The 70024-nt window shown below is 39.3% G+C and overlaps 9 protein-coding genes across 11 annotated transcripts in view; 4 read left to right on the forward strand and 5 right to left on the reverse strand.

Annotated features, from left to right (window-relative positions):
- The window catches only part of tead3a (TEA domain family member 3 a), a 17922-nt gene extending 17806 nt beyond the window's left edge, over positions 1–116 (forward strand). The window contains exon 15 of the mRNA XM_027288553.1: positions 1–116. This exon is cut by the window's left edge and continues 1820 nt beyond it. The gene's annotated coding sequence lies outside the window, so the exon portion shown is untranslated.
- A 4535-nt stretch (positions 117–4651) lies between these two features.
- Positions 4652–19800, forward strand: pkp1a (plakophilin 1a). Its single transcript, XM_010747064.3, has 15 exons — positions 4652–4989; positions 7105–7214; positions 11202–11393; positions 11520–11731; positions 12095–12236; positions 13173–13380; positions 13481–13649; positions 14135–14252; positions 15741–15899; positions 15985–16164; positions 16480–16633; positions 16731–16917; positions 17447–17531; positions 18110–18224; positions 18389–19800. The coding sequence occupies exons 1-14, from the start codon at positions 4803–4805 to the stop codon at positions 18182–18184; spliced, it is 2178 nt and encodes a 725-aa protein (XP_010745366.3). The 5' UTR covers positions 4652–4802; the 3' UTR covers positions 18185–18224; positions 18389–19800.
- On the reverse strand, positions 18910–28998 carry tnnt2a (troponin T type 2a (cardiac)). The gene is made up of 15 exons (XM_010747075.3): positions 28768–28998; positions 28583–28635; positions 28429–28439; positions 27860–27877; positions 26106–26165; positions 24779–24808; positions 24573–24597; positions 23810–23873; positions 23449–23565; positions 23281–23358; positions 23071–23181; positions 22875–22984; positions 22691–22781; positions 22556–22596; positions 18910–21681 (listed from the first exon to the last, which is right to left on the reverse strand). Exons 2-15 carry the CDS (start codon positions 28618–28620, stop codon positions 21648–21650), a joined length of 828 nt encoding a protein of 275 aa, XP_010745377.3. The 5' UTR covers positions 28621–28635; positions 28768–28998; the 3' UTR covers positions 18910–21647.
- A 241-nt stretch (positions 28999–29239) lies between these two features.
- Positions 29240–36544, reverse strand: lad1 (ladinin). Of its 3 annotated transcripts, none has more exons than XM_019267504.2 (14): positions 36331–36544; positions 35476–35652; positions 34624–34903; positions 33430–33503; positions 32670–32832; positions 32287–32370; positions 31897–31940; positions 31769–31811; positions 31388–31431; positions 31196–31262; positions 30964–31098; positions 30781–30870; positions 29974–30096; positions 29240–29786 (listed from the first exon to the last, which is right to left on the reverse strand). In XM_019267504.2, exons 1-13 carry the CDS (start codon positions 36366–36368, stop codon positions 30001–30003), a joined length of 1335 nt encoding a protein of 444 aa, XP_019123049.2. In that variant the 5' UTR covers positions 36369–36544; the 3' UTR covers positions 29240–29786; positions 29974–30000. The 3 variants fall into 3 exon arrangements, with proteins under 3 accessions (XP_019123049.2, XP_019123050.2, XP_019123051.2); XM_019267505.2 differs by having other exon boundaries at positions 29240–29789; XM_019267506.2 differs by lacking the exon at positions 32287–32370.
- A 1663-nt stretch (positions 36545–38207) lies between these two features.
- tnni1a (troponin I type 1a (skeletal, slow)) lies at positions 38208–42860 on the reverse strand. Its single transcript, XM_010747095.2, has 8 exons — positions 42790–42860; positions 40606–40637; positions 40453–40459; positions 40251–40292; positions 39881–40012; positions 39516–39605; positions 39258–39434; positions 38208–38690 (listed from the first exon to the last, which is right to left on the reverse strand). The coding sequence occupies exons 2-8, from the start codon at positions 40617–40619 to the stop codon at positions 38586–38588; spliced, it is 567 nt and encodes a 188-aa protein (XP_010745397.1). The 5' UTR covers positions 40620–40637; positions 42790–42860; the 3' UTR covers positions 38208–38585.
- A 2827-nt stretch (positions 42861–45687) lies between these two features.
- Positions 45688–48291, reverse strand: phlda3 (pleckstrin homology-like domain, family A, member 3). Its single transcript, XM_019267508.2, has 2 exons — positions 47339–48291; positions 45688–46297 (listed from the first exon to the last, which is right to left on the reverse strand). Exon 1 carries the CDS (start codon positions 47778–47780, stop codon positions 47349–47351), a length of 432 nt encoding a protein of 143 aa, XP_019123053.2. The 5' UTR covers positions 47781–48291; the 3' UTR covers positions 45688–46297; positions 47339–47348.
- Positions 48292–49265: 974 nt separating this feature from the next.
- Positions 49266–51971, reverse strand: LOC113747709 (cysteine and glycine-rich protein 1-like). The gene is made up of 4 exons (XM_027288526.1): positions 51760–51971; positions 51535–51664; positions 51356–51452; positions 49266–49674 (listed from the first exon to the last, which is right to left on the reverse strand). Exons 1-4 carry the CDS (start codon positions 51954–51956, stop codon positions 49598–49600), a joined length of 501 nt encoding a protein of 166 aa, XP_027144327.1. The 5' UTR covers positions 51957–51971; the 3' UTR covers positions 49266–49597.
- A 577-nt stretch (positions 51972–52548) lies between these two features.
- nav1a (neuron navigator 1a) overlaps positions 52549–70024 on the forward strand; it is a 109169-nt gene continuing 91693 nt past the window's right edge. The window contains exon 1 of the mRNA XM_027288496.1: positions 52549–52999. The gene's annotated coding sequence lies outside the window, so the exon portion shown is untranslated. The remainder of the gene's footprint in view (positions 53000–70024) is intronic.
- Positions 67459–70024, forward strand: part of LOC104931971 (cysteine and glycine-rich protein 1) — a 3773-nt gene continuing 1207 nt past the window's right edge. Inside the window, 8 exon segments of the mRNA XM_027288554.1 lie at positions 67459–67602; positions 68282–68311; positions 68313–68449; positions 68546–68572; positions 68574–68670; positions 68748–68768; positions 68770–68812; positions 68815–68843. Coding sequence (XP_027144355.1) covers positions 67459–67602; positions 68282–68311; positions 68313–68449; positions 68546–68572; positions 68574–68670; positions 68748–68768; positions 68770–68812; positions 68815–68843 — 528 coding nt within the window.

Consider the following 70024-nt stretch of genomic DNA (forward strand, 5'->3'; position numbering starts at 1 on the left):
TTCTCTGTCTGTGTACTCTGGTTGGCTGTGCCTCATCACTCCTTTGGTCAAGTATGCTCAGTGAATTAAATCTGTGCCTTTTTATGCTGAAATAAAATCACATGGTGTTTGCAGAATCATGTATTCATATCAGTCATATTCGTCTTCATAGTAACACTTGACAGTGTGGAAAGGAAATCTTCCTCAGTCAAATCACCTTTAACTGTTTTATACTCTAGTTCAATGAAAATCTATATGTAGTCTCTATTAGGACTGGGTGATGCAGAAGTACCAAACAAAATGCATCATATTCTTGATTCTTAAACTATAAATAAGTTAGAAAGCTGTTAAAGTGTAATCTAAACTAAATGCTCAAACCAGGTCCAAATCTCCACATTTTAGTGCAAAGTATTTGAATTTCACACAATTTGCCCATAAATATGCATTGTGACCTCCCACTACAGGTTGAAAGTCAGTGCTGTAATTGAACTTTGCTGTTGGCTGATCTGGAGGCGACAAATATGGTGGGAGCTTTTCATTACAAATCATCCTGACCCCCCCGACCCTTGACGTTAGTGCTTAGCTGAACTCCACCAGACTTTGTGGGTCCAGCACAGACACAGAGTGTCTGACAGCAGCTGCTCATAACTGGTTTGTTCAGCCTCTCTGAGCCACTACCATTACAACACATTTAACACACACAAACGTGTGAATTCGCCTCAGGTGACTGTCAAAGCTCCAGCGAGTCTCTCCACGATAGCAGTTGCTTATAGCTTAACTCTGATGATCCCAGCAGCTTAATTCTTGCTAAGCAGTGGTCAGTTTGATAAACTGCACAGCCATGAGGTCATGCACCCTGTAGTTACTGTCCTCTTCTGCATTTTTAAAAAAGTTTGCTGAGCGAGAGAGAGAGCTAGCAGAACCTGGGGGTTTATTTAGTTGGGGACAAATGTTTATTCTAGATAAGTTATTGACAAAAGGTGTTTTTCTTTCTGTTGTTTGTCCAGCTGTAGTCCAAATAGGCCTTTTCCACATTTTAAGATGTCACAGTAGAAAATGAATCTCCAGTTCCTATTATTATTATTATTATTATATTATATAATGTAATAATTGTATATTAGAGTATAATATTTTTTTAAATTTTATTTATTTATATATGTATATGTGTATATATATGTATATGTATATATGTATATATATATATATAATTTAAAAAAAAATTCAGAATCAGAAATGTATTTATTTATTTATTTTATTACCCTCACTGAGTAAGTTTCATGCCATGTAGGTTGCGGTTCTCATTTGTCCTGCTAGATGGTGCTGTCACCTCAATTTTACAGAACTTGTTGATCAAGTGGTCATGTACAGGCTTTACCTTCACATAGGCACCCTCACTCCAATCAGTATGCCTCTTTACTTGTTAGACCCACACATACGTGGTCTCATTCATCGTCATATAGTTACATAACCTCATATTCCATCTTTGCACGTGTTTGCACAGTATTCATAAAATCAAACAATCCTATTATTGTTATCTCTACTATTATTTCTTCTACATGTACAGCAGAATACTGCCATGCTTCTTCGGGGCAAAAGCTAACATTTATCAACACCAGAGCTTCTGTTATATTGTCAGTCCAGGTATGCCCTGATATGAATTTAATCTTTAGTCACCTAGACTCTACAGTGTTTGTGTGAATGTTAATCCACCAGAAAACATGTGTTATTCAAGAAAAACATGTGTAACAAAGTGTACACATATATATATATGTGTGTGTGTGTGTGTGTTTGTTGGCAACTTTCCAAAGCATACATACCAAAGTGTAGGTGATAAGAGCAGGATATGATCTACATCAGTGTAGAGTGATAGTGAGAGTGATTGCTTTATTTTAATCCCTTGCTTGGGTTTTTAGGTGATTTCCATTCACTGAGAACTATTTTCCTCTTAACAAAAATGTTGCTCACACTTCCTAAAGTCCTAACTCTAACAGTCAAGGTTATGAACAACCTGGACATCTGTTCACTTCCTCACACTCGGTCTTGTGGCTGTTTTGTCAGCAGACATTAGACAGAACTTTATCTGTCGTCAAAGGCTTATTTACCATGATGACAAAACTGTCTGCAAAGTGGTGACAGTGACACACAACGCCTGGCTGGGTGTGGTCATCGCAGCAGTATGAATATAACTAACATAGTTAACTGATTGTTCATGGTTTTATCTCACTACATTATTATCCTGAGTCATGGATAAACACTGATAGAGATTTAGTTTTTCTAACAATACTTGTGTTCTTTTTTTCTCTCTGATAAACCCTGGTAGGGTTTATCTGTAACCACAATGATACACACACACACACACACACACACACACTCAACATTGATACACGCATGACATCCGTTTATTACTCTGGCAGTGTTGATGAGAAGGGTGTGGTGGGAAAATGTCACCTCCAGAATCGCAGCCAAAACATTCTGGTTATGCACAGTATCACTCTATATACTATATTTTCTCCCTTTTCCCCCCTCTCTGTTCTCTCTCTCTTTTCTTCACCTCATCCATCTTTAATGATTTTTTCTTTGTTTCTTTGCACTCTCCTTGAGTTGATTTTAAGTTTGCTCTTGGCCTGACCTGTCTCATGTCTGTCCTCAACAATTTGCCTAGATCCAAATGAAATAGTAAAAAGTAATCCAGCCTAATAGACCGACTAGACCAGAGGCTGTTCAGAATTTAGTCTGTACTGTGCACATAGCTTCATCAAAATTATGAAAGGATTTCTGTGGCTTTCTTAACATTTAATCCAAAATATTTTATATGCTTTAGTTTTTATATCATTTTTAAGTCTCCTAAAAATTGAATTATTTGGATTTTTACCAAAAAGACGAAAAGAAAAAAAAGGATGATGAATAATCAATCAACAAAACAATAAAAACATGTTTCATTTGAGATCAGTACTCATGGATTTACTGGAAAGGGAAAGTTCACAACGCCCTAATTGTAACACATAAATTTTTTTTATTCTATCTGAAGTTTTACAGTGAAAGTCATAAAACAGGTATAATTAAGAAACCTGCTCCATCGTGCATCTTGTATGTAGTGGTGACATAAACTCGGCCCTTGAGCAAAACCTTTCCGATTCTGTTTTAATCTTCACAGTTACTTTGCAGCATGAGAATTTAAACATTAAAATTATACTTTTCCAGTCCTGTGACTATTTGACCTGTGGTAATATGTGGAGCCTTTTGTCATTTTCACAAGACATGTTGACTTTTTGTCAGTTTAGGAAAATCACAAGTAAACATAATAAATTGAATGACAGATGAATTCCATTAAGCTTAGGCATTGTGCACTGTGGCTCAGTCATGTTTTACTGAGACAAATGAACGTCTCAGTAACACCATGGCGCAGGTGTTATTAAATATCTTATCAAATTAAAAGACTAAATCAATATTGATACAACTGTGTCCATTATGGGAATTGATGCATTTAATTCTACATTTAAAAATCATCTCATACTACTTCACATGTAGCCTACAAACTGAATTTCAAATTAAAATGATCGTTGAGGACTTGAAACAAATACAGGCATGGACACAAAAAGCAACACCTGTGCAATTACTCTTTCGCTATCAAAGCAACAAGTCACAAAAAGTTGCAAGTAAAAGTCTTCCAAATGTTTACATGAGTAACGTATGAGTATGAAAGTACATAAGAAGGCCTGTCAATCCCAAACAGTATTCATTAAGCATTTTATCTTCAAATACCTACACATTTAAAGGAGAATATACCATAATTATTATTATTACAACTTGGTAACATGATATTATGGTATTATAAACAATGGATTGTAATTTACAAGCTTGTGCATTTTCCATATAAATTATTCATCTGAAGATTAACATGTGCAGCTGTCAGATAAATGCAGTGGAAGAAATAATCTCTCCAAATCTCTCATTCTACACAAACCTCCTAAAGTTTTTGTGTTCACTGTTAGTTGTATCAGTTGTTCTCTACTGTTACTGTTATGTATTGAATATAATGTGAAATAATCATGTCATTTTAGCCATGAGTCGTCAGTTTACTTAATGACAGTAAAGGGGTTTCTAATAGAAACGGGTTGGCGTATATTAACAGGTTAAAAGTAAAAACCTTTCAGTGCATGTGCACACACAGGTGCATGCATGCTGTTTCAAATATATGTTATCAGCTCATTATATGGTCTTTATCAGCGGTTATCACTACCATTGTAATGCTTCCAACAGGTGTAAAATATCACACTGTCCAAAAAGTAAGCAATTAAAATTGAAAATTGAAAAGGGACTTGTAACTAAAGCTGTCACACAGATGTGGAGTAAGAGATGTAATGGAGTAAAAGTATTAAGTTGCACAGTATGAAGGCTTAAATAGTGAAGAGGCCACACCTCGAAGATGCAGCCTGAATGCACGTAGTTACATTCTAGCACTGAAAATGCGCAACATGCTACAGGAAAGTTTTTACTTGAGATATTTTCCTCGAAGGATAAAAAAAAACTATACGCTGATCCTCTCTTGCGCCATAGTTGTAAAAGCTATAAACAGTAATGTATGCGCGTCTTCGGCCCCTCCCTTCGCTCCACACCTGTCCTACAAGTGAACCCTCCTGGTCCCACCTCGACTGGGCGCGGTCCTGAGGGTGGAGTTAAGCAGCGCTCTTGTTGTGAGAACATTTACCACATCTACATATTTGGCACGGCTGACTGAAAGTCGGACTTCTCCTGCAGGTCTGCGTTTTTTTTTCCAAAACTAGTTTAATCGATTCAGTTTAGAAGGGCACCGAGCTGGGAAAATGATGGCTCCGGAACCGCTGCGATCCGCGATGACGAGCCTGGGATCGGACGACACGTCGCTCGCTGTCCCCTCCGACAACAAGCTGCGCTCGGGACAGCAACGCGTGCTGGATCAGGTGCACACCATCAAGAGAAGCAAGTCCAAACACGGGGTGAAAAACGGCACGCTGTCTCCTTCACCAACAAGTATGGAAAATGGCTTTAAACATGACAAATAATACCAAATGCGCAACTTATGTTGTTGTTTTATTTGCGCAACTTGTCTTTCTGGCATCCTGTCACCTTACTTCTTGATTTCCTAGTTCCTATGTAAGAGCTTTTTGTGTGTCCTGGGAATAATGCGTCACACAGCTTCCCCAAAGGCAGCAGCTGTATTGTTTAAACAGGCTGAACATGTTCTTTCCTGTGCGCAAACCGAATCGCTCCATTATGATTTAATTTCACAGGATTAATGTGGGAATAGACACTTTTACTGCTTCCAGTCTAAAAGTGAGACAAAGAGAACTTTGTGGTTAGAGGAGGGGAACAGAATGACGGGGGGGAGGGTTATGTAATGTGTTTTTTAAGGCGACAGTAACAGGTATCAGTAGAGAGGTTTGTTAATCCATGACAGGCAGTTTAAAATAGGATTGTGTCAGACTTAAATGGGCCGTATCAGCAATGTGAAATGTGATCCTGTGCACGGGAAAGTGATTTTTGTTTCATTACTGTTTTTCTCACCCATCTCTCAGTTTGGAATGCACCATGTGGGATTACTCAAACCTTCACACAATTAGATAATTACATTAGTATCTTTCAAAACAGCTCTGGCGTTACTGCAGAACGCATCATGAAGATCCACCAATATTGAGAAATCTTATTTGTGACTTTGAGTTGAGTTGAGATGGTTATTGCAAACAGTCCAACTTGTTGGTAATGTTATCATATCTGCATGTATTTTACTAGCACCATGATAAATCCACCTTTGGCCTGTTTAAAACTGGTAATTGATTGTAATTTATAATGTAGTCCAAATAACATTGACTGCAAAGAACAATTTTTATTTCTATTGTCTTTATTTTAGATAATCTCCATAGTCTCTTCACAAAACTGAGCTTTTCTAAAGTAAAATTAAGACCTGACAGGGAGTATTATGCTCAGGGCAATTGTCTACAAAACCACAACACAAGGTTAGAAGTGCACACAACCCTGAGGCTCAGGGCTGTTTAACCTTTTACATAACATGTTAATAGGGTGTTCATGTGTTACATAGAGTAGTATTAAAGTTACTAATTAGTCCAAAATATGCTGTTTTACCCTGGAACGCTGCTAGAGATTTCCCTGCTGACCGATTCTGTCATGTTTACAGAGGCAGGTCATCTATGGCTGATTTATGTGCTGAGGTTTTTTTTTTAATTGTAGGAGGACAACAGGAGTCTGTTCACCCAGGTCACTCAGGCGGTTATGTTTAGCTCATAGAAATAAAATGTAGATATGCTTCTTTATCAGGTCTGTGACTTATCCTGTCCATTATTTCTGAAAATACATATTTGCTGAGTGTTCCCCTCCAGGCAATTGTATTGAAGTGGCAGCAGTAATCTGCCGTCTAGAAAAATTCCTACTTCATTGCATATACTTCAACAACGTTAGAGTGCATTGATGAGTGTGCCGACATGTTGACAACCATAATCCTATAATGGTGAAGTTGCAGACTTGTATTTGGCACAGTATCACATTGAGCTACATATTCCCATGAATCATCCAATAGACAGACAAAGCTGATAAAGAGGCATAGTGTAAAGTCTGGGTTTTCCTGAGCTGATGCACGAGGTGAATAACTGACTGATAACTGACTAATATGTTGCGTCTGTCTGTCCATTTGATTGGCAGTCATGCCTATCAAATTTTGGATGCATGACTGTATTTCATTTCCCCAAATCCCTCTTTTGTTGTCCGATATCAATATCAAGTAATGAATTGCTTTTATGAAAATCTTGAAGTCTCTGTCCAACATAAACATGTGGACATAATTGCATAAACAATAAAATACGTTTTATAGCAATATTTAGCAAGTAGATCATACATTGCGAAACTATCAAACTACCAAAGAGTTTTCACCCTCATACTGTCTGTTTGGTGCTCCTCAGTGATCTTCTCTGATAATCTTCCATGATAAAAATGAATCTGTATAGGTGTGTTTGGCATTTCTTTGCTTTCGTCACACTGCCTAATTAACTTGAGAGAAAAAAAACATATCTGGATTTGCTCTGTCTGCCTGCCTGTCTGTTTATTTCAGTTGTCATATGTTTCCTCTCTCAACAGGCATGTCTCCCACGGCATCATATGAGTTTGGAATGTTCAAGTTTTCTCCGTCCAAGGCAAACGGCACGTTGGGCCGCATCAGCACCACTTTAACAGGCTACAGCAAAGGGGTAATTGTCTTTCTTTTGTAACAACCCCATTTGTAGTTGTAGAAAATGTTTTTCCTTTCACCACAATCACAAATACTTTATGGCACATCAGTGCTGACATGTTTTTATGTTTGAATGTTTTCTTTTATCTAGCCATTTGTTCCAATAATTCTTTACAGTTTTAAATGCAACATGCATGCAGTCCATAAAAAAACTTCAGATAACTGCAGATTAGGGTTCTTGATACATGAAACTAGAAACTGCATTACCACCCGAAGATAACATAACTTTGACGACAATAAAATAATAACTAATTGCGTAGAATTTAAATTTAAAGGAATAATTAGTTGTTAAGATTTTCCTATTAACCGATTCTGTTATGTCATGTTTAAACAAGCAAGTTACCAAACAAACCGGTTGGGTTTACAGGACATAATGTGCAAAACGAAGTTTTGGCAAAGTGTAGTGACTTTACACAAATAACGGCGACTACAGGAAGCCAAGAAACAATCTGACACATAACCCCTGTTGGTTGGTAGATTTTGTTACCGTCACACAGAATCAGGCTAGCTGTTTCTCTCACGTCTCAAGTCATTATGCTAAGACAATCTAAGAGAATCGTCTGCTGGCTTCATCTTCACATTGAATATTGTTATATTGACATACAGATATGAGAGTGGTATCGATCTTCTTAGCAAACTCTTGGCAAGAAAGCAACAAAGCTTACTTCTTAAAGTGTTTTTTTATGTAAACTGCCAGTTAATGCTTTGAAACTCAACTGTGAGAAGTTTGGTTGTCTTTGTTTATGTAATTCGAAGCAGTAACAGAATCCCTTTTCTTTTTGGCGGCATGATTTATGACATTATTTAATGAAACATTCTGACATACTTAGACTTTTGGTGTGGACACATGGCTCTCCTGCTTAGACAGCTTTTCATTTCTGTGGTCTTGATTGGTTGATCTGGTGTTCCACCACAGCGCAAAACCTGAACCAGTAACTTAATAGAGGTTAATAAAAACAGAATTTTGTATCCACAGACAGGCATGTTAAATATTGTCTCTGAATGTCATGTTCTTAATTTCAGTGTTGTCACTAAGAGTCAGGGCGAGTTCAGCTCATTTGCAATACTGGACTAATCCAAATTCCACAGAGGAGTAATGCTGACTGCATCACTGTGGTTTTACGTGTTTGTGTGTATGTGCGTGTGTGTGTGTGTGCGTGTGTGTGTGTTAGTCTGGGTTAGTCTGACCTGACCTACTGACAGTGAGTTGAGGCATGTCTTAGGGGCGTGTTGATTTGCTATTGCTGATGGAAGGCTCATAATCATCTCATCATGAAATGCGTCTCTGTCACATTGTGTTTATGTTTTTGATTGTGTGATTGAGCTAACTGCCACCTTATCTGGATAACACATAGTAAAATTACATTATTAACAACTCAGAAGTCACATTATGAACATGTAACAGAAGCCAACATTTCCATCAAACAACATGATTTGTGGTCACATAAATATATATTCTGTCCTATAATTAATCAATCATTACACAATGGACAACAAAATACAAAATACAGCTATCAATATGAACCAGTTCCAGCTAAATTTGTACTATATATATGTGCTAAGGAAGATTTTTACTAGAGATACCAGTATAGAGACAAACTTGAACAAACTTCTTTCTTTCTTCTCCAAGAAGAATTTCTTACTGTACTGAATCAGATATTTCTGATTTCATTCTTTATGGCTAAACTTCAACAGCGGGGTCAAGGCTGTAAACATGTGCACGTGAACTCATCTTCCTCGAGCCCCTCTGCCATCTACTTCTTACACTAGTTCCAGTCAAAGTCAGAGGCAAAGATTTCACAGTTGAAATGTCCAGCTTCTGACCTCAAACTATTCCAGGTGCTAAACATAAACCAAAAACAAAACAAAACAAAAACACGACTGTCCATGACATACTGATGATTTTTTTTTTGGCAAGTCTACACATATAAACTCTGAGCAATGCAACAGAGGCGGATGAACATGATAAAAGATGCTTTGCAGAGCTAGTGACCACAAGTTCTGTCTTGGATCTACTTTTATATAGCTTGTTGAATTATACACATCCTACAGTATTTGCACTGTTGTATTGGTAGAAAGCATAAACTATATTATTTACATCTACTGATGCGGTTAGAGGTTTTGGTTTATGTTGCACTTAAAGCCCAGCTCTTAACTCACTGCTACTTTGTTTATTGTTAACACTTAGTGTAGCTGAGCCTTTTTCATATACTGATGGCAGAAGCTACCAGGTGTATCACTTTGTATCCAAAGTGCTTACAGTGATATTAGACACTTTAATTGGAAACTGAATACTAGATGAGCTAAAACATATCTGGCTTGATAGCAAGCCAATGTACAACAGCAACACAAAACTATTAACACATTAAAATTTGACAGGGAGTGGTAATGTTAAAGTGAAAAGAAGAATTTGAATCCAGAATCACAGTTTACACATTTCATATATTTCTTGACTTTTGGTTTTCTTGTGTTTTTGGAGTATTCATCCTGATGAACGATCCGATTGACTGGAGAACTTACAACGTACTTTCCACTTTTTATATTTCAATTCTGACCTACTGTATTACAGTAAATGTTAGATGCACAATGGAGTTATATAACTAAAAATATTTTGAGTATACTTTGAGTATCTGTTTGGTGACACTTCATACACAGTGAAAGCAGTATATGTTGCATCCAGTAGAGCATCAGAGCAACACAACTCAAAATATAAACTGAAAGTCAGAAACAGAAAGCAGTTTCGGTATAGGCAGTGATCAGGGTTTTGATCACAAAATGCTTTCTTTTTCTTTATCTACACAAAAAATAAACATCCTGCTGCTCTGCGCTGCTCTTTCTGCTCTGCTGAATTTGCATCTGTCGTCCCCTGACATAAAGCAGGGCCTGGGAGCTCATTCAGGCTTTACCCAAATGAAGGGAGCATGCAGCACTGTCAATTCTTATCACACGTTTGTTGACCGATCTCTTTGGCATCATGCTTATGCTGCTAAGAAACAGGGCTGATATACAGCTGGTAACTAAGCAACAGGTCGGGTTTGAAACATGGGAGTACACAGAATATGTCTGTTCACCTCCCCATTAGCCAATATTGTTGACTAATAAATTCTCAAAATCAACATGTCAGCTGCAGTGATTGATGTAAAAAATCGTTGCGGGTTCTTCAGATATGAATGTTTATGATTTTTGGATGTCATCTTTCAAACAAGCCAGTAATAGACAACGGTTTAATTGTGAGAATGACTAATCGTTAAAGCAATTACAGGACGTTTTGTCATTTTGCTATGACAAGTTTCTTGGTTACCTGGCAAAGCCTACCGTCATGCAAACAAAATTGTCCAAATACACTGATTAGTGATTAGTGATTACACAAGATTAAGCTGCTTCTCGACATCCTGATTGGGAAGGTTTAACGAATGCTGTGTCTGACTTGTACAGACAAAGATCCTCTGTGGGAAACTACTCGAATGCACCAGCAGTCTTATAACACAACTACTTGAGCTGGTCTCTAATGACTGATATTATGTTACTTTGCTCTGTGTCATTGTTTGGTGCATTCTGTTGCCTTCAACATAAACTGAAGAAGAGGTATGCAGGCTTATTATCAAGTCAAATTCCTCTGTCTTGGTTTACAGGGAAATTCTTTAAAAACTCTTCTTGTGGAAAGTTGGTTACTCTTTTTTTTGTGTGTGTGACCTAGATTGTTGCTACAAAAAAGCCTTAAGGTTATGCAGTGTACTGGCAGATAATGTGGTCGGATTTTGCCACTTGCCAACTGAGCCACAGTTTTCCACAACTGAAGTGTGGTCTTTTAACTGCTGTGCATATGCTGTGTGTGTGTGTGTGTGTGTGTGTGTGTGTGTGTGTGTGTGTGTGTGTGTGTGTGTGTGTGTGTGTGTGTGTGTTAAATGTAAGCAAACGTCCTGAGATATGTATTCTTTCTTTTTAGCTGAATACTCAGAAGAGTCGCACTCTATCCACTAAATCCATGGGAGGACGAAATTTCAGCACCTCAGGCGCATGGGAACAGCAAGTCAACACTGCCACCTGGCCAAAGGGTCCCAATGGGCTGAAACCCAGTCGCAGTGACCCTGTATTGGCTCCTCCGCTTGTTCCTGCTCCTACAAGTGGAACTATTATGGTGATAAGTTATTTTCATGTTAAATTAAAGTACCTTAAGTGTAGGTACTATACACTTCCATATGTTTATTTTAGAGAACCAGTTCTTCCAAACAAATAACAAAAATTAAATTGTTCCCTTTTTTAGAAAAGCAAAGGCATGACTATCCAAAACCAGAAGACCTTCCAGAGTCGAGTAAATAAACAAAGCTCCTATTCCATGACCAACACCTCTCAGATGACCAACACCTCTCAGATGACCAACAGCCAGACACGCATCATCCGGCCGCCCTCTTCCCAGTCTCAGGTTGACGGCAAGACGGGTACCTCCAAAGGATCCAAAATAGAGCAGAAATCAGGGTGAGTTCTCGTTTTCAGGCAATACGAACAATATGCTTTTACAGGAATAGGCTGACATACTTATGTAATAAGTTACATCTTGGGCACAGTTATGTAGTCCAGCATTTTACATATTGATCATATTGCAGTGTTATTGTAAAGGTCCGTTTGTCCAGGCTGCAGCCATGAATTTGTCTGGGATTTTGTCCAGGTATCACATGAGAAAGGAAGGAAACATAAGCTCATTCACTTTTAAATGCAACGAAAACAATTGCCTACATTAAAATCCATGCTCTTTTCCAAAGTTGTAGCATTAGACTGGTTTAGTATCTAATTTCCTTCTCTAATTGTCCCTTTCTTACGTTCCTGTGCCCATTATTGCAGGGTGAACAGTGGGGTGTCCATCTCAGACCTGACCGTAAGGGAGGCTGTAGAGTATCTGTCTCACCCTGAGGAGAATTTCCAGCAGTGTGGAGCCACATTCATCCAACACATCACTTTCAAAGAGGAGCGCACCAAAGAGGAGGTCTGACTAAGCACTGGCACTCTAATATGCTATAAACATAAACACATCTTAACATGTACAGACACACCCTCCAAACATGACACACATGCACTGAAGCAATGTTTCACATGACATTTGTGTGAGGATTGTCTTGTAGTGGTTTTACAGTTGTTGGAGCACACGGTGAAGAACTTGTGTAACCTTCCCAGAGGGAAAGGCAGGACAAAGCATTTATCATCACACATAACAGCTTTTTTGTAACTACTAATACAGTAATCACCCGGGATCTATTAGGCTTTTACTTTTATGTCATATATTTAATGTTACAATGTACTTGTTTCCTGATGGAGAGACATTTACTTTGCTAAATGCTGATTGTAGCTGCTGTTAGCTAGTATGCTTAGTTAGCGTTCAGACCGGGACAGGGAAACCGGACACCAGCGACATTTTTCAATTCATTTCAGTGGGGGTCGTGCATTTCCACAGGGGTTACCGCAAAAAACGTCGCCGGTGTCCGGGAGAGAAGTTGAGCCAGATTCAGCTTTTGGGAAAAAGGAGCCCCATGTCACGTCCCGCAAGCCAATCAGACACTCAGATCGGTCAAACCTCCGCAGTCAGCCTGAAATGTCTCTGAAGCAGAGACTATCCAGGTGGATTCATGGACTAAACTCTGATAATCTACCTGTGTGTGTGTGTGTTCTGACTTTGTTTATTTAATGTACCCAGCTTCCAAATCTGAGTCGCAAAATAGTGACACGAAGAAGTTTAATTTGATTTGTGTCTGATGATTAGAGAGAGAGCGGGAGATAGAGTTTCAGACAGGCGATGGACTCAAACAGATTATTGAGATAAATTAGTATTTTCTTTAAACTATGAATCATGCAAAACTACTCTTGTAGCTGGAAATTAGCACATTAGATCTTCAACAACCGTTCCCTTCGCATGTGTGTGTTACAGGTTTACCAACTAGGTGGTATCCCCACTCTGGTGGCCCTGCTGGAGAGCTCCAACCCTGGGGTGAGCCAGGGTGCTGCTGGGGCTCTGAGGAACCTGGTGTTCAAGCACCATGACAACAAGATGGAGGTTCAGCACTGTAGTGGTATATCTAAGGCCCTGAGGCTACTAAAGGAGACAGATTCTACTGAGACCCAGAAGCAAATCACTGGTTAGACATTTTTTTTGGTACAAGACTTCAAAACATTGGGTTGCATACACCTTATTCCTAACACTAACACATATAACTTTACTTTTCTTACGATATGAAGGCCTGCTATGGAACCTGTCCTCTGCTGATGTGCTGAAGGAAGAGCTTATAGCTACAGCACTGCCAGCCCTGACTGAGAATGTGGTGGTGCCATTCAACTGCTGGTCCGACAGCAGTGCCAACAACAACATACACCCTGATGTCTTCTACAATGCCACAGGGTGCCTGCGGTGAGAACATTTGAATCAACGACCTCTGTGACCTTGCACAGTTAATTGTCACAGACATCTTTTTGATGTCGATTCATTAGTTAATAACTAGAATAGCCTGTAAACTCATTTTATATATAGTGATCACAATATTCCAGACTGTAGGGTGGACAAAATACGGCTAGGTAGGACTCAGAGATGTCCATGACAAAACAGTCAATAGATGTATGTATTGAATTAAATGTATTGGTACCTATCATTACAGTCAGCAGCTCTTTTATCTTATTACCCTTTTTTATGGCAGTTATTTAATATAAATTAAAGTTATCATTGCAACGTCTTCAAAATTGTACTCTGTGCACCTGGTGCCTCTTCACCATGAAGTTAACAGGGTGTGATGGTGCAAGGTACATGGTGAGGCACTCACAGATCTGAGTGTGTTATTATGTTCTTGACATGTTATTGTTTCCGTATGGATTTAAATGAATGAGTTTAAATGTGTGTAGGAACATGAGCTGCGGCAAAAAGAAGGAGAGGCAGCAAATGAGAGAGTGTCGCGGCCTGATCGACTCCCTCATGAGTTACGTTCAGTCCAGCGTGGCAGAGGAAAACCCCGATGACAAGGTAAACTGACTCATCTCTATCATCATTTTCCCAACCACCACTAGTATGTGTAAACACATTTTAAGGCTCGGCACTTCAGATTGCATGAGTTAGTCAGTAGACGAATCATTATCCTGGCACCTTTGCCCACTCTTTAGACTTCTCTCTGCACCACCTGTTAAGTTAAGCTATGGGCAACTATTCAATTAATTGTTTAAGTTTTTCTTGTTCAATCTTCACAAGTATGAAGAATTACTGGTTTCCTCTGTCTGTAAACTGTGTATCTTTGGGTTTTGGACTGTTGTTTCGACAAAACTAATAATATGAATTCTACATCTTGGGTGTAAGGAAGTGTTTTTCACTATTTTAAGATGTTTGTTAGAACAATTATCACTAAATCGCACAAATAATATAAAAATTGGTTGCTGTCCTACTGTTAAAGGCTACAGAAAGGAATTGGCAACGTCACTCAAGAGACTTGAAGATATTTTATATTTATTTCAAGATTCAAGATTTTTTTTTGTCTACCTATGAGACCACACATTGTTTTTCTGGCTTACAGTATGTGTTATTATTATCTCTGAATTGTGGATGTGTGAGCAGGAGAGCTATGGTTGGTTTCATGTCTCATGATGTTGCCTTGTCATTCCTGTAGAACGTGTAGAATACTCTCACAGTATGCACACAGGCATTCTCACACACACATTATGAGCAGGCAAATACTGCAGGCTGAGTCAGCATGTGTTTATATTTAGCGTGGTGCATGTGTACCTGCTCATTTGTGGATGTTTTGGGTGTGGATGTATGTTTAATTTCATGCTTGCGCTAGTACAGTGTTTACACAGGCTTTCTTTAATAAAACAGTCTAGTATGGTTGGTGTCATTTGATTGTGTGTCGTCTGTGTGAGAGACAGAGATATTTTATATTTTATATTAGCGCTGTTAACCTATGTTCACAGTAAACAGGGATTCTGTGGTAAGACATCGATGGATGTTTGCTTAATCAATGGGAATTGTGAAAAACAATTTACAGAGAAAGAAAGAAAATACAATGAGTTACCTTTGCGGGCTGGACAAATGGACTTAAAGGGAGATTCCAATATTTGTCAACCTGGATGTTATTCTTATGTTTTTGTTTGTCATGAAATCATTTAACTCACTGCCTCCACTGTTTTTTATAGGCTTGTCTTTGAGTTTGACTGGAAGTAAACCCAGAGAGTAGTTCCAGATGTCGAACATTTCACCACAAATGGGACCCTCCTGTATCTTACAGTTGCAGTCAGTCAGTTTGGTATTTTATTTTTGCAACTGGGAATCTTGCAAACAAAATTATCACATCATATTTCCTACCGTTTCTCTTCAAAAACACTGGAAAGTTTGCCTTGATATGGCATGTGATTGAGAAAGAAGATCTGATATGCTATGGAGTTCTCTGCTTGGAGACTTTTAATGTGCTATTTGTTAAAATTGGTGATGTGAGGACTAATAGTGTCCTCTGCTCTCTTCTAGTCTGTGGAGAACTGCACATGCATCCTCCATAACTTGACCTACGAACTGGAGAATGAGTGTCCTGAGTGCTTCAGCAAGTTTCAGCCCATGACCTCAGGGACCCCAAAAAGCCCTGTGATTGGATGCTTCAGCCCCAGGAGCCACAAGGCTCAAAATGAGGTGGGTATCAACCACCACACTTCCACCTGTTTGTCGGGTAATCCAAACCCCCACTTCTCATTTCTTTCTCGTCATTTCTCCTCAGTTTTCATATGATGTGGATCAGTGCCAAGTGCCAGATGAGAGTACCCCAACAGGTGTGAAGTGGTTGTGCCACCCCAAAGCTATGCAGACCTACCTGTCTCTGCTGGGCTCATCTCAGAAAGATGCCACCCTGGAAGCCTCCTGTGGTGCCCTGCAGAACCTCACTGCCGGCAAGGGACTGGTGAGTACAAAGAAGATAATTATTGGACTTACCATTTGTGACTTCTGGATGATCTGAGATTCATTTACAAAAGGAGAAAATAGAATTAGTAGGAATAATGACTCATTGGAACCGTTTACGAGAAAGTCTTACTAGCCTTGTGAAAAAGGGTGGAGTATTGTTTCCAGGTTAGTCAGATGTTATGACAGAAGAGAGAGGAATGTGAGAGGCCTAAATAGGTGGATTTTATGTATTACGATGCAAATATGGCATGGACATTAACTGCTACAGCTAATGTTTTTCTCTCTGCCATTTTTGTGTTTGCTTCTCCTTCAGGGGTCCCATGCCATGAGCCAGATTCTGACTCAAAAGCTAGGGGCTCTGGTGCACATTTCCCCTCTTTTAAAGTCTCCGAACCAGAACCTGCAGAAGACTGCCATGTCCCTGCTGGATAACATGTCTCGGGCCAGCAGTTTGCACTCCACCATGGGTAAGGAAAAGCATTAAATGTTTGTTTTGTGGGCAGCAATGTAGAGTTAGTCCACGTAAAACTAATGCACTGTATATTTCTTATGTCTCCTACATAGCAAAAGAGATGCTGCCTGAGCTTGCTGGCCTCCTCAGCGCTGGCCCCCGGGAGATGGGAAACTCTGACGAGACGATAGCAGCGGCTTGCAACATAATGCGGACTCTGATGCTGTCGAACTCTGAGACCAGCAAGAAGGTCCTCAACAATGAAATAGTGTCATCACTGGCCGACCTCAGCGAGAATGCGTGAGTTTCTCTCTGTGTCTGAGATTCAGGTGTAATAGCTGTTAAAAGTGCTAAACAAATAAACTCGTTCTGACTGATTGATGACATTTGAGATTGAGATCTGTCTCCACCCATACACAATGGTGATGAAGAGAATTTTGTTTCGTGATACACACACCAGTGAAAATATAACATTTAAAATATCAACACTTGTTTCCAGACACAATCTTATTGTTAGTCTGGAGGACAGTGTGTTTCTCTTCAGTGCTGTGAGTACACCAAACAAAATTGCATTCACCTTGGAAATCGCTGTCATGTACAAACAACAATTATGCACAATGCTGGCACTCTTCCTGTTTTCATACAGAGTATGAAGGAACGTTTTTATCTTCCAAAATAAAAGGAGTGAAAGCGAAATCTTCAGTGTCTGAATTGCTTCTTCTCGTTACAATCCTTTCATGCTTGTGTGTAGTTTCTTATTTAGTTTCTGCCTGCATATGTTTGTATTTGCCTGCGGGCTTCCTTAATGGCATCTGCTCTTTTGTCCTAGGTCTTTCCCCAAAGGCAGCAAAGCAGCTTCCCTGCTGCTGTACAGCTTATGGAATGATAACAATCTGCAAAGTGCTGCGAAAAAGGTAAATGAGAAAGAACTAAAATGCAAAAAGTGTGAGTGACTGTGTTTAATTCTTGAAGACAGACACAACACAAACCTTTTGTAACCATGTATCAAATGAAAGATTAGCACATGCTTGCACTGTCTGGCTGATACAGGCTTATTATTACTTCTCTGGCTCACAGTCACTTTTTCCTTCCCTTCTGCCCCACCCAAGAGTTCAGTGAATACAGAAACAGTCACATAGGAATCCTGGAAGACTGGTTTTCAGTGCTCAGTGTCTGTTATGGGACAAGTAAAACATGTAAGATCAAGAAGATGTCAAGACAGTAAGAGTCAGATGTAGACAGGGTGGAGGATAGACGAAGTATATGAAAGAGCAATGCTTGTACATGCCATACTTTATAAAAAAAAATGACAGAAAGCTGCCGAGAGAGGGAAAACACACAACCATGATTCGCCCTGCAGCTCCTCTAAGTTGCTGACACTTGCGCTTACTGTCACTTTACAATTAGAGCAAGGGTGTATTTTATGTGCATGTGCATGTTCGAATGCGTGCAACACCCTCAACTGATTTTGTTTAAACTTTTTGGTCCACAGCTGGGGATGAGCAAATCACTTTTTGTCAATGCCAACACCACTGCAGTGCACAGGCTGGCGCAAGTTATCGAGTGAGTGTGATGGACAAGTGGAACGGCTCTACTGACCCCGAGAGGTATGATTCACTTCTGAACGCTTGTATTCACATTTAAAGCCCCTGTGAGGCCCAAAAGAGCAGAATTTATATCATAATAATTAAAACTTCTTCTCTCTGTGTGTTTCCTTTCTCTCTTTCTCTGGCTTTTTTTCTCTTGCGTGTACTCATGTGTGTGCTTGCAGATGGAAACCAGCATGTTTAGACACCGCCGTGGCCACACCCTTGCAACGAGAAGAGTAAAATTACATTTATCACGATAGCCTCTGAATTAAAAATGACTATCGAGTAAGGATCAATCATATGTTGTACATACTTTGCAGAAAAGAGAGCTTTTCATTCATTTCATGAATAATCCTGCGGTGTTGTATGTATTTAATTTACATGTTTCAGTCTGTGTCTGTATATAAGCGGGTGAGTGTGATTTTGGTAGATTAAGTGTGCGTGTGTGCTGAGACCCAGTCCTGAGAGCCACAATACAACAGACAGTGTGGATAGACAGTGTTAGCTGCTGTGGAAGTTACCTGCAGTGGTTATTTAGACTCATGAATGGTGTTGTTGTCAAATGTGCCTGTCTACATTGGCTCAAACTCTATTGTGGCTTTGAGAACTGGGCAGCCAAAAATGAAAGTAAAGAGAAAAATATATGAAAAGCTAAAAAGAAAAAGAATATGCTGATATTTTTTGATACAGTTGCTCTCAGATGAAAAAGTGAAATAGATTGTGTAAAGGTTTCCATGCAAGCAAAGAAATCCTACATTTCTAATGTCTTAACACAATTCAGTGGAATATTACTTTATTCTAAAATCTGTTTCATTTTGTGATTCAGAATTTAGTTTTGTAAAAAAACAAAAAAAAAAACCACAGAAACTGCTTTAAAAAAGAGTGTCTGAATAGTTAAAGAATTAGTTTAACTTTCTCATTGAATATAAAGCTGCAACCAGAAGATGAATAGCTTAGCCCAGGTAACAGGAAACTACCTGCACCTTTAAAGCTCAATAATTAACACATTATATCTTGTTTGTTCAACCTCTACAAAAACATGTTGAAAGGACACATTTTACAGTACCCATAAACCCTGTAAAGCCACAGTGTTACACTTTTATTATACAATCATATAACACGTTAAGTAGTGGACATATATGTCATTCTTAGTTAGAGTCAGGCTAGCTGTTTCCTCATGTTTCTAGCTTTATATTTATCAGATATAAAAGCGGTATCGATCATCTAACTCACAGGTGGGAAGTGCAAAAAGCATAGCTCCTAAAGTATTCAACAATTGCTTTGAAGTGCAGTACCAAGATACGTCTTCTTTTCTGTTGCTTTGTCATAAACTTGTGTATTGAAATTAAAAATTGTGTCTCTTATATATTTGCTTGTTTACTTGCATAAGCTGAGCAATTGGAGACAGAAGGATTGGAATATAATACACATCATGTAACACAAGGTCACAGCTGAGTCTCATTTTTACTTTTATTTACTAGGTATAGAAATTTGGAGTGAGTCATTGCCATGAAAACGTCCAAACACTGACAGCCTTTTAAGTGCTCTTTGATTTAATTAAATACCAAACACTGAGGAGATAATGAAGGGCTGTGCCCTCAAACATATACAGCATCTAACAAGTTGTGATCTTAATGCTTCAGCCATGCTCATTAAAATGAATGTTTTTTTTTTATCTTTATTTAAAAACCGTAGTTTTTCTCTGAAACTGTTACCTATAAAGTTTTTAGGGCGTGTTTACAGGTTTTCTGCTCTAATAATCCTGATGCAGTATAGTTAACTAAAAATAGGTTGAAAATCTTTTCTTTATTTTTTTTTAACAATTTGCTTTTTTATGACCAAGCATTACAAATCACTGAAGCTTTGTTGGGAAGAGATGACATGGTGAATTGCAGTGGACTGATTTTATGCTTAAGACATATAGTCATGCTGAGGTTCATTGCCTCGAAGATTGATGTCAGTATTGCTCAGAGTGTATTTTTGGAGAAATGTGTCTGTGTGGCATATAATCAGGAGCTTTTCCTGTCAGTCAGACTGTACCAAGAATAAATTACATATATGAAGATAACATTGTAAGTGGTGGTCTTTTCTTCCCATGTGCATATTTGAGTCACACATACGAGCTCTCTTGGAAGATACTGGATTCTTTGCTCATCTGTTTTCTTGTAAATCTCTTGAACTAATTAGGCTCTGAGTTTTCATTCCAGCAGGGTTTTTGCGGTGTTTCTGTACATGCCGTTCTTTAGGCCCCATTTTCGAAACTGGGTGTGAAAGTCTAACAACTAAAGCAAGTTTTTGTTTTTAAAGATTCAAAATAAAAATGATTTGCGTGATTTAGATTGGGAGATATATTTTCCCCACTTTTCACTGAAGTTGACGGTGCAACAAGTCTGTTTTTCAGTGAAAGGAAAATAAGTCACAAGATATATTTTTTCCCCATATTTTGAAAACTTTGCAGGAATGTGGAATGGACGGACTTATCTTTCAATGCAACACCCCACCAAATCACTGTCATATGTTTAACTATTCGCCTCTGGTGCTGTGCTGACAGGTTCTAAAAAAAAAGTGAAAACACATTGCAGGCACAAAGAAATGCTCTGTACCAGATTCTGTTTTCAAAGAGGTAGTACTTTTGTATTCATGAGTATAAATTGCTTTAAACTAGAAATAAAATGCATATAGTTTAAATTTAGATCTTAGAATACAGCAGATTTTCAGTTTCTCCCTCTGATGGTGGAGCCAGAAATTCATAAATCATACTACCACTGAATGAAATGCTAGTTTCATTATGAGTTGTTACCAACCACTCCTGCATATTTAGGGGCCACGTCAAATCCACAACAATGACTTAATTTGTATTTAGTTTTTCTTCTGCATGTCAGATCAAATCCGAGTGTTTTCTGTAAATACACTTAGAGGTGAGTTACCCTGTGGTAAAAAAAAAAGAAAAGAAAAAAGATTCATTGTCTTTCAGGTTTGTGTGTGTACGTGTGTGTGTGTGTGTTAGGTGAGATCTGGGCGTTAGCTCAAGGAGCATCGTGTCATGTCAGAGCCCGTCTCTTGAGTAGGAAGATTTTTCTCCCTGTCTTTGCTTCAGGCTTTCTGCATTCATGCCTGGAAAGTACATCAGTCATTTTTACTCTCTGTTGAGTTCTGAGTGTCAGTAAACAAATCTATGAACCCACGCTCAGGAGCCTGAAAATGAAACAAGCCACTGATTGAACTAATATGGTTTTAATTATACCTTGTAACAGACATTATCTCATTTAAAGGATGTGAATAAGAGAAAAAAAATAGATATCTCTGTATAATTAGTATTGTATGTGATGGTATTAGAGAAACAGGTGGGACTGGGGTGTGGCAGGAAAGCCGGGGCTTGGTTTGGGGTGGTGGCTGAACGAGGCGGCTGGTTGTTACACCGCTCATGAATCACGTAATTGTCTATTTCCTCAGGCCCCTTTTGGTCCTCTTGGATCTGTTGAAAACAAACAGGTGAAGTATTGTTTGTCCACAAAAAGCACAGAAAATGCACATTTAGCCGACATTATTGGAAAGCATGTTACATCAAAATATGGAAAAATATTCAAGGCATCTTTTTATGTGTTTCTTAACGACTTGGCAGCTGACATGTTTGCTACACCCAGCCAAGAGACAGAGTCAACTTTCTGGCTCCAAAATGCTTTTCGGTTAGTGGTGAGCACGTAAACGGCAGCTACACATCCATCTATTTATAGAAGACCTAATGATTGATTTTTGCAAACCAAGCATGCGGAATTTTCTTTAAAACACTGAGTAGCTAATGCATAAACACTGAGAGGTATTTCTGCAAAAAATGGCAAGCTTTGTTTTAGTAGCCTAACCCTAATACTACCCTTTAAGGGGCACTTTATACATGTTTTCTTTTTCTAAGATTTTAGATTTTTAGTTTAAACATATTAGCTTTTAGCAAGCTGAACAGGTGGACATGGCAGTTTTGTGGCGACTGTAGCAACACTAGTCGGGGAACTAGGTCGCCTCATCCTGCATCAGTCGGTCATTTGTAGACTTGAATCTCATTGGCCTTGACAGTCACTTTGAGAGGTTCTTTATGTTGATCAGGGCGGACACAATTTCTATACTTATGCTAACTATTGTACACTGACTGAAAGGGAACAGCTGTATCATGTTTACAACTTTGTTAGACAGGAAACATCATGGTAAGTGTAGTAGTATCAGTGTTTACTGGGAATTAAAAGGCAGGATATCTAAACTTCTGCTCCATCTATTGTGACAATCTTTTTATCTGACTGTCTTTTAACCGTGTGTAGCATCACAGTGAGAAAAAAATGGATTCTGAGTTGGTGTCTCACGTTTTCTGATGGTCGCTGACTCGGTTCCTCAGCACATTAATCTGGAACAAAGAAAGCATGCAAATGTTAGATCACACCTATAAGATTGTATGTCTTATTTTAACAATATGTGTTGTAAGTTGTAGCACACACAACCTCATATTTTTGACTTGTGAGCTGATACTGCAGTTCGAACTTCTCTGCCTCCAACTGGTACATCCACTCCCACAGCTCTTTAGTTTTCTCCCTGTGAGACACAGAGACAAAAAAAATGTAACGGCATCATCCCTAATAAAAAAGTGCTTTATCTGTCTTGTGGTACAACATCTTCTGGACCTACTTGAGTCCTTCCTGGTTCAAGTTTTCAATATCCAGAGATTTGCGTCTTTCATTCAGGATCTTTTTCTTCTTCTCTCTCTCAGTCTGCCTCTTACCACTCCGTTTTTCTGTCTGTGAGAAAGTGAAATAAAACATCCTTCACACTTTAATCTCATGAAAAAAAACAAAAAAACACTATGAACCCTTCACCAACTCACCAACTTCTGCATGTAGCCTCCAAAGTGGAGACTGGTGAGGGTTTTCTTCTTCTTAGCATCATCTTCTGCTCTCCTCTTGGCCTCCTCCTCCTCCTTACGAGTTCTCTCATCCTAAAGAAATGTGGATGTAGGACCAGGAAATTGATGGAGGCATTTAGTAGATGCAGGACGTATTTCAATGACATTACAGCAGCTACAACATGACTATACCTCGAGACGCTTCTGTCGCTCTTTCTCTCTCTCACTGCGGATTCTGTGCTGCTCTGCTCGCTCAGAACGGCGTTTCTCCTGCACAACAGATCATCACGTCTCAACAGATCTTAAAGCAGATCTTTAATGTTATGTCTTTACATTTAGCGATTGGTGTTGGATTCTTACAATCCTGTCCTTGAGATTTATGAGCTCATCCTCTTCTTTCTTTCTGCTCTCAAAGTGAACCTCGATCAAAGTCTGAAGCTCCATCAGGTCCTTCTCCATCCTTTTACGATGTATATCCTGCAGAAACAGATGTTCAGTATTTCTTTAGACTGAATGATGACTACATGATACACATATTTGTTATGGAAACTCTAGAGACTCTAGAAAACACAAAGCATTGACAAACAATTTCCAGCCTCCAACATCTGGTGGTTTTTAAAATGACCTAACAGACCATTAGGCGGACACCTATGCACAGTATGCAGTGAATCATGTGAGTCACCAGGCATTCCTCTCTTCTGATTCCCAGTCTGGTACTTACATCAAAATCCACCTTCTCTCCGTCTGGGATCTTGGGAGGGATGAGGTTGGGCATGATAAATGGCCTGGGGATTTAAAAAAGCAAAACAGAGTGAATACACAGAGTGTTGTAAGGAAGAAATATGAAGAAGCAGGTTCAACATCGCAAAGAAACCAAATAAATGTCCCTTCAAAGTATTCATGCATGTTGTGTCTGTGTACAGAATCGACTGAGTTTGAACTTTTAAGGAAACTTAATAACCTCAAACGGGAAGAAACAGCTCGGTCCGAATGTAAGCAAATCCGCCCACCTGCACCTCTAAAGCTCAGTTAACACGTGATATCTCATTTGTTTAATTCATACAAAAAACAAAGGGTAAAACAATTTTTGTACCAGATTGTTTTTTGGCTAAGTTCAGTAACTTTAGACAGATTAACCAAACAAGATATAAAGTGTTAATGAATGAGCTTCAAAGGTGTGTGTTGAAAGATATTGGTTTATTTGGACAGAGCCAGGCCTCAGTTTCCCCCTGCCTCCAGACTATGTGCTAAAATAAGAAGCTCCTGTTAGATTACAATAAAATATGAGTTATATTAATGTTTTCATCTAACTCTGTGAAAGAAAGCCAGTAAGAAAATGTCAAACTATTTCTTGAATTCAAAGACTTTGTGACTAGGAAGTAGAATTAGCTGTCCAATAAATATTTCATTTATAAATAATACACTTCTTGAGTATGTGTTTGTGTGTGTTTGTGTGTGTGTGTACATCAGTGAGTGTTACTCACTTGAATTTTGGTTTGGCCTCCTCCTCTGTTGAGAAAGAAAAGAAACAATAAAAAAGGAGACAGCAGTGTGTCTGTCCAGATCACATACACACGCCTACCTAAGAACATGCCAACATATTTAACAGCCGTGCCAGCAAATTACAACAATGCCCCCTTGTACTTAATGTGCTCATAACAGCTGGAAATGTAGTCCAACATTACAATACCTTCTCCGTCCTCTGCTTCTCCTTCTCCATCTGAAACGACAATAAAAGCTGAATAAAAGAGTGTCTGTCTGAGTCAAATGTGTCATAGGGGACTGTAAGTAGTTCCAAAATTATAGATCACAGTACATGAAAAAAAGAAGAAAGATCAAAATAGAGTACTGAGAAAGTTGACTACTGCTTGCACTGATCTGTGCTGGTGTGCATGTTGAAAGTGTTGCATGTGTCACATATCATAAATAGCTCTCTGGAGACATGTGAGAGAGGTTATCTTGATAATAAGTAGTCTCTTACCAGATTAGGTATGACATCTGTGGCCTTTGAATGACACTCAACCAAACATTTTAAACACAGGACATGTAAATACATAAAAGCTAGAGGAAGTTTTTTTTGTGTTTGTGTTTTATTTTTAGTCTAGACTTGACTACAGCCATAAACTGTGTGAGGCTACAACACTGAGGAATGGTGGTGCTTTGAGTTTAACGCTCACAATGACAATGTTGACATGCTGATATTTAGCAGGTAGATTGCTAGGGTGCGTTGGCATGCAAATATTTGCTAATTAACACTCAAAATTAAAAATATCTTAGGTCATTTTTGCAGGTATTTGGTCATAAAAATTCAAATTTGACCTTGTGGTAGTGCTAAATCAAAAAAGACAAAGGATCACCAAAGTAATTAGGATTCATCCTCTGGGCACCATGAAAGTTTATACAGATTGTCATATAACATACTATGGTTGTTGAGATGGTGGATGGTTGAATTGGTGGACTGACAGTGACAGCACCCTCCCAGATAACTCTGACGATAAACTGATTCGTCATCATTTATTATTTTAGCAGGTCAAGAAGCCACCTGTCAGTCTTTGTGACATGATGTGACAGTTTCAAGGAGTCTCGTATGACGTTTACTGATTTGAAGACATAGATTACAGAAGATTGATTCTGACTAACATCCCTCTTAGCCAGAGAAACACCTAAATATCGCTGTTTTAGTAATAATACAGCTAATACCTCATTTTCAGTCATAAGCAACGAGCCTTAGGGCTGGGAAGGGTGGAGTGTTTGCTCTGACTAAGAAGAGAGACAGATAATAAGAAAACTCATCAAGTACCTGTAGACTGTCACATACCAAAGTGAACTGTGACTGAGATAGCAGATCATTTTCCCGTCTTTCTGACAAATGGTTACGGGTGGAATGAATGAATCATCTGGTTGTCAACAACTGCACCGACAAAACACTTGTTGGGCAATCATAACAGGCATAACTCTGACTAGCTCTCCAAAACAAATTGAGAGTGATGTTTTCTCAATTTTAAAAATCCTCTCACCTTGTTCCTCTCTGGCCTCATCCTCTGCAGCAGGTTTGTCTTCTTCTTCTTGCCCGGCATCTAGCAGAGAGGGACGTTTTACAGCAAAAAGTGACAGTGAATGAGTCAGTGAGACACTCAGAGGGTGTGAAATTGACTCATTCCCTTTTTCAAACACTCTCACTCTCCCTTTTTTAACAGTCATTAGCTATGAGAGAGAAAGAGAGAGACAGAGAGAGAGAATAGACAACGGTCTGTTCAAAGTCCATGGAAAGCCTTGCAGAGAGAAGGGTGATGGGTTCAGAATGAGCTACCCACCTCTGGTATTTAAAGCAGACAGCACTCAAGAGCTGCTGAAGTGAAGTGTGTTTGTTCATGATGTGTAGATAGGTGAGTGTATTTGAGGTCAGATACGTCATCTCTGACTTGGCATCTATTTATAAATTGTCTTATAAGGTGTGCATTTAATGGTGGGCTCAGTAATACTGGACAAACGTCAAATACACTGGGGAAGGTTCAACAATCAACTAACTTTCTCCAGTATGACAGACCTCCCCTTTAAACACAAAAATTCATCTTTAAGTTTATGAGCAGCCTAATATTTGGGAACTTTAGAGAAGAGATGTAGCAAATTCCCAAATATATTGATTTCATCACGTGACGCTTTCTGAAAGATCTCCATTACGGACAGCAAAAAGAGACAAGCTTTGTGGACTGATGGTTTACACTGCTAATCCATAGAACAAAGGATCATACCTGGCTATGCAGGATTAAAAATATATTATTATTTATCATAAAAATAAATAAATGCTAAATAAATACATGGCATGGACACGTACATTTACAGTTCTTCATTTCTGTACTTTCTACATTTTTACTTTTGCTTATTTCTGTGTCTGTATGTCAACAAATAGGTTGTACTAACTTCACTCTAAAGCAGGGTTGGTTGCAGCAATGTAATCGATTTGGCTGAATTACTCCTGCATGAAATGAGTACGACCTGCTGCGTTAACGTAAAGAGAAATAGATTAATAAATGAATAAATGTGTCACTTCAGAAATACATTGAGAAATGTAGAAATCCAAAAGTAAATGAAAGTAAAATTGTATCAATGCCAAATAAATAAGAGTAAAGAAAGGTATCTCTGTATTAGAGTATTTATCCTTTATTTAGTTAATTTAACATTTATTTATGTTTTACTTTTTTTACTAGTATTTTTTCTTCCTGTCTACATACCAGTCTTCTTGGTTGCCAATATTTTCATCTCAAGTACCCCTGAAAGTCTGCATTTAATAAATTATATTTTGTTTATGCACAATCACTGAGCATGTGTACAGTCAGCTTCACCACAGTGTTTCTGACTGAAAGATCAAGTTCCCGGTACTGGTTCCATATCCACAAAAAACGCCTGGCATTTGTTGTCTATGGAGTATCTTCAAAAAAAAAAAAAAAGCTCAAAGCACAAGCAGTACCTTCCTCCTCCTCCTCCTCCTCCTCCTCCTCCTGCTCCTCCTGCTCCTCCTCTACCCCCTCCTCCCCTGCTGAGCAAAAGCAGAGCTAGTTAGAACTGGTTAAAGGCAGACAGCTTGCAAAGCAGCCAGCAGCATAAAAAAACGAGAAAGAAAGCATGATGAAATCAAGCATGGATTCTTCATTGTAAAGGAATCTCTAATGTCCGTCACAGTTATCTTATTTTACCCACAGACACTCTGAATGTCAGGACAAACAGCACTTTTAAATATTACGGCTAGAGCTGTACTACTAACTTTACATACCTTCAGCAGCCTCCTCTTCTGATATACAGCCAGGAAAATACACACACAAAAAGGATTATACAAATGTAATCACATAAAAAGAACACAAACTGCACACACACTACTGTTACTACTACTTTTGCTCTAGTCCTTCAACTTATTACAAGCAAACTTAGAACGGGAAGAGCAAATCACCATCGAGACTCGGAACAAACAACCTTTAAACTATCTGGATTCCACAAATGATCTACCTGTAATCTTTGAGTCAACAAGAAAGTCTTATAATGCAAACACACACTGTTAAAGTATGATAAGACACCTTGTTTATTATATATGTGCATTGCTTTATTATATACCTACAGCTATGGAACCTGTATGCTGTATGTATGCAGTTGATAAACAGGCTGACTAGTTAATTTAACATTTCCAGGAGACAAGAAGTCTTTACATTGCTTTAAATTCCGTGTAATACCATTATGTTGTATGTGATATCGTAACAAAAATCCTCGGATCAGTCAGAAAAAACAAGAGACTATAGCTTTTGGTTTATGTGAAGTGACATCTACCACAGAACAAGATGGATCACCTACCTTCCACCTCCCTGTGAACATCAAACAGACGTGTATATCATTATTCAGGTAAGTACAGAAGTTGTCATAACAAAAAGCACACACCTATATCTATAAGTTCAGTAAATTCAAGCAGAAACATGATATTTAAAAATGAAAACAAGCTTCAACCTACTCCTCATACTCCTCCACCACTTCCTCGTTGTCAGACATGGCAAGTAACTGAATCTGAATATCAAACAGAGGCCGTGAATTCACATTCTCAGCACTTCGTTTACAGTTCTGTAAAACATACTGTTAAAAAAAAAAAAAGTTCTGTTTGGACACATAACATGTCATGTTATAATCAGTGAAACTTACCTGAGGATCAGATGGAGTGATGAAGAAACTGATTTGATGGAGAGACTCGATGTACAGCAGAGAAGAGGTCCCTGCTTTCACTGAGAGGAATGTGAGGTGAGTCTCAGAGGGTAAAGGGACACACTGCACAGTGGAGGGGAAAGAGGCTTTAGGACCCCTTGTTGTGTTATTAATAACTTTTTAGATAGCGTGTACTCTCCATTATCACCATTCCCAAAAAAGGCCGCTGCGTGCACGAGTGTGGATTGCAGTGCCAAAAGATCTCGATAAAGCCGCAGTTGCTCACAGACAATGTTTCAGACACACACACACACACATTTTATCACCCTTGTATGGCAAACAGCCACTGACAAAACACAGACATACAACTCTTATCTACTTCCTCCTCCCGTTAGCTGCTATATACTCTTTTAAGACTAAACACGGTTTCCATAATGTGTAATTGAGTATTAAAAGAAATTCCTGACACACATTTATGGTCATAAAACATTTTATTCCTTAGATAGGCAGCACGTTGCCCATAATGACACAGACAAAAAATATTTTGGCCAATTAGACATAAAACAAAAAATTACATTTCAAGAGTTTGCACTAAAGAAATTCAATTTTAAAAAAGCTATCATTAGCCTGAAGACCCTCACCTGTTTAAAGTGCTTTTAAAAATTACACAAAGTTAAGGCAAAGCTGTCGTTTTAAAGCAAATCTATCACTGCCATCTCTTCTTTCTGTCACTTTTCTGTCACCTCTCATTTTTACTTTGCTTTTTACTTTCTGTCCACAAACATCAAAATGTGTTTGAGTGTTCGAAATAAGACATATTTATATTTCAAGAAGCAATGCTAAAGTGTATGATTGAAGCCTCCGCAATCCTTCTTTTCAGTTTTTTTCCTATTCCACAGACCCGTTCCTCCTGTTTGTTTTGGCAGTGAAGAAGAAGAAAAAAACAACACAAAAAGCTTGAAGAAAGAATCAGTCATGGCATCCATTAATCTTCTAGGTGTCTTCTCCTCCTCCCAGCGCTATATAAATCATACAAAAAAGGTGAAGAAAGGAGAGAATGGTTACTGGGAATATATTTTCATTCCATATATTTTAATGTAAAATTTAATTTTAAATATAAAATTTAAATATACAAAAAGTTATTGGCTGCCTTAAAATGACCAGACAAATAATAATAAGCATTGTACTGTGGGACAGTAATCTTACCTATTGGGCATTATAAAAAGGAATCCTTCACTTGAAGAGTTTTCCAAGGCTCGGTTTTGGGACATTGTCCTCCCTGCTCTCAAACAGGCTCCTCTTACTGGTGATGTCCACGTGCCTCAAGTCCTATAAAAAGGAAATGGTCACACTTATTTTCTATATTTATTTCTACAGCCAGAAAATAGAAACATATGTTCCATACATTTAAGGGATATTCTCGACATTCACTTAAATAAGAATAATAATGATAATAATAATAATAATAATAATAATAATAATGCTTTTATTTTGGTGGATTTATTTTATTTTGACATTTAAGAATTAACGTTAGAACCAAACTAAAGTTAAGTCAACCAGTTATCCACTTAAACTCTGAACTAAAGTCTCTAATCACCACAGGTCAAACATCCCAAACTACGACAGAACAAAATAAATGAAGGCTTAATGTTGCTCTCAAAATAAAAATGCTCATATTCCCTGTGAATTTTAATTATAAATAATAATTGTTGTTTGAGTTAGGGGAGAAAATCTATTTTTAAAATCACCAAATTAAATTAGTTTAGTTAGGGCTTCCATCCCAGAACTCAATAAACAAATAAAATTAAATAAAGACCTGACCACTATTTAAATAATTACATATATAATTACCATAACATGCAAACTAAGCAAAAGTAAACCGCAGGAACAAAAACTACATCCTGCTCTGAAACATAGTGCACATCTAAAAGATTACTCCTGCCCTCTAGTGGCCAAATGTTACACTTAGATGACGCAGTTTGAGCAGACGTTAATCAAAGCAGAAAGCCTTACAGCAGGACTGTGTGATGACCCTGTTTGGTTGGTCTTGTTGAGCCAGCGGTTGATCCGGTCTGACATTCCTGTCGCAAAGCTTCTAAATTCCTGATAAGGTGACAGATGTAATAGTTAAAACATGCTAATACTATCAGTGCATTATCAACACAACTATGGCACATAAACATAATATGAATGTACCTGTCTGGAAACTCCTGGGCTGGCGGGGGATGCTGTTTGCTGGTCCTTCTCAAAGAGTCCTCTTTTCCTGGACACTTCTTCCATCAGGAACAGGGTCCTCTGGGTCACATCTGGAGATCGTACTACTTCAGACTTCTATAGGAAGCAGAGTGTAGAGAAAAACGTTGATATAGACTAGAGTAACAAAAATGATTGATACAGTTATTCTGCTGCATTAATATGGTTTACTGACCTGTGCAGCCTGAGCCAGTCTCTCCATCTTCTCCTGGATGGACCTGGATGAAATCCTTTGCCTAGAGCTGGATGAAACAAAAAACAGAATATATACAGTATATATGTGCACAGGTACAGCTGTATACACGTTGACTACAATAACAAATGTTAAGAAGAAGTACAAAAAAATCATTTGGCTATAGAAACTCACTTTCTCTGGAAAGATGATGCTTTGTCTTCATCTTCATTTTGGTCCTGGAGCAAATCCAAGAATAATTAACATTACACACACTGAAAATCATCTTTAACACAAATAACATTTTTAGTTTCAATAATATTTTGACGCACAATGATCCAAGATCCAAGTCAACATCTGTGATATTTTTACCCAGCCGATATTTAAAGAATACCTTCCAGTTCAAGGCACTGAGTGATGAGATCCAGTGAATCTCACTCAGAAATTGGAAACTCTAGTGAGGAATAATCTGATCATTTCTAAGTCTTTACTAATATTCAGTTTAGTCACTATACAAAGAAACTTGGTTACAGTATTTGTTATTTTACATCAGATGAAAGTAAATTGTCATCTTACTGTGTTGGATTCAAACTTCTTGGAGGCCATCCTCACACTCGCACTACGAAAGAATAATATAGTCAGCAATCAAACTGAAGTAGGCAGATGCAAAGAGACTCAAAATAAAGATAAAGATATTTATTTACCTCCTCTGGAGTGGTGCAGCCTCCTCTTCTTTCTTCCTCATCATCTGTGGAATGCCAGGCATATGTAGATGTGTGTTAGCAGACCTTGCAGTCGCCAGACATCAGCAGCTAATGACCATCACAGTCACATGCTCTCTTTTCATATGTTGGGGTGTTAACAAAGCAGCCAGTCAGCAGCAAACATTCTGGTAAATATTGCTTCAGCTATTAGCATAAGCCCAAAGCTTGAGTGTCACAAGCAAATTACCCTGGACTGATAGTCTAACAGCTGATGTTAGATTAAATCATGCTTTAACAGTCAAATAGGCAAAAGTTAATGTTGGCATTACAAGGAAGAATGTGTGCATGCATTTCTGTGTGTGTCTGTGTATGTGGATTGGGTGTGTTTACCCTGAAAGATATAGTCCTGGAGCTCTGTCTGATGAAAGCAGGTTTGGTCGTCTGTTCAAAGTTGCCGTCGGAGGAAGAGCCATTCTGAGGTAAAGTCAGATAACTTTAAAGTTACTGCTACATGGGATTAGTTTGAACTATCCCAAGAAGATGGGCTCCAGTGAGCATCTCTTCCATTCTTTAAGACTCCTTGTGCAACTCTGGAGCCAATGGTAAGGTTTTATACTCAATAACACTAGAGTGTGCTGTTGCTTCAATGACTGGATAAGCAGCAGCGTCAGCACTTTGCAAGCACTTATGCAGCCTAAACGCCATGTGACAAGCAAAACATGGAGAATAGATATTATGTTGTGTCATCTGACACTGCGTGTGTGTTCAAATACCTCCTGTGTGTGTCCATTCTGAACAGGGCTTTGAGATACCCTCGGGGAAGGGCTCTGGCAAGGCGACGGCCAGTGTTCTCGAGGTGACATGGGAGAGTGAGGGCTCATGGGAGTCGTGCAACCGCTGGTAGAGGGACTTTTTTCGAGTGAGATGGAGACAGAGCTACAACACCAGAAAGACAAGTGAACTGAAAGGTCAGCTGAAGATGTGCATGAGAAAGCAACCAGTGATCCAGGAACAACTCACAGATAAGCTGGAGAGTATTAAAGTCTTTACTGCACCCTATTCACCAGTGTCCTATTGAAATATTGTTTTCTGCAATCTGTGTCTGCCCTTCTACAGACAATAAAGTCAGTCTACCTTCTCAAACAGATAATAACATTTTCGTATTTTAAATAAATTCAGTATGTATCCAAACAGAAAACCAGCCTCTATGGCGTGTTATTCAACATGATTTTCCCCATTATCTGGCCAGCTGATTAATCAGAGATCTTTCTATGTGAAATTGCAGCTAACTTTATATATACTGTACTTTATATATATGGTCCTCTTCGTATAGTTGATCATTAAACAATTAAAATAAAGACATTATCTTTCTTGACTCTTCGACTATGCTCCTTCTTTCTTCTGCTGCGCTTAAATTTCCATGTGTGGAATTAATAACCTTTATCTTATCTTAAAACAATGTTTGATCTGTATTTGATCCTTCCCAACCCTCCCTTCAGTCTCTGAAAAGAGACAAAAATTGTGCTCATAAACCTGACAAACTTGCGAGCCGGGTTGGACGAAGGCTTGGGATCAGGGTCTTGGCTCGATGACTCTCCATTTTCGTGCTAACAAAGAAACAAACAGGAGAGACAATAAACATGAGCACACTGCATACAAGCTTTTGTACGGAGCCACCTGAGACACACCTTGCATTACATAATGCTGTACAGTTATGGCCTCATTTGCAGATGCATTGAATTAAAGCTCCCTGCAAGTGTAATAAAAGATAAGGGTCAAATTATGACTTCAAGTACACCTTATCATAGTTTTATAGATGCTTTGCATGGTCACTTCAGTCACAGGAAGTGTTCCAGTAATAAGACAGCAGGTGATTCATACAGTGTTTTCCTCAATTTCACCAAAATCTGTTTTTATATATCCTAATGCTTACATACAGAATATATACCAAAGTTGTTTATAACTATCATCATACACGCTCTGTCTGGCTTTAGTCACCTAAATATTGTCAGTAATGTACACTGAGTCTTTCCATCTTTACAGAAGATACGGAATATGTTTCCCAGAAGAGAAATAAAAGTTGTTGAGTTGTTGTGGTAGAACCTAGAAAATAATTAACATGAATCTCCCTCCGTGTGGGGTGTTAACTGTGTTAACCACACTGCAGGGTGGCACTGTTTTTAGCACGGTGTTATGGCTGAGTGACTCATTAATGGTTTGATTGTGAGTGAAGGTTTGTCTCGACTTCCTGTCTTGTCAGAGAATTTGTCAGTCAGTGAAGGAAGTTCAAACTTTAAGCCATGTCAGCGGCTGATTGTGTACTACTACTTTGGTCCAGACTAAAATATCTATATAATAACTATATAATGGATTGCTATCACGGTCCTCAGAGTGTGAATCCTAATGATTTCAGAGATTCCCTGACTTTTCCTTTAGCATCACCAGCAAGTCAATGTTTTTACTTATCCTGAGGTCCTATCTCAGTTTGTTTAACACCTTTAAAATCTGATGACATTGTCATCAGTCAGCTTTACTTTATGTTTTGTGCTAATTAGCGAATGTTAGGATAATAAACTAAGATGGTGAACATGGTAAACATTACACCTGCCTAACATCAACATGTTAGCATTGTTATTGTGCTTGCAGAGGTTTAAAAATCAAATGACAACACATTTGACATAATATTGATTTAACTCTGCTGAAAGTTAACAACTGACTCAGTCTTACTTGTCTGTTTGTGCTGCTGTTGGTGGGACTATAAGAGGCTGTTTTTGGGGGTGGTTGTGGTTTGGATGTGGCTTTCACAGACGGGAACACACTACCCTGGTCGTCATCCAAGTCCCCCAGTAACTCCACCCTGGCTCCTCCTCCTCCTCCTCCTCTGCAGGCCTCTGCTTCATCTTCCCCAACCTCCTTCTGTCGTCTCAGCGTCTCCACATGCCTCATCCTTCGCTTTTCATCACGGACACGCAGCATCTCCACAAAGTCCAGCTGTAACTGCTCCGCACTGAAATAAGAAATAGTATACACACACACACACACACACACACACATATGTGAAACACTGATATGTTTATGATGGATAGTCTCTAGTGTGGAGCGAAAGGGCCTGTCAGTCCTGTCTCTGATCAGATTTCTCTAATGAAAGAATCCACAGTTTCTCTCTCTTTGAAGACTGCTTCTGCTGCAGGTACTCAGCTGGTGGTGTTTTTGACAGCTTTTCATACTTTCCAAGCATAGTATCAGGTTTTTTCGGCCGTTTGAAAAGTATACATATGGCATACTCCCATGGGGCAAAAGTGTAAGAATCCTCGCTCTCTACTTCTGAAATCCATCCATGAAAAAGGCATCAAAGAAGATGGACTCTTTCATGCTATGGTCCTCTTACATACAAGAAGCAATGAGAAAAAGAAAGATAGAGAAACAGAAGGATAGAAGATTATAGAGATGAAAATAGAAGTGTGTAAACAAGTGGAAAGCACACACCTACAGCAACCTAATCCTGTTCAGACAGTCTCTAAATCAAGCTTTGGCATGAACAAAACAATAAATTATGCATTACTAAATCGTGAGAATAACCTGCTGAGCCCCTGGGACATCTCACTTGACGGGTCTCTCCCGTGGGTGCTGGTGGGTGTGTCACTGGGTGTTTGGCTAGAGTCATCATCAGGGTCAGCATTGCCTATGCTTTTCACCCTCCTTCTCTTCTCCCTCTCCACCTCCTCCTCGTCCTCCATCGTCCATTGGCGCGCCAGGCTGAGGACATAGAAAAACAGAAAATGAAACAGAGGCAGAGACAGGACATGAAAAGAGAAACCATGTTAAAATCTAAAGAAATAAATCCAATTAATCGCTGTTGTTTTAGTTGCTGTAGAGGAGACATTGTGGTTATAAAGGTTACAAACAAAGAACCTGCTTTACTTGTTCATCATGAGTAGAGTTACAGTTTGTTGCTTGTTTAAGCAAATTTAAATAAACTTTTCAGGTATGCATGATGTGTTTAGAAAAGAAAACAGCATTTATTATTTTGTTGGTACAACCAGTTGCAGCGCAGTGTGATGGGACCTGATGTCTCATGAGTAAGATGGTACATATTTTATCTTCAGACCTATAATATATTAGATATTATTGAAAAATTAGCAGCAACAATAGTGATAAAAATGGAGACAGAAAATAGCAGACTGTTTCATAAAGGTAGTGACCATAATCCTAAATGAATATTAAACAATGAACTAATTCTTGTTTGAAGATGATTGGCTACAAGAGTGAAGCCAGAGAGATACTTTTTTTTTTTTTTTTTTTTTTTTTTGCTAATTCAGTGCAAAGTGAGTCAAACTCCATAACATCTCCTGTCAAAAAGCAGCAGCTGTAGATGGTGCTCTCCACCTCAGGTGTCATATTCTCTGTCGAGAACTCCTGAGATCTTAATCTTACCTGGACAAAGCCGACCAGTTCTTCCGACTGATGGACATATTGGACGAATAAAATGTAAAGTTTCCAAAGGACACTTCGCTCACAGGCAGAAAAGAGTCGACTGGTTGGCACTCTGAGGGCGGCAGTCAAATTACAGTCGGTGCGGCACAAAGCAGTCCACCTTTACCCCGGTGCAGTTCACTGAGGCGTCACGTGACTGCAAAGGTAAGCTACCCACCTGAGAGAGAGAGAGAGAGAGAGAGAGAGTAAGCTACCCACCTGAGAGAGAGAGAGAGAGAGAGAGAGAGCTTCTCCATGTATGGTGGAAAAGTGGCAGTTATGATAGCTGTGACAGTCACAGCCACTTGAATGGCTATCTGATTCAAGTGAAACAAATCAACCAATACTCAGCCATAATACTGAAACAATGGCCAAGTAAAGCTGATGTTGTAGGAAACGTTTTGCTGACAGCACAATAGAGGAACAGCTGCAAGGAAATAAGCCAAAAATATCAAAAACAGGCACAATGATTTTTTTTTTTAATTGTTAAAATATACAGTAAATTAACAAAATTGCTAAATATTTAAAGATGTGGCGACTAAATTGGTCCATTAGTAAAATAAAAACTTCATGTAACTATGTTGCATATTTGTTTGCATGTCAAACTGGGTTTTGATGCCTTGTACTGGGCAGAGTGTCTCTTTACAGTGTGAATCAGACTGTTTGCTCTGCTGGATGAAGCCACACCTTTCACTGAACCTGTTCCGGACTCTGACCCAGGCTCAGTCTAACCCACACACAGACACACACAGACACACACACCCTCTACCTCACCTGGATTCACACAGCACCTTTACCTGCTAAACCATTAGGCCACAATAAACAGGGTGACCTATATTTGTGATTACATTTAAGGTTAATGTGTAGCACTTCTCATCCTGATCCATGTGCTACAATGAGGCTGCTTCACTCATATTTGGAAAAGGTTGGCCTGCAGCTTGCACCATTAAGATTCTATCTAATGGAACTAGTTTGCATGTCACTCCCTGGCCGATGAAGCAAAGCATGCAGCTGCGCTCTGGCGCTCTTAACACAGATGACTGAATAGAGTGTGTCTGTGTTTTCGTGTTGCTGCAGCATTCATATCATGTGTTACTCTCCCATGAGGGAAAGCTGTATTTGGTGACAGGCTTTTTGCATATACTGATTAGGCCACAATGATTAAAGTAGCATTAGGAAAGAACTTTTTAGAGAGTGCTTTATGAGCATGCAAAACAGACAGCAGCAGCTAAAGAAGGCTGCTTTACAGCAGGATGCTGCCATGGGCAGCTGACAGAGGATGTGCTCTCTTGCAGAGGTGCCTCTGTCCGAAAGGAACATTTCTTGTAATCGATGCTTGTGTTTGTCCATATGTTCCCTTTACATTACTCTAATATAAAATAGGTATGCAGCCATGCCAGCAGCTCATTGGCTTGTACATTTACTAATTAGCACCAAGCTGTACATGCACAGCTGAGACTGATGAGTATTTGCTCACCAAAATATTTGACAAATTGAAATATTTGACCTGATGATGGTGCTGGATGAAACATCAACAACATGATTACAATTCATCCTGACTGGGATCTGAATGTCTGTATAAAATGTCTTGGCAATCCATTCAACAGTTGTTGAGATATTTTTGTCTGCACAAAAGCAGAAGGCCAACAAACAGCCTCACCACTAACCTGGCTAAAAACACACAAGTGTGTTTTTACAGCTATGGGTAAGGTCACACACACATGTATTGACATATTTGTTGTATCTCTAACATATGCTGCAAAGAAAAGACAACAAAGACTTCTATAACTCTGGGTTATGGTTCTCTGTTATTTTAAATCAAGCCATTGTTCATTGAGCACACATAACAAACCCAAATTAGATCCATTTGTGTGTTTTATTGTGTCAGTTTTCATATAAATCCAGCTGATGAAATGCAAATCAATTTGTTACAATTCATAAAAGCAAGCAAGAATATAAGATGCTGTTTAATTTGACCAGGTTATATTATCATTATTAGCTGTATTATTTGACCTGCTGATTAAATTACAATACCATCCACATTTGTCAGAGATATAAGCTACATTGTTTTACATAGCTGTACAAATATAAGGCAAAATATCTTGGCATCAGGTGTGATATCAGCATGAGACTGAAATGCAGAAGCTGCAATAGACCAATTCAGTTGCAGGAAGAGTGATGTCGCTCACATGACACCATCCCATCAACTTTTGTGTTCACTGGGCAGGACCCTTAGCAGCATCAAACATCTTCTTCCTTCCCTCCATCCCGGACATGGCCTCCACGTTCTTCCTCCAGTCGCTGTCTTCAACTGGCCTCTTCTGCACAAAAATACAGCCGATAGTTAGATTCAGGAGTTCATATGGAAGAATGAGAACAGTCTTTGTTGTGATTGTGAATAATCATTATTGTTGTGTCTAAGCCTTTGAGGCCCATGATGTCACCTGGGAATTCCCCATAAGAAAACTGTATAGCCATACAAGTATAACTGGTTTACACCATCTAATCCATACACTTCCATGCAAGCACTTGCTAATCTGTACATGAACACGCACACACTGACCAGTGAGAAGAATCGGTCACAAAAGCTTCTCTTCTGTGTACAATGGGATCATTGTCTAGTATGCGATACCACGTCTCGCACACACACATGGTCGCCACCCTGCGCTAGCCAACTACTCGGTATCTCAAACACACCCTTCTCACACACATAAACACGCTTTTCAGGTGTTCAATGATGCTGATGTCATGGGTTTATCTGAAACTACTGTACACAGTAGCTACCTTGCACACTTCCCCTAAGGAGGGTAGACATGTCTCTTGGGCTGGTTTGATTGTGTATTGTGTGTGTATGTCTTTTCTTTTCTTTTTTTTCCATCTGCACACACCTTCTCAGTGTCCTCTTTCTTGACAGACTTGAGGTTGGCTCGGAGGTCCATGGAGACTTTGTGCTTGGAGCCCAGCAGCGAGCGAAGGATGGCGTCAGCAGACACACGAACGCGTCGAAGATTGGGCCTCTTGAATTTCCCCCTGAGGTCCAACACCTTGATGTTCAGGTCTTTAATCTGGATCAGGGACAGAGAATACCATAAGTACTGCAGGACTTTCTCATGGTGACAGTTCTGTGACAGTTCTGTAATGTATACCTCACGCGTGTTGAGCGTGACTTTGGCTTCAATGTCATATCGCTCTTCATCCACCACATCTACCTTCTCATGGAGCTCTCTGCAGAGATCCTATACACAAATAAATATGTAGGTTTGAAAGTGATCGTTAATTTCCAGAGCAATTCCATATGCTTAGGTAAGAGAAATCCTTTATTTTGAGAGAATTGGCTGGATGTGGCACACAGCAAAGTTCCAGGTTAAAAAAGAAGGACCTTTTCAGCCTAGATTTGACAACAGTCGCCTTTAGTAAAAGGGGAGATGCAGCTTCTTTAGCAGCATTTACAGGTTTTAGATTACTTAGAAACCAGTGGAGGGAGTGAAGAATGGAAAAGAGGACCAGTTACCTGTAGCTGTGCAAGGCTCAGGCCGCTGGTGTTTAGAGGAGGAGCTCTTTCTGACAGATACTTCTGTTTCTCCTCCTCTTTAACTAGGATCTCCTGTTCCAATTCCTCCTTGGCCTTTGCCACCATCAGACTCTGCACAAAATGTGAATTGAAACATAACATGATGATATGATATAGGATGTTCTTGCATTGCTTTAGTAAAGTGCATTAAGTTTATGTGTCTCTAGATGTTTACATTCATATGCCGATCAGTAGGATACGCTACAGTACAGTACAGTTTCAGAACATGACCTCTTCTGCTCTCCTGTGGTCAAATACATACATTACATCATAGTTTGGCTGAAGAAAATAGGTCCATGATCTCTCTTACCTTGAGCATCAGCTTCCTTGAAGCTGAGATCTTTGGCTTCCTCTGAATGGATAACATAATTCAGGACATTGTCAACATAAGTAAAATGTTTGCACTTCACTTGCAGCCTAAAATATCATTTGAATTGTTCCTGTGGAATATTTTTAGCATTGAGAAATACTTTTGTAAAAGTCAGTGATAAAAAAAATAAAAAAAATCTCACCTCTTGCCTGTAAAAGAAAAAAATGGACAAGATTTAAATAAAAGACCAAACATAATTTATAAACAAAATTCAGAGATATTTGTTTTGTGTTTATGTCTATTTGAGTAATTGAGTAAATGGTCTATAATAAGAACACAATGCCTGATCACTCACACATGCTCAGGCATCCTGTTGATGAGATCTCACTGGAGGAGAGACAGAAGAGATTAGATAGGCAGGATCATGTTTCCATACTTCTCTGTGAGAGTTTTCTCAGAAAGTGGAGTCTGTTTCAGTCTATGTAAGCTGTCAGCGTGCCCTCCTGTTTGTTAACAATACCTAAACTCTTGATTTTCACTCTTAACAGAAGTGTGGCTTCTACTTTTTGTGGCTCACAAAACAAATCCCTTTATCTTTTCTGCATTACACTGCAGGATTTTCCAAAAACCCTCTAATGAGACAGATAAAGTATTACTCAGGAAGGTTAAAGGACCAGTGTCTAGGATTTATTGCCATCTAGTGTTGCTGATTACAACCCCCTCACCTCACCATCTCCATAATAGTGTAAAGGAGAGCCTAAGGCTGCAAACTATGTGAAAAAGTTTATCTGTTCTGGGCTATTGTTGAAACATGGCATGTCAACATCTCTAGATGTAGCAGCATCTCTAGAAATAAAAGTCTCATTCTGAGGTAACAAAAACATACCAATTCTTATTTTGAGGTGATTATGCACTTACATACACTCACTCTAGTTGCATATTATATTATATTTCTGCTATATTCTGTAAATGAAGCCCCCCCGAGTCTGACCCTTAAAGGGCCAGTTCATGAATTTCAAACATTCTAGCTACAAAGGTTGTTTAGCCCAGTAACTCCCAACAAGGGAAACTTCTGGAGTCGCTTGTGTTTATATTTATGGAAAGATTGTGAAATTGAAAAGGTAAATATTACAACTGAAAAACTTAACACTACTTGGGAGTATATAAAAACTAGTTAGCAAGTATGAAAACAGTTCTCTAAAAGTATGGATAAACAGCTGAAATTATTATATAAAGCTACAAAGAAAGAACTTCATCATGACTTCATCAGGCAGGGCTGTAGGGGTCTGTCTGACATAAAAGGTTGAGTGTTACTGGTCTAAGCATCCTTAAATCCATCTTTAAGTGTTGTATTAAGGTAATGGAGGTTTTAAGCTCTGCTGCTGAGACCTGGATATGCCCCCAATACAGTGGAGGTGGAATTTTGTTTGTGGTGCATCACACATTTCTCAGTTTTTCAAAATAATTTGCAGATCACTGTTTACCAAATGTAACATTTCATTTATAAACAAAAATTGTGACACAAGGCATCAGGTGAGATTTGTTTCAAGTCACTTAACTTATCTTGTCAGCTCGTGCCTACAATTTTGTTTTCGCTTTTGATCTTTGACTTTTCATCACATTATCTTACCCCTCCTCGCCCTCAGTCGCATGGCCTTCTGCCCTTTATCAAATCAACAAGTGATTTACCGCACTCACACCTTCTCTGTCCCGCCACGTATCACCCTTTCTCACTTTATGTCCCTCTCTCATTTTACTGTTTGGTTCTAGTTGAGAATGACACCACCTAAAACCTCCCAGCATGATGGGGTTACAAGCCGCTCCAATGGATTAGGAAAATTCCTGAGTGATAGCCATCTCTCCTGTCTCTCATCCCCATCTTTCTTCTCTGGATTATCTCAGGCAAAGGAATTTAGAGTGGTCTGTCTCCCCAAATAGACCAGGGGACATCTGATAGACAGCTGTGGAGGCTGATTGTGCTCTGGGGTGCCCAGTCTGGATAAGGGATTTACCGCCAGTAACGGTATGGATGCTTATAAGCCTTTGTGGTGTAGCCAACTTGGCAATTCAAAAAACCAGCCCAAGGTGCTTTGGAAAGTCATGTCAGCCTTGGATTTCAACAGCGATGCTTTGGCTACAGATTTAATCCAACTAGTTCGTATTATTTCGAATCATCATCCTGCACAGTGCTAATGCACTTATGGTTGAGGTGCAGGGACAGCCCCAAGGATAAAACTAGGCTATCGACAAAATGACATTAATACTTCATAACTCTATTTATATACCTGTTTCCTGGATTGACATACTGTACACTAACAAACAAAAAAAACATGAAATCAGCATCTGATCTGGTAGACCAGTCTGAAGGCAACTACATTTCCACTTTGGAAAACTTAGATCAAGTCTACAACAAATAAATGGTTGTTCCAGACACATTTATCTATGTCAACAATTCAGTTTGTGTACCATACAAATGGAAGATACAGACCTAACATCACACATGAGAAGCTTTACAGAGCACACCATGAAGGAGCCTTACCAGTCTTAGAAGCGGTAGAGAGAGAGATGCAACAACAGCAGTGGCAGGACGGACAAATCAGAGATGAGACCAACGATTTGGTATCCCTCTATTTAACCGCACCCACAATTGTCTCACTCTCTCTTTCTCCTTTGTTAGTGGAGGCTATTATTAGTCAACCCCATCTCTCTTACTGTCTAATCTTGTTCTGTCCATTTGTCTCTCGCAGATTTATTGTAAATCAGGGGCTAGCAGTTAGAGGTTGGAGCTTTGGCTTTGCACGATACAGGAGGATGAACTATAGGCAGTCATTTTTATGTTTATACAGGTCAAGGATTGTCTGTGAAGGGAATAAAACTGAATAAAAATGGGCAAAAAAGTTGATTCCTCGATGCTCTGTGGATGGCAACCTTGGTCTATTAGTCCTTCACTTGGTTCAGACTGAAATATATCAAATTTCTTGGTTGGAATGCCATGAAATCTATATTTATACATATTTGGGACCCTCGGATGATAAATCCTATTGTTTTTGATGATTCCATGACTTTTCCCAGAGCAAAACCACAAGGTTTACATTTCTGCTGCTTGACATCTAATGAATGGATTGGCTATACTGTAATGCTGTATAGGCAACCATTTTTCTCTAGTGCAATCGTTAGATCAAAATCTAAAGCCTTCCAATACTTTGATTTATGACAAAATACTTACAAAACCAAAGACACAGCAAACACAGTGCCTAAATAAAGCTATGACTTTCCCATCAGCCTCAGCTGTTTAGTGCTAAGTGGCAAATATTAGCACACTTACAAGCTAAACTTAACATAGCAAACATTATACCAACAATTAACATTACTCATGTTTACCCACACCTAAACCTCTATGGGTAGATCAAAATGCTAGACATGCTTGCAAGAGGCCCTTGGGAACTTTCTGCCTTTTATTAAGCATCCCAGACAGCAAACAACATTTAACTTCCGGGCAACATTTCTAACTCAAATCAAAATGACAAAGTAGCTTCACTAAAACTCAGAACATAGAATTAGTACTTGCTAATACTTCCAAACTGACTAGCAGGTACACACAACTAAATGACTTTAAGTTTTCTGGTGGGTGTGTTTCATCAGTAATACTTAAATAATATGTAAATCAGACTTAAATGATCAATTGTATTGACTTTAGGAATATCTACAAATGAACAAAACTGGATTGGGATGTCTTGTTGCAGCACCATGTAGCCTGGGAGGACACTCTTCAGTGGATATGTGATAAAGAACCATATTATAAATTATATCATACAGATATGTCATGTTATGTGTACACCCATAACTATGTGTGTCATACACACATACTGCTACACTTCTAAACATTATGTTAGTTTAATGTAAGTTCAAGATCTCTGCTCAATGTGTTATTTCATTTTTCCTACTTAAACTAAGCTGTAGACCTCTGACTCTACTGTGACATGGTTATTTGGTACCTATCATGAATGATGAATCACTTGGTACTGGGAAAATGTATAGTTGCCAGATAACTATGATGCCTTTTATGATGTTACCATGAAAGCTGTTATTTAATGCATGTGTTGACAAGACAGTTCTATTTTCTTCATGTTCTGGTGTATACATTATGTGATGGTGAAATGAACAGAATATATACATATATATCCAAAAAGTATAATACACACAGAAAACATAAGACAAGTGATACTAATCAAAAAACTAGGAGCCTGTACTACATGGAGACTTGCCAAAAAACAAGGTGAATAGAGACGTTCTCTTCACTCAGCAGAGGAGAGACAGACCTCTAGTGGTTTAACACTCACACAGCAGACGGCAGCTCTATTTGCTAAAGCCTGAGATGAAAAATGCGATTTGTAAAATATTTTGAGTTACTTCAAAGAAGTATCACACACACACTTTCTCTTTCTACAAGCACTGATAAACTAATCAGATGACTGTCAAAATAACGCAAACATTGTTCTGACTAACATTCATTCCACTTTGGATCGAGCCATTCTGGGATTTGGTTTATGAAATTGCAGGTCACTGAAAGTGTGTGTTTATCTGCTGAGAAAACCAGATACCCTGGACAGAGGTTATGATGTTTAGATAGGGCATTCCACTGAGCAGTGTGAGCACACACACTCTGACAGGACTGGACTTTAAGGACGTAATGCACTTAACCACCACCAAAGCACACACACTTGCGCTTTTCCACAGATCTCCTTCACATACAGTATTTTGTGTATTTACACCTGCCCACGCACACACAGTTTAGACCAATCATTCATCACTGGGTGTCTCCAACTCCTTGCAGTGCTCCTGGTCCCTTGCTGACTCATGCGGTGTGGCTAGCTTTGGGGTTTTCCACAGTAACGAGAGAAGTCTCTACACAATCAACCCTTTATTCCTGACCTGCACTGACGCTCCACAGCCGAACACAGCTCACACACAGACTGCTATATTCTTGACACACAAACACGCACAAAAGATGCTTGAATGAACAATATATGCCAGACCTCACTAACAAGAGTCTGCTGATGCTGAGCTGAGCCCTTGCTGAATTTCATGCTGGGTGTGCACATAAGTAGGTACTTCTGTAGGTGAATATGCGTGGGTGGATGTTTGTGTGTACATGCCTCGGGCTCGCTGTGCTTCTCATTAGTCCTCCACGCTGCACAGAACAAAAGGTGTCTTCAGCATACACGCAAGAGCAGGAGAGCAATGCCACAGTGTGTTTCTGGGATGTGTGTGTTTTCCAGAGGCTATAACAGCAAGGTTACACCACAACTGGAAACAGATGAGCCTAGCAATTAATGGTCTGAACCTAAAATACATTGCAGCTGACTGTTTAGCTTTACGAGATATTATATGTTCCAGCATAGAGAACTGAAGCGTTCTTCAAAAATAGGAACTCAAGTTATAACAGCGCATTTGGACTACTTTAAAATTTATTTGATCTTTATAAGAGTATAACACTGTACATGGTTTAAACAAATATATATAGAACATAATGTGCAATGAATATGAGTAAAATAGTTATTCTTCATGTTCAGCTTTACAAAAAACATGCAGATAAGTTCAGTCTATAGCAAAAGTCAAACAGCAATGTGTTTCCATCAAAAGCAAGACTGAAGAAACAAAGTGACTCCTGTTTCAGCGACATTAGAAAATGTCAGGAAATGATTCAAAATAGAAGATATTTCTGAAGCATAAAGGCACAAGGGGTAAACAGCGTGCCAGCTCCTCAGTTTCTGTCCAAATAACGCCATCTTTTCCTCGTGCAGCGGTCTCCGCGGTGACCTCCAGCAAAGAGGTCATGATATATCAGATTCCTAGGATTTATATGACAGCGTTGGAAGACAAGAAATGTGTCTGTGACACTTAGTGAACTGTCCTTTAGTCCATATTCGCTGATGGCCGTTGTGTACATCCCCAATCATGCCGTGCGCCACAGAATCAAGCCAGTTGATCTGGTGTCCTCTACCATTCTCCACTCTGATTTGGTTCACTCTCAAAAAGTAGAAAGGCTGGAAAAAGAAGAGCAGATTTTTAAACTTCAATTGTTACTGGGGCAGCTGATGGTGCTTTACAAAATGCAGTTGTAGGGAGTTGCATTACACTGTTACCACGGCTACTAAAGTTAATTTGGGCACTTGACTACTGCAGCTCTCTTAAGGAAGCATCGCTGTGGATTCCTGGACCGTGAGCTCATAGTTCAGACTTACACACTCAGTTCATGAACATTTGAGATTTCAGTGACGTCGCCATGTGATACTGCTGATTGTGATCCTAAATGTGGAAAAGCTGAGAATGATGTACGGCTCTGTTCAGCCTAAACGTCCAATTGTTTTTATGTGACTTAAATACATAGAAGAAGGCTGTTTGTTTATGTGTGTGTGTGTACGTGCATGTGTGTTTAAAAATACTTGGCTGCCTAGTGAGGGAGAGGCAGGCAGATGTTATTTTGGAGGCTCACATTGCATCGTAATTATGTCCTCAAGTGAGAGTGGGTTTGTGTCCTAAGAAGACTGTGGTGCATTAAAGGACGATGACCACAGTTAGGAAAAACTGACACGACTCTGCAGTGGAACATCTAAACACTGAGGTGGTACTTGTAAATAACCTTTAGCACAAGCTTAGCTTCAGGCCTAAGTGCTTCTCAGTCATGTGCCACCTCATCCCCAAGAGTCTGGATGTTTTCATTCCATCCAATCACTGCACCAGCTTGCTACTATTAACACCATTTCAACCACAGAGGGAAGATTAACAGTGATGTCTGGTTGGAGACTATGGTGGCAAATGGTTGAGAAACTCAGACTGGGGGTTTAATTTACCCTTGGGGTGTTTAAGTGATGCTTTCACTCAGCTTTCACTGTCATTTCAAAGATAATACTAGGAGTGAACCTGGCATTCATTGCTATTGGAGGGTGTGGTGCCACCTTGTTGCCTCAAAACCAGAATACATTTATGCCTTAATAAGTAAATAACTAGAGGAACCTTCTCAAACCTATTGGTAACATTCTGAAGACAGTCCCAGCCTATTTCACCTTCACCAATTGAAGGCTCACCTTTTGTTTGTCAGAGCTCCTCATCCTCCCCAGTGCTGCCCAGGTGTGCCGTGGACAGGTGCCTGTTCCGTCCCGTTTGAACTGCCTGCAGGTTCTTATAGCGCACCAGCGCCAGAGCGATCTCCGCGTTCCACGCCGTGCCTTCCTGAGAACACCTAAAGTCAATCTCCTTCCCTGTAGCCATCACCACGGTGAAGTACACCAGCCCTCGCTTGTACTCCACGCAGTCCACCGTGGCCATGCGCTCAAAGCGGAGCTCCTTGGCTCTGGAGCCCCACGCAGAGCTCGGAGCATCACCACCACCACCTCCGCCGCCTTTGCAGTTGTGCAGGCGGAGTCCTTCCTCGGTGAGCACACAGCGCTTCTTCTTCCACAGCTGGAGGAGCCCGCTGCTGCGCTTCTCCAGCAGCCCGTCTCTCATCACTTTAACCGGGAAAGACATGGCCACACTGAGCCGAAGTCTTCAGACAGAACCGAAACTTAGACAGTCTTCATCAGCGGTGCGTCTGGAGATTAATCCATTAAATATACATCTCAGAATGTGTCAAGTGTTTCTCAGGAAAACATATCGGTTTTGAGCTATGGTATTAGTAATAATAGCAAAAAGTCTCATACAGCCTGTATATTTAAATCCAATCTGTGCGCAATGACAGCACGCCGTGATGTTGGTAGGCTAGTCTGCTTGGATATGTTTGAACATGCCCGGCTCCTCTGTGGACCTTCTCCCCCTTCAAAGAGCACCACGCCTCCTTCTGGTGACGCCAGGAGGAGATCCGGGCTGTTTCTAAAATTCCCTACTTGTGCGTGTGTGCGTGTGTGTGAGTCAGTGGGTGCAATTAGATTAGTTTGATTTTTACAGCACTCAGTGTGATATTTGTGTGTTAACAGAAATACAGGAAGGTGCCACCTCCCATTAGGTCACAGTGCACCTGTTTAGAAATAAACTGCCACACACCTGATAGTATAAAACAAAAAACAAAACAGATTTACATAAAGCTTCCCTTTTAAGATTCAAAACTGTGTTTATGACAAGCTGCACTTTCTTGTCTCTCTGAGAGCTGGAATGTGAGTGGGAGGCAAAGAGTGGATAAAGAAGTCAAACGTTGTGTTATGTGAGTGTGTAAGAGAAACAAAGTGCAGATAGAAAAGTTTTACTTGAGCAAATGGAAACAGATGATTAGTTTTTCATCATTATTCTCAGAAACTATTGTATTTGCATGATTAAAGTAAGATTTTCACAACAAACTTTAAAACCCAGTTGAATTTCCCTGGGCTGAAATGAATTATGACATTTAAAAAATCACATCCTTGATGGTACAGTATCATGGCACAAATATGACAGATAAGCTTAGTGGGTGGAGTGAAACTGTAATTCCCCTACCTTTAAGAAACTGGAGTTATCCCCTCAGTGTTATGATGAGTCATTGCTATGTTATGAGAGGAATGGATACACTGAACACTTGGCATTTCTTAAAACTTAAATGCAGGATGTCGCCTAACCTCCAAGGTACGTGACTTCCCTGTCACACACACACACACACACACACACACACACACACACACACACACGCACACACGCACACACACACACAAAATGCACCAAATAAGAAATGTCTTATTATTACTTCATTTCCTTGAAAGATGAAACCTGGTTTTCCCCACAGCTAAGAAAGACCCTTTTTCACAGCAGACATTCTGACAGGAAAACATCCATGAACATTTCTTAATAATTAATAAGAATTCAAAGTCTGTAACAAGTAAAGTTTGAATTTAATCTGTGTCAGTGAGTCAGAGTGGAGCTTTCTATACTGGACCTGTACAGCCCTCTAGGACTGTCTAACATCATACACACTTTTTGTTCCTTACACAGTCATACACACAAAATTTCACTCATGTTGCATCAAATAAAAAAACACTGCTACTAAAATATTTTTCTTTTCATTTTGTTTATTATCATGCTGTTTGGGAAGCATGCTATAACATAAACAAGCAGCATTTATATGACATAGACTATTGCTGAGATTTTATTCAATAAGAAGAAGATGATAAAATTCAGTAACAGCTGAGTGCAAACAATGCAGGGAATGTTTCTGTATTAGGTGCAGGTTATGTATCAAGATTTATTGCATTAGTTATTGCCTTTAGCCTTTATGGCGTTATCTTTGAAGCTTTCTAAGCATGTCAGACAGGTGCATGTGTATTGCTGGCAGCAGTCTACCCCCTGCAGGATAAACACTGTATTGCAGGTCTGGCGTCTCTCTACTGAGTGTGCGCCAGCGCCCCGGCGCCAGCTCCGTACCCAAATCCCTTCGGACCAAAACTTTTGCTGTAGCAGCCTGTTTGAAACAAAGGTAAAGTGTCAAAAATAAAATCTTCACTTAAAGTTAGTCCTACTTGGGAACTCTGCAGGACTTTTCTTTTTTTTTTTTACCAATTAATATTAGGGTGTTGCCGTTAAAAATGGGCAATTTCGTGATCTTCAAGGCCTACTCAGGTGTTTACTTTCTGACCAGAATGTCTAAAATGTCTAAATGGAGTAATATTAATGTCAAAATTCAATGTTTCTGCTTGTTACCTAAAATATAAGATATAACTTTCTGTTGGATGTTTGGTGGCAAAAAAAAGTTGTGATTAAACCACAGTGCTGAGGTCACAAATGGGACCCATGTTAACTAAAAACAGGTGGTACTCTTCTAACACTATAGGTGGCTCTGTTCCATTAAGTATCCCAGGAGGCCTCTCCAGTGAAGCCCTGGAAATGGCTCACCTAAATAGAGTACATCAATCATTAATCTCAATAACTATACTGTGCTTTTCGTGCTTTGACATGTCAAGAAATGTATAGTGATAAAACACGAGACACACACTGAGGGTATTATTCACGTCGGTGAATAATAGTTTGTGCCCAGAGGACATTACTCCGTGAGAACTGTCACAGGTATTTTTGTTTTCCCCCAGATGTCAGATGTCTACATTGAAATTTAAAATACTTGCCTGTGGCGAACCCAACGTTTAAATCTAATTATTCACTGTATGTGCCGGCCTTGGCCTGCCACAGGCTAACTTGATGTACAGAAAAGGAGAAGAGTTTGGATATATTGAATTTGAAAAGTTGGTTTTACCCCAAGGAGACATTGTGTCATTACTTTTCACAGCTGACATTTTGACTTGTTAAAACAGGAAAGCACAGGTGTAAATCTAAAAACAATGGCTCCATGAAGTGTCAGTAAAGTAAAGCCATGTCAGTGAGTGAGCATGCAAAATAACAGAGTCTCCTAAATGGAACGCTGCCGTCATTAATTAATTATTCTACCTGTGTTTATGTTTGTGTGATCGCCTTAATTTATGTATAAAGGTTCAAATGTTTCAGATGAGGCTTGGCATAAAATCTCAAATGGTACATCAGGTTAGTTTGCAAAAAAAAAGAAAAAGTATGATAAAGCCTTGTGTTTTGCCATTTGGTGGACAGTAAAGTGATCAGCCTGCATATAATACTAGAACTACAACTGCTTTTTAATCATAAAGGCCATATTGTTGTGTTCTTGATATTTCTCTGTGTTAGGAGGCCCTCTGCTGTATTCTTTTGGTCATTACAACTCACTCACAGACCACTAACAAAATACAGCAGTTCATGTTCTCTCATTTAAGACTGGAAATCTGGTTTAGGATGTGCAATATTGCTCTTTTGATAGTCACACTATATGTCTTTTTATCTATTTCAGACAAATGCAGACTGAGTGGATCAACATGGATTATTGTGCCTGGCTGCACTCTGGACCTGGATTGAAAACAGGTTTGACACAAGACGACTGTACAGTAAAACTACAATAGGGTTGACCATGAGATTTTCATGGTACGATACCCATCTCAGAAAATATTCCATGTTTTAATGGTATACGGTATTATTTTTTAAAATAATGCTAATACAGTAGAATTTAAACCCATAGATGAGCATATTTACACAATATGATACCACAGTATATTTCTGTTGTTTAGAGGATGTGTATGGAGTTTTACCTTTGCAGTAGATTTCTCCATCTCTGTCAGCTACCGTGGTCGACTCAAGACTCTTCCCACATGTGGCACAGCTGAAACATCCAGTCTTATGCCATGACTGTAAATAATAATAAGATCCATTTTAACAGGGCTGTGGTTTTGCAAGCCTGCACATATTTTTGCATATGTGTGTGTCTTACACTCCCAGCTCCAATCACTTTCTCAGCAGCGTAGACAGACTTGCCACAGCGAGGACACTTATCCGCCCCTCCAAACTTCTGAGCCAGCTTGGATGGGTTTGGTTTACCGGTAGGACGATGAGGACCAGGTCTGATGGGCAGAGAGAGAGAAAATGTGGTTAAAAGATCTTTAAAAGATATCATAAAGTGTGTGTGTGTGTGTGTGTGTGTCAATGTAACACTTACTCCTCATGAGTAATACCAAGAGACTCTCCCTTGTCCATGCTGAGAGTCCCTGCTCCCTGCCCATAACCGTAGCCTTTTGGACCATACTTCTTGCCATAGCACGCCTTGCAGTAAACTTCATCCATATGAACAGCAACAGTTGTGCTGTCCAAGTTCTTCCCACAGACCACTGCAAAAACAGACACGTTTACATGCATATTATTGTTTTTGCATGTGTTTTGTATTTGGATAGGCTCCTAACTGTTTTCTTTTATGGAGCAATTTTATTGGAAAGCAATGTTCTCGTTGCCCATCACAGGAATGTTTACAACACAAGATCCCAAATAACTTTAGTCAGAACTCCATGTACCAAAATATTTTCAAGCTGAGGCAGAGAAAAAACTTCTTTATTTTTCAATTTCAATACATTTCTTTTAATGGTATTTATTCATAACAGTTCTGATGCTTGTTTATGATTTTCAGGTTTAGGGAAACTGTTGTAAATTTATGTAGATTATCTTGTATTGCTGGTGTACTTTTGTTATACCCAAGGGTAACTGCCCAAACATACAACATATGATGTGGCCCTACAAAGGAATAGCAGTTCCGATATAATGGTACATTATACAGTACAATATTTTTTTAAATCTAACTTATCAACAGTAACAGACTTTATTTTTAAGTGCTCCAACAGATCAGATATGTTTCTCCTGAAACTGAAATGAAACCAATGTATGTAAGTCTCAAACTGACTAGTTCAGCCACAGAAGGCTGAACTGAGTAAAGTTCAGGGCAAAATGCTGAAGCAAAACTATGCAATGTGAAACGTAGAGGAAAGTGAAAGGACTTGATTATTAGTGTTCTGCTGGAAATAATTCATATTAACAGCCACACAGGCACCAAGTGCTATTTTCAGGATTATTTTATGTAAAGGCTCGCACTTTTTACTCTACCATCCTGGAAACAAGACAAGAGTGCCAGTAAAAGCATAAATGTCAGGAATATTTTTGTACCAGACATTGGTAGAAAAATATAATTTTAGAGCTTTCCAGCAGCCCAGCTTGGAAAAACTGACTTGAAGTGGTAAGTCAGAAGTCTCACATAACTTGCTAACTCTTTCATGTTGTTTTACATCATTTTTGGAGGCAAGACAATCACAGAGGAGCAGAAAAAGAAGGTAGAAGCTTGGACATGAGCTGAGTGTCATGATGCGATGATGACTCCAACTTCCAGCTCCAGGACCACGTGCATAAAGTAGAAGGTGAGAAACAACAGGTGAGGAATATGATGAAACATTTTAGTCAGTAATATATATATATATAGGTAATATACTAAATAATATATATCTCAAAATATCTTATATAGTATAAGAGATAAGAAGTAACTAATCTATAATTATATCTATAATAATGATAAATATAAATTTATAAATTACTTGATAAATAAGAAGCAAAGGAGTAGGAATAAAAGAAGTATGTCAAAGGACTGGCCAGTAGTGACAGGACTGACAGGGTTGACACTGTCAATCCACAGATATAGAAACTAAAAAAGTCATAAGTCATAAGGAGTATTCACACTAGTTGTAGTATTGAAGATGAATTCTGGTACATCTGGTACAATGGTGGTTTTGCAAGTTTAGACATGTGAGGGACACACGTTGTAAAGGAATGCTTAAATACGATGAGAAGTATGGAGTGTAATCTTGTACAAATCAGGAATCATGAAATAGAGTGTGACGCATGTGACATCTGTGATTTAGGCATAATCAGTGTCAGTAGAAGTTCCTAATATGTATATCAACCCTACACTTGTTGTTGCCCACACCGGAGAGCGTTAGTGTGCACTTGTGTTACTGTTACGCATACTATTATAACTCCTTGAAATATACGTTGGTGCTTTCAAACAAAGGAGTTTCGGTTTGACTGGCAGCCGGAAAAATACATGACACATCTGACAGAGTGTTTTTCTCATCGTGCATCAGCAGAGAGTAGAGAAGTTAGATGCAGTGAGAAGCCAGCAGAAAGCAGGAAGAATAACCCGTTTGTGGTACATTAACGTGACTTACCTGCAGACAGATAAGTGTGTTTGACTCTTTGTTCGGAGTAGCGTTAATGTATCCTGGGATGTGTTGTTCCAGGAACAAGCAGTCCAGAGTGGAGTGACGAGTTGCACTTGTAGTCTCAAGAGAAAAAGTAGCTCTCTTACCAACCCATGTGTAAGATTTTATGATCCAATAGCTCACACGGAGTTGTTGTATGTGCTCTCCAGCTTCCACTGTCCCAATGTGCTGAAAGGAGAGCCTTTGTTGTTGTGCTACAGTGCATACTCGAGTGAGCATTGCAGTGCATGCAGAGAAGCAGATTCAGAGCCGAGACAGCGAGAACAGAGAAAGAGAGAGAAGAGAGGGGTGAATGGGGAGAACTTGGATTTAAAAGCTGTTGTTTGCCTGGGACAATAGAATACAGCCAGAAACACAGTACAAAGGAAAAGACATACATAAGAAGTTTATAGTATATAGTACAATTATGAGAAAACAGACAAATAAAGGTAGAAGAGTACAAGTTAAAGTCTCCGCCCTCCCCCTTGCTCTCATTCTGGTCCGATTACCACAGGCTTCATTTAGTAATTCTTACTTACTGGTGTTAAATGTTAGGATGGGGCTCATATAAAAAAAAATATGTCTGTGGCATTTTGAAATTTCCTTCCTATTCAAACTATTTCTCTTTGGCTGGAGCTGCACTACATGAAATCATAGCCCTGTGGATGCCCTCCACAGTGTTGAAGCAATTGTATGGTGTTTAAGTGGTCTGTCCTGAAATGCCTGATGAGGGGTAACATACTTGCATTGTATCATATCCAAACCTGGAGAATATAAGTGGTGACAGAAATAGGGAGGAATTTTTTTGGTCTCCTGATTCAACTGCATCAAGAATTAACAAGATCAACTGACTCATGAGGAATAGTTTAACAAGAGTTTTTTTTTTCTTATCTTATGAGCCAGTAAATTCGTCACACTGTCTTTTTTATTATTTATTTAGAGGTAACCTTTAACAGATGATCAGTTGTGATCAAATGGCAAATCAGCTGATTTCCCTCTTACACAGTAAATAGGACACAGTCTCAATCTAATCACCTTGTGCACTTCATCACCACAAGCTTAAATGAACCTTAGGGACTGTGGCGGTAAAGGTCACTCAAAGTACTTAATGGAATGAAGAAGCATAATGGAAATAAGAGTAAGGAGCTGCTTGCAAATTCCAAACAGAGGAGAGTGGATGCAATGATTTGAACTCTGCTGCCATTGTGTGGTCTTGGGGTACATACACACAAAACATTGACTCTAGCCAACAATTTACTGTTTGTTGAGTCCAAAGTGACATCTTCTACAATCAGTCATCAAAATCAATTGTGTCAAGTTTGATTTCCCCCAAAAAAATATTAATATTTCATTAACCAGACCCTGCATTCTGAACCTTTGAAGTCTTGAGGAGCACGACTCTATAGTGAGAGTTTGTTGTTGTCAACAGAGGGCTTGAGGAATCTAATAAATTGCCTCAAGTGATGTCACTGAGTCAGCATCGTTTGGGGGCTTTAAAACTGAAGTATAAAAAATGCATTGCTTTTGATTCTATTTTTTATTTGTCAAACTATCGTATCCATTGTTCGTCAATATGACAACAATATAGGAGCACAATGCTAATGGATCGATGAACTGCTTTTTAAACAAAAAAATATCAAAATTGTTGCCAGTTGACTAATGTGTGTAAGTGAAAACCAAGAGATGCAATAAGAATGTAAAACTTGTTATAGAACAAAAATATTAATGAAACGACGGGTAATAAAATATGAAGTTATTATTACAGTACCACAACACACACACACATTCAATTACATCCATTTAAACATCGTTCTACTTCAGACACAACCAAAGCTGCAGCAACCGATTGATGTGCATACACGCAAACTGATGAAATTGTTTGTATTCTGTGTAATGCTTTGGCAGCTCAGCGTCTCAAACAATGTTAAAGCTGTTGGAAATGTAGCCTCATGTATTTTCACCCTCATCTCTGTGGCTGGCTCCTCCCATCCTGTCAGACTTATGAGCCTCTTTACTCAGCAGGAGCACTGTGTTTAAAAAAGCAGCTGATTAGACGTCGCACTAAAGAGGCTTCATTATTAAAAAAATTCACCGTAACAATACTCGTACATACCATTTTCAATGAATGTCTTCAAGTAGCCGCATTACTCGACATACGTTTCATGGCATCGTAACTATCTTCGTCTTCATCTCCGTCTTCGTCTGTAGTTCTCAAGAAGACAGTTTATAGATGATGGCACATATGATGCGATCCAAGATCATCTGAAATCACATGAACTCCAGATTCATTCAGAATAATTGGAGTTGTCTTTGATTAATATGTAATAAGTGATAATTAATATTGGGAAAGTTACATGAATAAATGATTTCAAAACAAACAATCTTATGAAGGAAAAGTAAATAAACGTATCAGACTGTATCATCAAAGTAAAATCTTCTCTCTATATATTGTTATACTGAGGTGTGATTGTGCTTCTGATCCCTGGGAAACAGGATTGGGATTACATCTTTCTGTGAATAGAAGCTCCCATATGCCTGTCTCTTTAAGCCTTTTTGAAATATGATTTGATTTGACGCCTTGTTGTTCAACAACCTGCAAACATGGCACAATGTAAACAAAATATGAATTGTGGTCTTCTCTAAGTACTTTTTCAAAATGTCTCCAGTGCATGGAAGAGCGGAGAAAATATCTCATCATCGAGTTAAGTAAGGATTAATAAATAAAACAAAACAGTTTGACATTACAGCATGCAGAAGAAGCTTTTGAGGACAGCATTCCTGTTGGTACATTGGTGCGGCAGATCCCATGACAGACACAGCTGTGAATGGAGTCACATTCTTTTAATGTCACTCCATAGAGCAAATAAAAACTAATGAAAATATGTTTTTATTGATGCAGCATGCATAAAATAAAATAATTATACCGTTTTGTGATGCTAATTCAGGCAGACAGACAGATTGAGCCTTTTAACATAATTGGCCTCAGTGTTTTCATATTCACCATTTTCACAATGTCACGGATGTCCAGGTCTGGGCCAATCTTGTATGTCACAGGAGTGGTCCTCCAGCGAACTCCCAAAGAGAATGTTGAATAAACGCCCTGGCTAAGTCCCGGGAAACTCGGGCCGCGATCAAGAAAGAATGGGCCAATCACAGGCCTGCGCTGTGAACATTCATTGTCAAGAAGGTTCATTGAAACTGAGGGGATGAGGTGATCAGGCTTCTCCCTAAAAGATCTTGTGATGGCACATTTCCTGTAACGTGATAAGATTTGGGAGGAAAAAAGATGGTTGGTGAGCTAGACTGAATAAAGAGTAGTTCTAGTAATTCACCCCTGTTTCTCGTTGAATTAACCTCATATTTTCAGTCTGCACTACTTTGTATCACAGCGTACAGTTGCAACAATAGAAGCAACATTCAATCACATTGTAATTTTTGTTATCTTATTTCTGGTAATTGGATTATAGCTAAGACAAGGCAAATCTTTCTAAGGAGATAGACACCAATTTCAGTTTTACAGATCAGTACATTACATGTGATCACTCAAAATTGGATATTATTCTTGAAATAAATAACACGTGAACTTCAAGCTGATCGAAGTAGCATCCATAGCACCTGTATTTGCGCTCTGGCGTGTATGACCTACTTATTACACTTCGGTATTTAGGTGTTAGGCTTACACTCATTGAATTATTCATTACTGATGATTCCATCAGCAATTTTCTGGTTCATCAATTAATTGTTATACAATTTAGAAAAATAGGAAACAAAAGCAGATACAATGTTTCCTATATACATATATCATATATATGTGTTTAATAGCTGTTGGCAATTTTATGCTTGACAAATAGAACTTAAACAGTTTAATAGCTGTGACCTCGGTGCCATTGTTGTCGTGTCTAACCTAAGTTTAGCATGGAATCCACTCATAAGCTTGAAAATGACTGATGACATCAATGTTGACGGTCGACCCCACTCCCCCCTTGCAAGCATCACCTGACGAAGAAAACACACATTTTACATAAATCATGCTAATAATGTTTGTCGGATAGTGCATCAAAGCAAGTCCAGCTGTTATTGCACACCTCGGTCTCACTACTCTCTTCTAGTGGTGAAACAGAAAGCTATAGAGGCAGTGAGAACACACCGGAAGTTGCAAAGGCTTGTGTCAACACAGTTCCAACATAACACTATTATTTCTGTTTTTGACTCTGCTATGTGGAGCACTTTGGGCTACAATTCTGTATGAAAGGTCTATATAAATAAATAAAGTTGAAGTTGAAGTTTAACAATACAGACGCCTTGGACAAGGACCATGGAATTGGATTGTAGAACTGGATACTGTAATCAAAGAAGCTCCCCTCGCACATACGCCGAAAAAAGTTTTCAACCTTCCAGGTTTACTCCTGGTTATACAGCCCAGTGAAATAGCGTACTGATGTACGGAAATAGTGTCTCCCCACTTTGCTTCTCCCAGCCCATAGACTTTTTTTGAAGCCCAATACCACCAGTGGCCACAGAATTTGAAGCAGGGCTAAGCAAGGTGCCAATATCGGGTCTTATATGCATCCATGAAGAGGACCCAAGTGTATGGTGATAAAAAGACCATTCCGAACACAAAACATATCTTATTTTCAGTAGAAAAATAAATACATAATTAAAGTAGCATAATTTAATTTACAGTGACCTTACGTTTTTGCACAGAAGCGGCGCCGTCCAGTTAACGTTGTCACTCTTGTAGAATGAGACTAAAGCTTGGTCTTGCTCCGCTTGTCTTGTCTTATGTCCAACACAGAAATAGGTTTTGAATCTCTACTGCTGTGAAGAAGGTCTTGTAAAAAATAACCAGCCACTTGTTTTTTCATTGACCTGTCTCCATTCTTAGACACACCGAAAAAAGCAAAAGAAAATAAAATATGAACTGTTTGAAATCGTACAGTGACCACCAAAGCAACGATTAGATTAAAGAAAATGTGCCGTCCTGTGGTAATGTATGAAATTTCTTCGTCCTCCTTCTTCTTCCATTTTTGTAGTTAGTGACCTGATCATGGCAGTCTATGCCACAACAGAAAAAAAAAAAAAAAAATCCATAGGCAACAGTAAGATATGGGGTAAATGGGAAAAATGCTTGTTGGTAATAACATCCTGTGCTAACATCTTACTAAAAACATTTAAAATTACAGGGTGGCTGGTTTGAGGTATGCAGCGCAGTGCAGCGTTTCTGGCGAATGACCTCAGAACAGGGAAGGGAAGAAACTTAGTTTGACTGTTATTTTGGATAATAGGATAGATTGCAGCTAATTAATTTGGGTTGATTATGTAGACATACGGTTTCCCTACTTATGTAAAAGTATTAAATAATAATAATAATAATAACAATAACAATAAAAATGCTTCAATTTGTAAAAGTGTTGTTTCCAGTAAAGTGTTTGTAAACTATGTAATGTAAGTGATGGAGATAATGAGATGAAATCTGAAAAGAATTAGGGCTTTTGGGTGAACTGACAATAATCAATTGAAAAAGGAAATGGTTTTTGTGGGGGTTTGTTTTACGATGTAGTCATGTTTAACCTGACTCAAAGGAATAGAATGCAGTAACAGGTGGGGGGGGCGATAAGGGAGAAGAAAAATCAAACAAAAATGGTGGGTTAGGGTTATTTTTTGTTATTTTTTTTTTTGGCCAACCCATAATTTAGCATCACCTTCCTCAACTAACAGATTAGGAAATATCTCCGATACACTGTATGTTCGACCAGCGCTACAGGACACAACCCAGTAACTACTTCGCACACAGGCCCAACCAGCACTACACACACAAGAACCTCAAAAACACAACACACAACACACCAGAAAAACAAAAAACAAACAAAGACACGGAAAGCACGGGCACGCACTCACGCGGGGGAAACTCACTCAGGGAGCTCACGTCACTCAAGGCTCAGGGCAAATGGGGGAGACAAGGGGGACGCAAGGGCACACACACAACACAAAAACGAGGCAGGAAGGGCACAGTCACAAAGCTGGAGGGTAGTGAAAAGATCAAGGTGAGTGCACCGAGAGGGCTCGTACTTAATCCAGGTAGGAGGGGGGGGGAGTTTAATTGGAAAAAGTAAGAAAGTCAAGATCTTTTTTAGGTGGTATATTAATTTTTTTTTACGTGCAGTCTGCAAGACCTTTAACTAGACTTCTGGCATCCTTGTTTCGTACTTCACGTCACACCTCTAAACTTAAGTGGTTTTGGATTGATGACATTAGAATTACAAGACAACCTTGAAGTCTAGAAAAAGGAAAGGACATTGGGATAAGGCAACTGCTTCAAAAGGTCATTCAGAAGGCAAGGTGAGAATTTCTGACATAGTATAACAAACGTATGAAAAAAAAGAAAAAAAAAAAAAAAAAGAAAAAAAAAAGCAGAATCTTGAAAAAAATCTCAGGGGTCAGCTTGGTTGTTAACCAGCAGACATTATTTCAGGGAGGCTCATCAAAAACGCCGAAATAAAAAAATGACTCAGAGATGAGGGAAACGGATGTACAAAAGTTGCGAGCCCACTGATTCTAGTTGCAGCAGTCCATAATTCATGTAGGGCAAAGGCATTGAACTCAAAGGAACAAATGACAACATTTTACTCTTTACGTTAGAGAGGAAGAGTTTTGCCAGCATGGAGAATAACATAGACAAGGGAAAATAAGAAAGACACAAGAAATCAGAAGGGAGGGTGGTGGGGGTCCTTACCTGTTAAGATCTGGACACTCTCTTTCTTGTGTTTACTGTCTGTGCTTTTATTCGTCTGGGGTGTAAGACAGTACTTGTTTAACTTGTCAGTACAGGTCTTGTAGCCTAAACAAGAGTTAACCAGAAGGTTTCAGTTTTTTTGCATACTCTCAGCGGTTGCAAATGTTTGAATCACTATTACAAAATAATGTTGAATATTCTTTCAATTTTGCTTTCAGTACTTAATCATATCCGCAATTTATCATCCTACTATAGTTCAACCTAATTTAAGTATTGGGAGACAACGTTTACAATGTTTTACTTCTGAATACCCGACTACTAATACCAGATTAAACTGAGCCAAATCTAAACACCACATTTCTTTATGTGTCTAGGAATCAATTTATCTCAGGAGTTGATTGTCCGGCCACCTTTTGTTTTGATGACAGCTTTGTGGTTGTCAACTGGAATGATCAATAGTCTTTGAAGGAGTTCCATTATGCTGACACTGTTGGCTTTTTCTTCACTCTGCATCCAACGCATCCAATACCACTCAATTGAGTTTAGTAGGTGATTATGGAGGCTAGACACTTACACTCTTATCTTGGTCAAATAGCCTACATAGCCTAAAGGTGCTTTTAGGGTCATTGTCCTGTTGAAAAACAAATGGGATGTCACTGAAAAATGCGCTGGTATCATGCTGGCCGTATAATATGAATAAATCGCCAAGAGTGTCAACAGCAAAAGCATTCCAACATCATCACAATTTTCTCTTCTCCATGCTTATTGATTATACAGCAGAGACAATTAAGCATGGATTATGAAGTGACACGTTACTTCTTTACTTTTATATGGTAAAAAAAAAGAAGCAAAAAGGACAACAGGAAGTCAAACAACAGCGGCTGTTAAAAACACAGCATTTCTCTTCTATGAGAATCTTAAATTAATTCTGAAAAAATAGTTTTTTTTAATTATGTTAATAATGTATGGTTCTAAAAGTATGAAATCAACATCAGCAGGTTTGTATTTACATCCCAGATTTAACTGGCCTAAAACTGGGACACCTTGTGTAAGATGAGCCTCTCTGAGGCCATCTAGTGTTCAATATGTCAAGTCACAGGAGATACAGTCAACATACAGACAACCTCAGAATGTTGTGCACTTTGCATTAAGTGATAAGGGAATCAGATAGAAACTTCCTTTCATAGCTTACTCCTCTAATACTACTTTAGTAACGCTTGTTATTTTTTTTATCAGTACTTCTGCCTTTATGCCTTTTATTACTTCATTTTACTCATCTCAGTGAAATACACATCTGAGGCCCCATGTCTCAGGACAGCCAACATGTAGACCACTTTGCCTCCTCCCTACAGATGCCCCTCGGGGTGACACTGACACAAGTGTCCCATTGTCAAACAGCGTCTGTCAGGGTCGGTCTCATGGGGAGGAGCCTTGGGGGACATCAAGAATTAGCTATGACATTAAACCCCCCACCCATAACACACCCACACAGCACACGCAAACACACACACACACACTTCACAGATGCTTGCACACTCCTACCCATAACCACTGTTACAAGTACACTCCCCGTTTCATGAGCAACTGGGACAAAGAAACAGATCATGTGAGTTGTTTTTTTGTGGCTGTGACTCTGGAGTGTTTGCTCGCATGAGTTTCACACGTTTTTATCCTTTTGGGAGAAGAGGCGGCCTTGACATAACGTGAGTATTGTAGGTGAGCTATTAACGTGATTGTGGTCTACAGCATGAAGGGCATACTGTACTTTATTTTTCTTTTGTGTACAGTGTCATGTTTCAGTGGGGGAGGTGCTGTGTGTGTTGGCTGTGTCCTAATAGCATTTATCAATTTATCATGGTTGGTTGATCGTTGATGTATTTATTTGCTAGCACGTTTGATGGGCGACCATTTTCCATGATTTATTCATCTCTTCAGCAAAGACCAAAGCAGATCACGTCGAGTGTTAGCACAGGCAGTCCAATGCCGACAATTGTGATCAGCCAGAGAAGCTCTCAGGCTTGACTCAAACACACGATCAGACACCCATGCGATCGTTCACGTCCCATGATTAATTTGACAAACGACACACGGTTAAGAGGAAAGCAAGTTGACATTCTCAGAATAGGCCTTTAAAACTGATGCCGCTGCCGACTATTACACTGTAAAATGGGGAGCATTACAGGTATTTTATGATCTAATCCTCACAGTCTTCATTAACCATTAGCAGACACTGTCCCTTGTAGTTGAGTGTGTCAAACTGTGCCAGCACAGCAGAAATATGAAGAAGAGCGAATAGATGGAGAAAGGAATGGAGAAGGGTCGGAAGAGAAGAAGGGTGGCTAGGGAGAGAACAGGGATTGGAAAGCAGAGAAGCAAAAACAAATCACAGTAAAAGTTTTCTTTTCTATTGAACTAAAAACAACATCGTGAGTAAATAAGGAACTCTTGGTCCAGTAGTCAGCAAAGCAAATAGCAAAATCTTTGGAGCTTTTCAAAGGGAAACATTGAATGAAATCTCAAGTTCATACCTCTCTCTGTGGTGCCAACACTGTTTTCTCACTAATGTGACTGTACGGATTTCCCTCTGTTTTTGTAAATGGATCAGGACGTAGGGTAGGCTCGTACACGTGTGAGATTTTACAGCTTGCGGTTTATGAGGATGGATACACAGACCAAGGAGCTGAGTTCAAGGTCACTCTGAGATTGTGTATCATATCTCCTGTTTGTCAGCACTGGAAAAACAGCCAATAGAGGGTCGACTCTGTATGATGATTCCTCCATCTCTACTCCTGTTTCCAGCCACTCTCCTCGTGTGGTATCACATTTCTCTACTCACTGCGGCCTCTTCGTCTTTCATTAGAGGTGTGGGACGAATTGAGATCTGTGATTGATAGGCTCTTCCTCCTTCAGGATGCATGTTCATGCAGCACATGCACGTGCCCTAGTACAGCCACAGATATAGACATCAGAGTGTTGATGTGTGGCGTTTTTGCACATTTTCATTTGTCGTCAAGCGGATCTATTTTAGCATCCCATGTTTTCTTTTTCCGGTTTTTTTTAACCCTACTTTCTTTGACACCACATAGACTTTGAAAGCCGGCATGATAGGTTTGTCTTTTCACATTGTGGCTACATCGCTTAATTACCATGTATTACTCACTAGTAACGACAAGACCAGGTGGAGTATACCCACCCACACACACAAGGCACACAAACCATACTCATCATTTAATGGACCAGCTGTCTCTGCCTTTGGTGGGCTTATATTTCACCTCGGAGGGTAGGAAGCCACAGCCAACAGCGGTCCATTACTGTGTTGTGAGTGAGAGAGAGAGAAATAGAGAAGAGAGAGAGGGAGAGAGAGAGGGAGATAGGGATTGTAATGAGGGGAGGAAAATAAAGACGGGGCGGGGAGATCGGCTGCAGGCGTACTGCGGCCAGCAGCAGAGCGGCATGACGTGAAGAGGGCTGAATTGACAGACACACACACACAAACACAGCTCACAGCTCAGAGGCCCGCCAGCCAAAGTAGACAGAAGCAAAGGCAGAGACGGAGCCAGACATCTCAGCAGCATACAGATGGGAAACAAACTCATGCTGTTTTGTATCCTGATGCTAGGAGAGGGTGAGTGTACCTTGGGTTTCATTTTACCGATAATTATTTGTTTGTTAAAGGACAGTTGTTTGTGTCCTATCTGCGTTCCCATTTATTCAAATGGATGGATGGATAAATGGCAAACACACTATGTAGTTTTAAACGCATTGCCGATGTGTTCACAGTGGTATCACAGGCAGTGGCGTAGGATCCACGTCGCTTGAGAGAGAGGGTACAGATAGAAAAGGCATAGCTTAAGTGGATGAAGAGAGCGGGCAGAGAGGATGATACATCTGTAACACGAGTTGACCATGATGCGATCAGTTCTGAGCAGCAGCAGTTAAGGGTTGTGTGACTCAGTCGCAGCAATGCAGGCATAATAATGTAGTGTTGGTGTCCATCCGAGAACATCATAACTCTCCAGTCAATGAGAGTGTGGGTTGATGGGAGATGACGAGAGAAGAGAGAGAGTGGTAGTAGTGAACGGAATGTAGAGGAAACGTGATGCACACATGTGAGTTTATGTGGTCGGTAGTGTGATTACACTCCGTCCTTTTACTGTGTGGGTGCTTGTGTTTGTCCGTATGTTGCTATTTGCTCTATAATAGTGAGCAAGATTGGACGTGTGTGGTAGACATTACATGCATCTGTTTTTCCGAGATGTTTGAGTGATTTAAACTGCGTTCTGTAGAAATCTTGTGTACACTCCTACCGATGATCTCGCTATGAGTCACAATGAAAACTCTAACATCAGTTTGGTCATTTAGTTTGTTGCTCCAGTTAAGTGGAATCAGGAATGCAAATGCTTGTATAACCCCTTCTGTGACATCAAAAATACGTGTGCACAAATGTTATCGGTACTGTGTTGGAGTTGAAAAATGGCAAAGAAAGAACTTAGAAGACTTAACATGTCCTGTGTTGTGGACATTTTTGAATATGTGGTCATTGTGGGTCAGAGAGCGCCAAGAAAATGCCATTGGGCAACTGATCTCGATAACCATAAGCAGGCTTTCAGTCGTTCATTGTCAGACTTTGTGTGTGTGGCCCATGTGTCTGTGTGTGTGAATATTAGATTTTCCGCCAAAAGATGAGAACAATGATTTAATCAAAGAAAGTGACTTGAAAATGAGTCACAGCCGGATGAAGCCTCTGATTGCTTGAAAAATGTCTGTCCAGTTTGACACAGCTTCCTGTCTGATGAATGGTGCGATCTCCTCAAACTCAATATATAATTTAATAAATATTATATATATATATATAATATATATACCTAAATAATAATATACTGACTAAATGTTTCATCTATTCCTCCCTGTTTTTATCCACCTTCTACGTTATATGCACGGGTCCCTGGGCTGGAGTTGGATCATCATCGCATGCAGGACACTCAGCTCATGTCCAAGCTTCTAACCGTCTTTTTCTGCTCCTCTGTGATTGTCGTGCATCCAGAAAAGATGTAAAACAAACATGAAAGAGTTAGCCCAAAAAAAGTTATTGAACGTTCTTATTACCACTTCAAGTCAGTTATTTTTCCAAGCTGGCGCTGGAAAGCTCTAAATTATATTTTTTCTACCAATGTCTGGTACAAAAATATTCCTGACATTTATGCTTTGTACGGCCACTCTTGTCCTGTTCCAGTGGTAGAGTAAAAGTGCGGAGCCTTTACATAAATATCCTGAAAATAGCACTTGGTGCTGTGTGGCGGTTAATATGAATTATTTCCAGCAGAACAACTAATAATCAAGTCCTTTCACTTTCCCACGTTTCACATTGCATAGTTTTTGCTTCAGCATTTTGCCCTGACTTTACTCATTCAGCCTTCTGTGGTGAAGCTAGTCAGTTTGAGACTTACATACATTGTTTCATTGCATTTCAAGGAGAAACATACCTAACTGTTGGAGCACTTAAAAATAAGCCATGGTTATAGATTTAATATCAAGATGTAATCATATTCGACTGCCCTTTGAAGGCCATCATTAATAGCTTGCCACGTTGGGAACTAGCATGATGTAGTTGTGAGCAGTTACCCGTGGAAACACGTATGCAAAATATCAAGATAATTAGTAATGAAAACCGTAAAGCTGAAAGTTATATTGGATGTAGAATTTTTGAAAAGAATTATGCCTGCCTGGCCTTACAAATGCCAGCATAACAGACGAGACTGGAACAGTTTTATGATGCTTGTAAATGAGGGAACGCAGCCAGAAAAAACAAACCGCTCCACCCATTAATTCACTCTGAGCTAGGATTTAATATCATACAATCACATTAATACCAGATTCGGTGTCAGCGTAAAAGAGATGTTAATTTTGGGGTTATTTATTTTAAGAGAGACCGCCTTACTGAGGTCCCACGTATCCCATGTTATCTACTCTGAGGTGCTTCAACAACAGGACAGCGTGTCCCAAGTGGTGATTGAGGACGACGGAAATGCTCGAGTAGTCCCTACTCCCTCCTCTGACCTCTAGTTAAAAAGCTGACCAGTGGTGCACGTTATTTTTTTTGCCTGACCGAATACGACTCTACCTCACTTTAGAAGCTACATCATAGCCAGAAGTGATGTCCAAAATGAGACGAAGCCGGCAGGGACGTAGGTAGGTGAGTAAGGGGCAGGAGGTAGGGGGGTTTACACGGTCAGGAATGTTGGATATACGAGAATGGACTGGGAGGGTCATGCTGCTGGAAAACACACTGGGTAGAAACAGGCAGGGATGCCAAGGTTCTTTCACATCCACACCAACTTAATACTCCTCAAGAAAGTTCTCATTGTTCTTCCTACGCCTGAAAACTCGACTGGCAAACAAGTTTGTTAAGGGAGAACAACCTTCATCTCTAGCAGATAGCAAAGAAGCATCTTGGATTTTCTTACGGCTGGCTTACTGGTCCTTTACAGGAGCCACAGAAACTGGCACGAGTGAAATACAGTGTCTGCGGCCTGGCTTGACAAACCAAAATTACAGGCTACAAAATATGGATGGTTAAATGGGGTTTCTTAGATAAAACATCTGTAAATGGGCTTGATGATTACGTCAATGAATTATTAGTTCCTTTTTCACATCATTAAGTCCACATGTAAAAAAAAAACAACAAAAAAAAACAAGGTCAGAAAATAACATTTAAATCATATGTGTCCTAGCCACAGTCTCTGTCCTTTTCACTTTGCTGTTGGCTACCTCTCTGAAACATAGGTAATCACAGTCCTCAGTTTCCTGAACAACTGAGGATATGGAAAACATTTAAAAGCGAAGTCATATACACATTACAGTTATCACTGTCTTGTCCATCCGGCTGCCTATGCTAATAGGATGCCATTGGAGGGGAAACAAGTGTGGCTGCTGTCAGAAGACAGTTTACTTCGCAGAAAGAGGTCTGTGCGATGGGCGGAGCTTCCACAAGTCCTGCTTCCGGTGCAGTGAGTAATCCTCTTTTCTGCTTCCTGTCAATGTGAATGTGGAAACCGCAGCACTTCGGCCAGTCACTACGTCACGTTAAAAGTAATACTAACCTAACGTGAAGTGTTGGTTCATCTATTCTCAAAGAAAAATGTGGTAGCATAGGTGGTGTCACAACCTTTAAAAAACCTGCTTCTATTTGACACAGGCGTAATTAGCTTATAAAGACCTCCAGAGGGTGAAAATTCACATTTACTGTTGAAATATAGATTTAAAAAATATTCTATGTACTGTAATAATTACCATTATATCGGAACTGCTATCCTTTGTAGGGCCCATCAATATGTTGTATGTTGGGCAGTTTACCCTTGGGTATAACAAAAGTACACCAGCAATACAAGATAATCTACATAAATTTAAACAAGTTTCCCTAACCTGAAAATCATAAACAAGCATCAGAACTGTTTGAATAAATCCATTAAAAGAATGTATTGAATTGAAAAATAAAGATTTTTTTCTCTGCCTCAGCTTGAAAAATATTTTGGTACATGGAGTTCTGACTAAAGTGATTGGGATCGTGTGTGTGTAAACATTCCTGTGATGGGCTATGAAACATTGTTTTCCAATAAAATTGCTGCCATAAAAGAAAACAGTTAGGAGCCTCTCCAAAGACAAAACACATGCAAAAACAATAATATGCATGTAAACGTGTCCTGTTTTTGCAGTGGGTCTGTGGGAAGAACTTGGACAGCACAAACTGTTGCTGTTCATATGGATGAAGTGTACTGCAGGCGTGCTATGGCAAGAAGTATGGTCCAAAAAGGCTACGGTTTTGGTCAGGGAGCAGGGACTCTCAGCATGAGAGGGAGAGTCTCTTGTATTACTCATGAGGAGTAAGTGGTTACTTGACACACACACACACACACACACACACTTAGGAAGATCTTTTAAAGATCTTTTAACCACATTTTCTCTCTCTCTGCCCATCGACCTGGTCCTCATCGTCCTCCTGTAAACCAAACCCACCAAGCTGGCTCAGAAGTTTGGAGGGCGGATAAGTTCCGCGCTGTGGCAAGTCTGTCTACGCTGTGAGAAAGTGATTGGAGCTGGGAGTGTAAGACACACACATATACAAAATATGTGCAGGCGTGCAAAACCACAGCCCTGTAAATGATCTTATAATTATTACAGTCATGGCAAAGAAGTGGATGTTTTCAGCTGTGCCACATGTGGGAAGAGTCTTGAGTCGACCACGGTACTGACAGAGATGGAGAAATCACTGCAAAGGTAAAACTCCATACACATCCTCTAAACAACATAAATATACTGTGGTATCATATTGTGTACAGATGCTCTCTTGGGTTTAAATTCTGCTGTATTAGCATTATTTTAAAAAATAATACCAGTATCCATTAAAACATGGAATATTTTCTGAGATGGTTATCGTACCATAAAATCTCATGGTCACCCTATTGTAGTTTTAACTGTACAGTCGTCTTGTTTCAATCCAGGTCCCAGAGTGCAACCAGGCCACAATAATCCATGTTGATCCACTCAGTCTGCATTTGTCTGAAAAGATAAAAAGGACATATAGTGTGACTATCAAAGAGCAGATATGCACATCCTAAACCAGAGTTTCCAGTCTTAAATAGAAGAAACTGAACGGCTGTATTTGTTAGTGGTCTGTGATGAGTTGGTATACCAAAAGAATACAGCAGAGGCCTCCTAACACAGAAAATATCAAGAACACAACAATATGGCCTTTATAATAAAAAGCAGTTGTAGTTAGAGTTTATATTCAGGCTGATCATCACCACCAAATGGCAAAACACAAGACTTTACATAGTTTTTTTTTTTTTTGCAACTAACCGATGTACATTTGAGATTTTAATGCCAAGCCTCATCTGAAAAACATTTGAACCTTTAATACATAAATGTAAGCGATCACACAAACATAAACACAGGTAGAATATAATTAATGACGGCAGCATTTCCATTTAGAACTCTGTTATTCTGCAGCTTCACTCCACGACATGGCTTTACTTGGACCTTCATGAGGCCATTGTTTTTAGATTTACACCTGTGCTTTCCTGTTTTAACAAGTTCAAAATGTCAGCTGTGAAAAGTAATGACACAATGTCCCTTGGGTAAACCACATTTCAATTCAATATATCCAAACTCTCTCCTTTTCTGTACATCAAGTTATGACCTGTGGCAGCCAAAGCCGCCACATACAGTGAATAATTAGATTTAAACGTTGGGTTTCGCCACAGGCAGTAGTTTTAAATTTGAAAATGAAGACATCTGACATCTGGGGAAAACAAAAATACCTGGTGACAGTTCTCACGGGTAATGTCCGCTGGGCACAAACTATTTATTGCATGAGCGTGAAAGATACCTCAGTGTTGTGTCTCGGTTTTTACACTGATACATTTCTATGACATGTCAAGCACGAAAGCACAGTAGAA

Source organism: Larimichthys crocea, chromosome XV (assembly GCF_000972845.2).
Source record: "Larimichthys crocea isolate SSNF chromosome XV, L_crocea_2.0, whole genome shotgun sequence".
Taxonomy (NCBI): domain Eukaryota; kingdom Metazoa; phylum Chordata; class Actinopteri; family Sciaenidae; genus Larimichthys; species Larimichthys crocea.

Excerpts from the sequence above, each read along its gene's own strand:
- pkp1a (XM_010747064.3), top strand. The coding sequence starts at position 4,803 with ATGATGGCTCCGGAACCGCTGCGATCCGCGATGACGAGCCTGGGATCG. Across the intron at positions 12,237-13,172 it reads AGGAGCGCACCAAAGAGGAG|GTTTACCAACTAGGTGGTAT; the intron begins GTCTGACTAAGC and ends TGTGTGTTACAG. Across the intron at positions 13,381-13,480 it reads GACCCAGAAGCAAATCACTG|GCCTGCTATGGAACCTGTCC; the intron begins GTTAGACATTTT and ends TACGATATGAAG.
- tnnt2a (XM_010747075.3), bottom strand. The coding sequence starts at position 28,620 with ATGTCTGACAACGAGGAAGTGGTGGAGGAGTATGAGGA. Across the intron at positions 24,809-26,105 it reads TGAGGCCAGAGAGGAACAAG|ATGGAGAAGGAGAAGCAGAG; the intron begins GTGAGAGGATTT and ends TTGTCGTTTCAG. Across the intron at positions 22,985-23,070 it reads GAGGCTACATGCAGAAGTTG|ACAGAAAAACGGAGTGGTAA; the intron begins GTGAGTTGGTGA and ends ACTTTCTCACAG.
- lad1 (XM_019267504.2), bottom strand. The coding sequence starts at position 36,368 with ATGTCCATCAGTCGGAAGAACTGGTCGGCTTTGTCCAG. Across the intron at positions 31,263-31,387 it reads GCATCATCTTTCCAGAGAAA|CTCTAGGCAAAGGATTTCAT; the intron begins GTGAGTTTCTAT and ends TGTTTCATCCAG. Across the intron at positions 31,099-31,195 it reads GACTGGCTCAGGCTGCACAG|AAGTCTGAAGTAGTACGATC; the intron begins GTCAGTAAACCA and ends TGCTTCCTATAG.
- tnni1a (XM_010747095.2), bottom strand. Across the intron at positions 40,013-40,250 it reads CAAGGAAGCTGATGCTCAAG|AGTCTGATGGTGGCAAAGGC; the intron begins GTAAGAGAGATC and ends CATTTTGTGCAG. Across the intron at positions 39,606-39,880 it reads TGAGCCTTGCACAGCTACAG|GATCTCTGCAGAGAGCTCCA; the intron begins GTAACTGGTCCT and ends ATTTGTGTATAG.
- phlda3 (XM_019267508.2), bottom strand. The coding sequence starts at position 47,780 with ATGTCTTTCCCGGTTAAAGTGATGAGAGACGGGCTGCTGGAGAAGCGC.
- LOC113747709 (XM_027288526.1), bottom strand. The coding sequence starts at position 51,956 with ATGCATGTAAACGTGTCTGTTTTTGCAGTGGTCTGTGGGAAGAACTTG. Across the intron at positions 51,665-51,759 it reads CTTGGTATTACTCATGAGGA|ACCTGGTCCTCATCGTCCTA; the intron begins GTAAGTGTTACA and ends TCTGCCCATCAG. Across the intron at positions 49,675-51,355 it reads TGGAGAAATCTACTGCAAAG|GCTGCTACAGCAAAAGTTTT; the intron begins GTAAAACTCCAT and ends TGTTTCAAACAG.